This window comes from Miscanthus floridulus, chromosome 1 (genome assembly GCF_019320115.1).
Source record: "Miscanthus floridulus cultivar M001 chromosome 1, ASM1932011v1, whole genome shotgun sequence".
Lineage (NCBI taxonomy): Eukaryota > Viridiplantae > Streptophyta > Magnoliopsida > Poales > Poaceae > Miscanthus > Miscanthus floridulus.
This window is the reverse complement of record NC_089580.1, coordinates 19,224,381-19,296,469: the sequence shown is the minus strand read 5'-3', so window position 1 is coordinate 19,296,469 and position 72,089 is coordinate 19,224,381. Positions and strand designations below refer to the sequence as shown.

Sequence of the window (72,089 nt, the reverse complement as noted above, 5' to 3'; positions counted from 1 at the left end):
TATCAAAGAATCAACCCGTAGAGAGCACTTAATCCTTACACAGATCAAGGGGGAGCTACACCCCTGCATGGGTGCTCTAATAAGGACTATTAGGGAGTGACGACTCTCCGATACCTTGGTAAAAACATCACTGCATTCCTCCTTCTCTCTCTACTTTGAGCATTTACTTTGAGCAATTTAATTCTTGCCTTTATATTCATAGAATTGCCATGCTAGAGGAGGATTGTAACTTAGGTTGTAAGACTTTTTATGCGGTAGAACATTAGAAACACTTTCTAGGCACAAGAAGTGAAGTTGGGCTAACTGTAGGGTTCAATTATTACAAAGAAATTTAGAATCAGCCCAATTCACCCCCCCTCTTAGGCATCTTGATCCTTGCAATTGGTATTGGAGTCTCATGCTCATGTATTTAGGCTTAACCGCCTAGAAAAAGATATCTCACGGGGATAGACCTCCTCCTATCTTTGAGGGGGATGGTTTTTCTTATTAGAAAATCCACATAGAGGTGTATTTAGAAGCTCTAGATGTTGGAATACTTAGAGTCACCTCACAAGGATTCCCAAAACCTCGGGATCCCATGTACCTTTAAGGCGATGAAGTGAACTATGAGAAATAGAATACAAAGGCTTGAAACACTATCTTTAGAGACCTTTGCAAAGATATGTTTAACTGGGTGAGGAACCACAAGGATGCCCATGCACTATGGTCGAACATTTGTGCGCTCCATGAGGGAACTAAGAGCGAGCATGAGGAACGCTATCATCTTGTTATAAAAAAGCTTAATTCTTTTGAGATGCTTCCTAAAGAGAGTACCCACGTGGCAATGGGCTAGAATGATGGAGTACTGTATTCTCGGGTGGCGCGGACCCGTTCTTGTTTAGAGGATCCAAGGGTAGGTTGGTATATGTAGGTCGGGGACCTGCATATGTCATGTGATCTGGAATTCCTAGCTGGGTTTATAATCGGTTCGAATCGTCATTGCTCCTTAGTTATGGAGACTCACTTCTCTGTTCATCATCGTAGTATTAATAACTGGAACTTAAGGATGGTTTGAGAAGATGTTGGATATGAAGTTCATGATCTCATTACGGATTATGGCAGATTCATATGTGGTTCTTATAAAGTTTTATATGTTGAAATAAAGAATTTTGTTAAAGAGATTTTACACAAAAATAACTTTGATCATTGCTAAAGCTATACCTTGAATCTCTGAGCCTACATTCCTGAGTTTATCAGTTCTTATTTTGGTTAAGTCTTGTTGAGTACTTTTGTACTCAGGGTTCGTTGACCCTTGTTGTAGGTGAGCCTCATGAGCAGATCTGTTTTGGATTGTGCTGCATGACTATTGTTCGATCTGACGATGAGAAGTAAATATGTGGCCCTTGGGTAGGGCAGTTTCATTGTGTGGTTTGTATTATATTATAATGTCACTCCACTATTTCATTTTATAATAATCATCGAACTTAGTTGTGAGGTTTGAAACTACTGTTTTGTAAATTATGTATTGTAAGACTTCTGCTATTTTTACTCTAATATAGATATTTGAATAAATGTTGTAATAGTGCAATGACTCTGTAATGTGATCCTACTCAGAAATCATGGATGATTTAGGGTTCCCCGAGGACACCCGACAGTCTTCTTAAGTTACCGAGAACATATGCATAGATGTCAAAGGTCGTTGGACAGTGACAGGTGCATGTGGGCCCTATAATTTAGGAGGTTCTGCCACATAATGGTATCAGAGCTCATTACAAAGTCTTTGTCATATTGGTTTACGAAAACTGCAAAACGATTTGGGATGACTAAACTTAACTTGTTAATTTGGTCCAAATTGCTTCTGACTTATCTTATTTCTTTCTCACCATTCCTTATTTGATTAAAAAGGTTTTGTGTGGTGGAGTAGTAATCTTACTATGCCCTATATAAAAACAAATGTTGTTTATGTGTATTATAAGCTTTGATGATTTTGTTCGTAAGAACGATTCATGCATCATTATTAATTCACTAGTTACTTCCTTTACCTCTGAGTCTAGAGTTGAGTAGTGAGTCTGGTTTGAGTAATGTAATCCATCCTAGCTGCTCTTTAGACTTTGATCAAATGATCTTACTTGGATTAAATTGGCTTCCTACAGTATGGCTCATACCAAGATGACGCCCCGTAAGTCCACTGGACCCAAAGGAGTTCCTCGTCATCAACTTGCCCCTAGGAATGATGGTGCTAGCAGTAGCAGCTCTAGGCTTAATCCATAGGTAGAGATACAGAGGATTTCTGTGGAGTTAGCACAAGCTACTAGAGATAGGGCTTTGGATACTATACCGGTAGGAGAATTACAGGATCAATTGAGGCGTCTCACCACCGTGCACAGGAACTACGAATGTATGTTAGTTCATATGGTGGAAGGAAGGAATGAAGCTTGGCATAGGGAAAATGTAGCTAGAGCTAGAACTAATGAGCTAGAATTCTATGTAGAAGATTTAGAAGAACATAATATTTATCTGCATGAGGAAGTTCATAGGCTTAGCAATCTACTAAATCCAAATCATGAACCCCAAGCTGATGCCATGGACCCCGGTGTCATCCTTGCTAATGATGACGAATTAGAAGAAGAAGAAGATCATAAAGAATTAATAATGATCGATGAAAGTGATAATGAAGGCGGTAATATTTCCGAAATGGATATCGAGCCTGAAGTTTGAAGTGATCAAGGAAAGGAGTAGAGTTGTATAATAGTTAGTTCTAGTTAAGTTATGTAGTCTTGTTTTGGTACTTATAGGCTCTGATGTTTATATTAGTAAACTCTATGTAATGTGTCTGGAGTAAGCTTTGGTGTAATTCAATAAAGACTTGTAATAAAGTTTGGTTTGTTATGAGCAGATGCGTCGTACGTGGGGTTCGTATATTCCAGGAACTTCACAAGATGAGGACAGTATTCCAGATCCGCCACTAGTTCCAACAAATCTAGCTGATGCTATAACCGCACTTGTCAATATGATGGCCAAAAATTCTTGTTTGCTTCATGAGATAGCTCAGAGTAATCAGAATTAGATGCAAGGAAACCATGGTTGCCACCATAATAGACAGGAGGCTACATATGTTGATTTTACCGACACAAGACCACTGGTGTTCACCAAGGCAGATGAACTATTGGAGGCTGATGACTGGCTTTGAACCATGGAGCAGAAATTTGATCTTATTCCATGCACAGAGTATCAGAAACCTGCGTTTGCCACCCAGCAACTTCGAGGAGCAGCAAGTGCTTGGTGGGCAAACTTAGTGGCTATGCAACCAGCTGACATTCCAATAACTTAGGCTGAGTTCCATACTGCCTTCAGAGCCTATTATATCCCTGAAGGAGTTATGGCTATGAAGCTAGATGAATTCCTTGTTTTGAAGCAAGGTGATCAAACCATGATGCAGTATATGGGAAGATTCAATCACCTATCACAATATGCACCTGAACATGTCAATACTGATGCCAAGAAGAAGAGGTGGTTTATGAGAGGCCTAAATACCAAGCTGTAGACAATGATGACAACGTGTACTAATGTTACTTATCATGAGGCTATAAATATTGCAATTGCTTCAGAGGCAATTATCAGCAGCATAAGGAGCTCAAACCCATTGCTTACTGGTGACAAACACCTGGGGTGTTATAGCCACCTAAGGAACTGGCCGAGTTGAAGACTCAGTTACAAGAATTGATTGAGAAGGGGTTTATCCAACCTAGTTCCTCACCTTGGGGATGTCCGGCAATTTTTGTGAAAAAGAAAGATGAGACCCTGAGGTTATGTGTTGACTATCGTTCATTGAATGAAGTGACCATCAAGAATAAGTATCCTTTACCTTGGATAGATTTGCTTTTTGATCAATTAGCCAGAGCAAAAGTTTTCTCTAAGATAGATTTGAGGTCAGGATATCACCAAATCAAGATAAAGCCTGAAGATATCCCCAAAATGACATTTACCACAAGATATGGATTATATGAATACTTGGTGATGTCTTTTGGTTTGACAAATGCTCCAGCTCATTTCATGTATCTGATGAATTCAATATTCATGCCTGAGCTAGATAAGTTTGTAGTAGTGTTTATTGACGACATTCTAGTATATTCCAAGAATAAGAAAGAACATGCGGAACATCTCAGAATTGTTCTGACCCACTTGAGAGAACATCAACTATATGCCAAGTTCAGCAAGTGTGATTTCTGGCTTAAGGAAGTACAATTTATTGGACATATCTTGTCAGCTGAAGGCATTGCAGTTGATCTAAGCAAAGTGAAGGATGTGCTTGATTGGAAACCGCCAACCACTGTTTATCAAGTTCAGAGTTTTCTGGGATTGGCGGGGTATTACCGTCGGTTTATCCTAGATTTCTCTAAAGTATCAAAGTCCATAACTGAATTGTTGAAGAACTAAGTCAAGTTTGTCTGGTCATCTGATTGTGAAGACGCTTTCTAGACCTTGAAGAGACTGTTGACCACTGCACCAGTATTAGCCCAACCTGATATCGAGAAGCCGTTTGATGTTTATTGTGATGCTTCAGGTATTGGTATTGGATGTGTGTTGATGCAAGAAGGCCGAGTCATTGCCTATGCATCTAGGCAACTTAAGCAACATGAAGAACACTATCTGACTCATGATCTGAAATTAGCAACTGTAGTCCATGCTCTAAAGATTTGGCAGCATTACCTGCTTGGTAATACGTGCCATATTTATACAGACCATAAGAGCTTAAAGTATATCTTTACTCAGTCAGAGTTGAACATGCAACAAAGAAGATGGTTAGAACTGATTAAATATTATAACTTGGAAGTACATTATCACCCCGATAAAGCAAATGTGGTTGTAGATGCCCTCAGTCGCAAAAGTTATTACAATTGTCTAGCAGTGAGAACATTGGGTTTGACTTTATGTTAAGAGATGGAGAAGTTGAATGTAGAAATGATTCAACAAGGTTGTTTGACCAACATAATTATTGAAGCCACTATTTGAGATCAAGTTATTGTTGCTCAGAAAGAAAATAAGGGTATAGCCCATATCAAAGAAAGGGTCAGGAATGGAAAAGCAGAATGCTTCAGCATAGATGATGAAGGTGTGTTATGGTTCAAGGATTGCCCGGTGGTACCAAGGGTTCCTAAGTTGCGGTAGTCAATTCTAGAAGAGGCACATGCTACTAGGTTATCTATCTATCCGGGAAGTTACAAGATATACCATGACTTGAAGCAAAGTTTTTGGTGGACTAAAATGAAAATAGAGATTGCTAGATATATAGCAAAGTGTGATACTTGTCAAAAGGTGAAAGCTATACATTTGAGGTCTGCTGGTGAATTACAACCATTACCTATTCCATCTTAGAAGTGGAAGGACATAAGTATGGACTTTATTATTGGTCTACCCAAGACATCAAAGGGATTTGACTCAATATGGGTTATTGTAGATCGACTAACCAAGTCAGCACATTTTCTTCTAGTTCAAAATACATATCCCACTATACGGTATGCCAAGATGTATTTAGAGCGAATTGTGAGTCTCCATGGAGTACCCAAGACTATTGTGTTAGATAGGGGTACATAGTTTGTCTCTAGCTTTTGGAAACACTTGCATTCTTCATTGGGTACCAAGCTCCTATATAGTACAGCTTATCATCCGCAAACTGATGGACAAACTGAAAGAGTCAATCAAGTACTTGAAGATATGTTAAGGTGTTGTGTCCTTAACTATTCCAATAAGTGGGACGAATGCTTACCTTTGGCCAAGTTCTCATACAACAATAGTTATTAGGAAAGTATTAGAATGGCTCCATTTGAAGCACTCTATGGTCATAGATGCAGAACATCGCTGAGTTGGTCTGAGCCTGGAGAAAGAAGGTTCTTTGGGGTTGACCTTGTGAAAGAAACAGAAGACAAGGTTAAGCAAATACAAAGTAATTTGAAGATAGCTCAATCCCGACAAAAGAGTTATGCGGATAGACGACATAGACCATTGGTGTTTAACAAAGGAGATTTTGTATATCTGAAAGTATCACTACTGAAGGGAGTTACCAGTTTTGGTGTTAAAGGAAAGTTGGCACCTCGATATATTGGACCATTTCAAATTTTGGAGAGGTATGAAAAAGTGGCATATCGCTTGAAATTACCAGAACATCTCGTAGCTATGCATGATGTGTTCCATGTTTCTCAATTGAAGATGTGTCTCCGAGTGCCTGAGCAGAATGTTGGGGTTGAAGGAGTGGAACTTGAACCAGATCTGACTTATTTCGAATATCCTATCTGAGTTTTGGATCAGAAAGATCGTGTTACTCGAAGAAGGACAATCAAGTTCTACAAGATACAATGGAATCAACATTCAAAAGAAGAAGCTACTTGGGAATCAGAAGATTACTTATTAGAAAAAATTCTAGAGTTTTTAGCGTCAATATAGAATAGAGTAAAGTTAGTTGAGCTCGGTTGTACAAGTTGTGTTTTGTAAAGGGGCCTCAGTTGTTTTATGGACAAGTTTTGGATGTTTTTGGACTGACACATTTCCTTTTCCATTACTTACCCTATGGCTTTGAATCTTGGGGTGAGATTTCTTTTAGGGGGAAGGATTGTAACACCCCGGGTGTTTAAATATTAAAAACATGACATGTCATCATATGCATTGCAAGGCATTTGGTCATATTGCAAACTTTGATAGGTATTCACTAAAACAAGATTACATTTGTGTTATGAGTGTTGAATTGAATTGTTTGAATCAAGTCAAAATTTGGTTTGGATTTAAATTTTCTAGAAAACCCTGATTTTCAGTATTTAAATCCTACCCTAAAAACTCATTTCAAAATCTAAGCATATTTTGGGGTTGAGCCCAAAAGCAAAAGTGTAGAGCTTATCAAGTTATACAAAGTTTGTTTTTGGAGTTTTCAAAGTTGTTATGAAAATTTTGGAGTAATTCGAAAAGACGTAATTCGTTAAATTTCCCCTATTTGAATTCAAAAGTTCATTTCAAAATGTAGACCGAATTTGGGGTTAGTTATAAAAGCAAAGTTGTAGAACTTTTGATTTTAAACGACTTTTATTTTTGGAGATTTTTTAGTTTTCTATACAAATTGGGAGTAATTTAGATTTTAAAATGAATGGCAATTCTGTAATATTGATGAACAATGTTCACCGCCTTAGCTACATTGCCGGCGATCCTTCGGCTTGCTTCCAGTTGCGCGCGTGGCCATCTGGGCATTGCATTGGCGAGGGAAATGGAGTCGTCGTGGCTTCCTTGAGCTTCCTGGCCATCCTTTATAACCTGAGCTGCCGTCGTCCTTGCCGTTTCCTCCTCCTCTGTTTTCCCGTCGCCTTGCTCATCTCTGGCGAGCACCCACCATCGAACCAGCGCCTATGCTGTCGCAGCGTAGCGCTCAATAGTTCCACCTGCTCCTTGCACACCCAACCGACCCACTTTTGTTGCTTGACTTCACCAGAAAACTGCTCTATGCGCTCTTCTTCCTCGTGGCCGGCAATGTCCACATCGCAAGCACTTCACCGTGGCTAGAGCTCCACGGTGCGCCTCTGCCCCTGCTGAGTCTTGCTTCAGCTTTGCCACGATGCTGTGGTACTCTATGACCCATTAATTTCTCATTTTGACCACCACAGCTATCGAAGCATTGCCACCGATGACGGTCTGCTCCGTCGTGCCTCCTCGGAACATCGACCAGCATCTTCGTTGCTCCTCCGACCCTGCTCATTGCTCAGTCGTGTTCAGGGTGAGGTGCTGAACCCTTCTATGCTAAGTGTTTAACCTCTACCACACTTGTGTCACTGGTGTAGCGCGGCCGTGCCGTCGTGCCCGCCATGGTCATCGCTGTGCTCGGTCCAGTCAGTGTTTGGTCTTGTTTTTGCCACCAGTCGAAGCGTAGTAGTGTAGGGGATGTTGTGGTGCTTTCAGGGTCGTCGTTGGTCTCATCGGTGGCGAGAATTCACCGATCAGCGCGCGTGCCGCCGCGGTCAAGCCGGAGGTTGGGGATGACAGGTGGGGTCAAGTTGTCAGTGACTGTGTAGTTCAAAATGGATTTTTCTATTTTCAGAATTGAATAAATAGTACCTGTTTTTGTTATTTTTGTGTAGATTTATTTAGAGCTCCAAAAATTATGAACATTTTTGTGTGACCTCTTTGTGATGTATACTATTTAAGAAAAATATGAACTATTATTTTTCAGTAATTTTTGAGTATGATAAAAATTGCTCAATTTATTAATAAATGGATTTCCATGATTTTTCTAGGCTTAATTATGTATCAAAAAATTATGAAAATTGTTTTGCCACTTAGTTATCATGTGATGAACATTTACAAAAATTATGAGGTCAATTGGAACAAGTTGATTTATTTCATAATTCTTAATTAATTAATTAATTCATAAAAGCAAATAGTAACATTTAGTGATTTTGGTTTTGTTTGAATTTTTGATTGAGTGATGTCCTTGGGTCATTAGTTGGTAATGATCTTTGGCAGTTGATGTTAGTATTCTGGAAAGGTTTAGTTAGTTTGACTTGTAACTGTACCGTGAAGGAAAGTTGTATTCCAGTTGTTAACTTTTGCATCCATCATCAAGCATCATGTTTTGTATTCCGCATCATGTTAAACATGGCATTGATACTACATGTAGTGAACGAAGGTGAACATGTGATAGTTAATCAAGTTACTGAGGAGGTTAGTCCGTCTGTTGAGGTCGGATCGAATACTTGTGGAACGTCGTAGGAATCGGACTTTTCCGTCACGAAGGCAAGCCCTCGGATGCATACAACCCTACCTTGTGTTTTACAAATTAATTTCGCTTTTACTTTTCTATACTGCATTAAGTGATTAAGAGTTAAGTAAAAGCCTAATTGGTGCATTACTAACATTGTTATTCCATATCTACCTTGATTACCTGTTTTATTCGTAAATGTCTAGATATGCTTAGTCATGCTTAGTTGGGTGATTACCTGTCACCTGAGAATTTTAAATGGATCTTTGGTAACTTATGTGATCATAAAATATGAGCATGTGGAGTAATAAATTTAGACTGGGTGGACTAGGTGTGTGTGAGCCACAAGACATGGAGGTCTTGTGAGCGGGTCTTTTCCGCCTATGTCGGTTAAGGTCCGTCCATTGTTGAACTGTGTGCGATGAGACTTTGTAGTACTAACCACATACTCCGGTAAGCCTTAACTTGGCGATTCTATTACGAGAATGGCTACTCGCGTACTAGGAGTGGAGAGATGGTGGGAATAGCGTGTACCCACGTGGCAATGGGCTAGAATGGTGGAGTACTGTATTCTCAGGTGGCGCGGACCCATTCTTGTTTAGAGGATCCGAGGATAGGTTGGTATATGTAGGTCAGGGACCTACATATGTCGTGTGGTCTGGAATTCCCAGCTGGGTTTATAATCGGTTCGAATCATCGTGGCTCCTCGGTTATGGAGACTCACTTCTCTATTTATCATCGTAGTATTAATAACTGGAACTTAAGGATGGTTTGAGAAGATGTTGGATATGAAGTTCATGATCTCATTACGGATTATGGCAGATTCATATGTGGTTCTTATAAAGTTTTATATGTTGAAATAAAGAATTTTGTTAAAGAGCTTTTACGCAAAAATAACTTTGATCATTGCTAAAGCTATACCTTGAATCCATGAGCCTACATTCTTGAGTTTATCAGTTCTTATTTTGGTTAAGTCTTGTTGAGTACTTTTGTACTCAGGGTTCGTTGACCCTTGTTGTAGGTGAGCCTAATGAGCAGATCTGTTTTGGATCGTGCTGCATGACTATTGTTTGATCTGATGATGAGAAGTAAATGTGTAGCCCTTGGGCAGGGTAGTTTCATTGTGTGTTTTGTATTATATTATAATGCCACTCCACTATTTCATTTTGTAATAATCATCGAACTTAGTTGTGAGGTTTGAAACTACTATTTTGTAAATTATGTATTGTAAGACTTCCGCTGTTTTTACTCTGATATAGATATTTGAATAAATGTTGTAATACTATAATGACTCTGTAATGTGATCCTGCTTAGAAATCGTGGATGATTTGGGGTTCCCTAAGCACACCCGATAGTCTTCTTAAGTTACCGGGAACATATGCATAGATGTCAAAGGTCGTTGGTCAGTGACAGGTGCATGTGGGCCCTATAATTTAGGAGGTTCTACCACATAGAGGGCAATTTTTGTGACCGAATACGTCCGATTAGTGCTGACCGGACGTTGGTCAGTGTCCGATCACAACTTAAACTGCACAAAGGCGGGTGAACTGACCAGAGCATCCGATCACCTTGACCGAAGCGTTCGGTCACCCCGTAGAGACACAAAACAACTCGTTTTGAATGAGGGGTTATAAATACTTCCTCTATTCACTCAAGGGATTACTTTTGCTCATTCCAACATCTGAGAAACACCCTTGAGAGTGCTAAGAAGAGCAAGGTCCTAGTGAGGTGATTAAGATTTGAGAATCCAAGAGTGAGACCTTATTAGTGAAAGCAAGAGTAGCAAATTATGCACCCACCCTTCTCATTAGGCTTGTCATGGTCAAGTGAGAGTTCGTGCTTGTTACTCTTGGTGATCGCCATCACCTAAACGGCTTGGTGGTGATTGGGAGCTTAGTGATAATCCAATGGAGCTTGTGGATGACCCAACTCAAGTTGTGAGCGGTTGTGGGTGATTCACCACGACGGAGTATCAAAGAATCAACCCGTAGAGAGCACTTAATCCTTACATGGATCAAGGGGGAGCTACACCCTTGCACAGGTGCTCCAATAAGGACTAGTGGGGAGTGACGACTCTCCGATACCTCGGCAAAATATCGCCGCATTCCTCCTTCTCTCTCTACTTTGAGCAATTCAATTCTTGCCTTTATATTCATAGAATTACCATGCTAGAGTAGGATTGGAACTTAGGTTGCAAGACTTTTTGTGTGGTAGAACATTAGAAACACTTTCTAGGCGCAAGGAGTGAAGTTGGGCTAACCGTAGGGTTCAATTATCACAAAGAAATTTAGAATCAGCCCAATTCACCCCCCCTCTTGGGCATCTTGATCCTTTCAATTGGTATCAGAGCCTCATGCTCACGTATTTTGGCTTAACCGCCTAGAGAAAGATGTCTCACGGGGATGGACCTCCTCCTATCTTTGAGGGGGATGATTTTTCTTATTAGAAAATCCACATGGAGGCGTATTTAGAAGCTCTAGATGTTGGAATACTTAGAGCCACCTCACAAGGATTCCCAAAACCTCTGGATCCCACGTACCTTCAAGGCGATGAAGTGAACTATGAGAAATAGAATACAAAGGCTTGAAACACCATCTTTAGAGATCTTTGCAAAGATATGTTTAACTGGGTGAGGAACCACAAGGATGCCCATGCACTATGGTCGAACATTTATGCGCTCCATGAGGGAACTAAGAGCGAGCATGAGGAATGCTATCATCTTATTATGAAAAAGCTTAATTCTTTTGAGATGCTTCCTAAAGAGAGTGCTAATGAAATGTACTCATGCTTGAATGTTCTTGTAGAGAAAGTCAATGGGCTTGGACTTACTCAAATGCAACCATCTGATGTTGTGAGAAAAATTTTGAGTGTCCTCCCCATTGATAAATATGGGCATATTGTGACCGTGCTCCATCAAGGTAATCTTTTCACCACTACACCAACTCAAATCTTGGGAAAGATCAATACTTATGAGATGTACATGCACATCACATCACAAGATGGCTCATCCTCTATCAAGAAGAAAGACAAAGACTTAGCATTCAAGGCTAGCCAAGAGAAGGGCAAAGCAAGAATTAAGTATGAGAGCTCAAGTGATGATGAAGTTGATGACGCAAGTCTTGCTCTCATGGTGAGAAAAACTGCCAAGATGCTAAAGAAGCTCAACAAGAGTGGCATCAAGTTCGATGGCAAGAAAAAGAAGTTCTTCACTAGCACAAGAAGGAAGCTAATCTCTGAGATGGATTGCTATAATTGTGGAGAACTTGGTCATCTAGCACATCAATACACCAAGCCCAAGAAAGACAAATATAAGAACAAGTACAAGGGCAAGAAAGATGACTCAAGTAATGAAGATAAAGATGAGAAGAAGAAAAACATGCCATACAAGAAGAAGGATGGCAAGAAGGACTTCCACAAGAAGAAGAAAAATGGGAAGGCATATATCATCGGTGATTGGCTCACGGATATTGATTCATCAAGTTGCTCATCCGATGATGATAGTGATAATAAGAAGGTGGCCACAATTGTGATTGACTCTTCATCATCTTCACCGACACCACTGCCATCATCCTCTACACACCTATGCCTTATGGCCAAGGGTGAACGAATGGTATCAAATGATGATGATAGTAGTGGTGATGAACATGCTAATGATGATGATGAATATGAAACACCTTCATATGATGATCTTGTTAAATTGCTAAATCAATATACTAGGATTATTAGAAAGACTAGAGCTAAGAACTATAAGCTAGAAGCTAAGAATGATTCTCTTTTAGCCAAATGTGATATAGCCAAAAAGGCTAGTGTTGAGCTTAGAGAAGCAAATGAAGCTATGTCATCTAAACTCAAGGAGCTCAAATCTTCTAAGAAAGAGCTTAAAGATAAACATGATAAACTTGAGCGGATGCATAAAGAGCTCATCACTAACCACAATATGCTAAAAGAAGAATATACAACTCTCAAGATAAATCATGATAATCTTGTTATTGCTCAAGAATTTTTATCCAATGAGCCACATGATTCTACTAACGATGTTGTTAAGATTGATATAGCTACATCATGTGATGATTTAATTTTTAAGAGCATTGAGCAAGGATCTAGTGGCAAAGGCAAGCAAGTGGTTGAGTCCGATGACTATGATGAGTATATCAAGATCAAGAATGAGAATGAGAAGCTAAAGAAAGATCTTGAGAAGCTATCAACCACCAACACCATTGTGCTAGAAACTCTTGATCATGATTGTGACTTGATTCTTGAGAATGACAAGCTCACAGAAGAGAACAAGAAACTCAAGGAAGAGAAAAATAATGATGCACTCAAGGAAGAGAACAAGAAGCTCAAGTTGGAGAAAGAGCACCTCAAGCTTTGATTGAGCAAATTCACAAGAGGCAAGCATCTTTAAAGTGAGCTACTAATGAACACCATCATAAAGATGGATAGAAGTGACATTGGGTACTTGGCAAACCAAGAGAAGAAGGCTCAAGCTCAACAACAATAACACAAGTCAAAGCCAAAGCCAAAGAGATGTTTTGAGTGTGGATAAGAAGGCCACTTTGCTCATGAGTGTCAAACTCCACTACCACAACCCTTGCCCAAGTATGCTAGACCCTTTGCTTTCAATGCTCATTACATGCTTAGAAAGGACTCTAGTGGAAAGATAAAAGTTATGTTCTTAGGACCTCCCAACAAAAATAGGCCTAAAAAATATGGGTAGCAAAGTCACTTGTTGAGAAGGTGAAGGGCCCTCAACAAGTTTGGGTTCCTAAAGCTTAATCTCTTATGTGTAGGTGAACTACAAGATCGGTGGAAGTAATTGGGTAATTGATAGTGGTTGCACACAACATATGACCGGTGATCCTCATATGTTTACCTCACTAGATGAAGAAATAGATGGACAAGAAAGAATCACATTTGGAGATAATTCAAAGGGCAAAGTTAAAGGATTAGGCAAAGTGGCAATATCAAATGATCATTCAATCTCAAATGTGCTATATGTTGCTTTATTAAGCTTCAACTTGCTATCCAATGGATAATTATATGATCTTGGCTTCCAATGCTTGTTTATCTAGAAGAAAGTTGTTGTATCTAAGAAGGATGATGATCAAGTGATATTCAAAGGATTTAGATACATCAACCTATATCAAGTGGATTTCACCTTCAAAGATACTAATTTGAAGACTTGCCTATTTATCAAAACAACACTTGGGTACCTATGGCATAGAAGACTTGCTCATGTTGGGATGATCTCACTCAAGAAGCTAATGAAGAATGACTTGGTAAGAGGGTTGAAGGATGTGAAGTTTGAGAAGGATAAGTTTTGTAGTGCATGTCAAGCCGGTAAACAAGTTGCAAATACTCATCCTACAAAAGCTTTCATGTCAACCACAAGAGTGCTAGAGCTCCTTTATATGGATTTATTTGGACCAACAACATACAAGAGTTTGAGAGGAAATCTTTATTGTCTTGTGATTGTTGATGACTATTTAAGATACACATGGGTATTCTTCCTTCATGATAAATCCGAAGTTACATCATGCTTCAAGAAGTTTGCCAAGAGAGCATAAAATGAGTTTGAAGTGAAGCTTAAAAAGATTAGAAGCGACAATGGAAAAGAATTTGACAACACAAACATTGAAGCCTATCGTGATGAAGTTGGGATTAAGCATGAGGTCTCCGTAACATATACTCCTCAACAAAATGGTGCAGTTGAGAGAAAGAACCGAACATTGATCACACTAGCAAGAATAATACTTAATGAGTACAACACTCCCGAAGCTCTATGGGTGGAAGCTATCAACATCGCATGCTATGCATCCAACCGCCTATTCCTTCAAAAGTTTCTTGGTAAGATACCTTATGAGTTGCTCAATGGGAAGAAGCCAAACGTCTTCTTCTTTAGGGTGTTTGGTTACAAACACTACATCTATAAGAAGCAGTAATACCTAGGGAAGTTTTAAAGATGTTGTAATATTGGTTTTCTTGTTGGTTACTCATCAAAGTCTAAAGCATATAGAGTATTTCATCATGCCACCGGCTTGGTTGAAGAAACATATGATGTGGAATTTGATTAATCTAATGGCTCCCAAGGAGCACATGAGAATCTTGATGATGTTGGTGATGAACCATTGAGGGAAGCCATGAAGAATATTCTGGTTGGAGACATCAAGCCACAAGATGATGAAGATGATGTACAAGTGATTAATCCACCTTCTTCATCAAATGTGCCACAAGATGGTGATAAAGATGGGAGAGTAGAAAATAAAGACACGCATGTCTCCCATGAGCAAATGGTGGTACAAGCACAAGATGTTGATGCTCCACAACCTCCCTCTCAAGTGGTTGATAGAAGAAATTCACCTCTACTTTAAGATCTCATCATAAGGAGTCCATCAAAGGGAGTAATGACTCGTTCTTAAAAGCTTGCTTCATTTATTGAATATCACTCTTTTGTCTCTTATTTTGAGCCTCCCGAGGTAGAAGAAGCTCTTCAAGATCCAGATTAGATCAATGCCATGCATGAAGAGTGGAACAACTTCACCCACAATGAAGTTTGGACTCTTGAAGAGCGACCAAAAGGTGCAAGAGTTATTGGAATAAAGTGGGTGGTCCGCAACAAGCAAGATGATCAAGGCATTGTTGTGAGGAACAAGGCAAGACTAGTTGTAAAGGGGTTCTCTCAAGTTAAAGGCTTAGATTTTGGAGAGACCTTTACACCGGTTGCAAGACTAGAAGTCATTCGTATCCTCCTTGCATATGCATCACATCATGAAATAAAACTATATCAAATAGATGTGAAAAGTGCATTTTAAAATGGTTTTATTAATGAACTAGTCTATGTTGATCAACCTCCTGGGTTTGAAGACTCTAGATATCCTAATCATGTTTATATGTTGTCCAAGACGCTATATGGGCTTAAGCAAGCACCAAGAGCTTAGTATGAGCGCCTTCAGGACTTTCTCATTGAGAAGGGCTTCACCATTGGTAAGGTCAACACCACACTATTCACCAAGAAGCTTGATGGACATATCTTCATTTGTCAAGTGTATGTTGATGATATCATCTTTGGATCATCAAATAAAGATTCTTGCAAAGAGTTTAGTGAATTGATGTCGAAGGAGTTTGAGATGTCAATGATTGGAGAGCTTACATTCTTTCTTGATTTTCAAGTCAAGCAAATGAGAAAAGTGATTTTCATCTCTCAAGAGAAATACACTAAGGATCTTCTCAAGAGGTTCAAAATGGATGAATGTAAGCCAATCAAGACACCAATGCCAACTAATGGACATCTCGACCTAGATGAGGGAGGTAACACGGTTGGTCAAACTCTCTACCGCTCTATGATTGGTAGCTTGTTATATTTAACCGCATCTAGGTCCGACATCATGTTTAGTGTGTGTATGTGTGCTAGATTTCAAGCTAATCCTAAGAAAACTCATTTGATTGCCGTTAAAAGAATCCGTAGGTATCTTAAGCACACACTAAGCATTGGACTTTGGTATCCCAAAGGAGCTATATTTGAATTAGTTGGCTATTCCGATTCGGATTATGTCGATTGCAAAGTTGATAGAAAAAGCACATCCAGAGGGTGCCATTTGCTTGGTAGATCACGTGTCTTGGTCCTCCAAGAAATAAAATAGTGTGTCTTTGTCCACCGCCGAAGTAGAATACATTGCCGTGGGTGCTTGTTGTGCACAAATACTTTACATGAAATAAACTTTGCTAGACTATGGTGTAGTTCTAGAAAAGGTACCTCTTTTGTGTGACAATGAGAGTGCGGTAAAACTTGCTAATAATCCAGTTCAACACTCTCGCACCGAGCACATAGATATTCGCCATCACTTTCTTAGAGATCATATTGCTAAGAATGATATTTTACTAGAAGGTATAAGGATCGATGATCAATTGGTGGATATCTTCACTAAACCGCTAGATGAGGCAACATTTTGTAGGTTGAGGAATGAGCTCAATGTGCTTGATTTTAGCAATTTCACTAGAAAATGAGCTTGTGTTGTCCCTTGCATTGCATTGTAATATACAACATGTTTAATCTTTGGTAATGCATATAGGGCTTATCTAACATGGTTAAGATAACCGCCGAAAAGCATGTAAAGAAGCTTAACCTTGGATCAAACTTGATGAGCAACTAGAATTACTTTCAAGTATTGCATTGCATGTGCATGAATGTTGTTTTATCATTTCTCTTCAAATCACCCTTTTATTGCCTATTTTCTTAAAAAGAATTATAGCCTAAGGCAAAATATTTTGAAAATTTTGAGGGTTTGAGAGAGGTCACTCATATCAGTCCCAATTGGTGTTTATTTGGATCTTATCAAAGTTGGGACTTGATTGGGAACAGGCAGCATGAAGAACTTTGAAGAATTGCTGAAAAGGAGTGACCGGACGCTAGACCGGACTCTGCTCCCCTATGTTTGGTTAGTTCATAGGAGGTGAACTTTGCTGCGAAGGAGTGACCAGACACTAGAATAGTGTTCTCCCTGTGTCCGGTCAGAAGGTGATCCTGCGTCCGGTCAAGCGAAGAAGACAAAGTTAGGATGGATCGGACTCTGGCTGCGTCCGGTCGTAGCTCGAGTGGTTTGGGACCTCTCTAGAGTCGACTGAACTATGGGTGGCAGCGTCCGGTCGTTGCCACCGGAGCGTTCGGTCAATAGGAAACATATGGTTTCTAGATTCTTTTCTCTGTTTCCTTTTCTATCACAGGTAGGCCACCATATAACATCACCACACCGTGTTATGACCTAGTCCTATCCCAATGTGCAGCGCCGACTTCACCGTTGCAATCCACCGCTCGCTGCGCTGCCCTGCTTCCCGCGCTAGCGTCACCTTCCTGCGCTAGCGCCGCCTGTGTGCCATCGTGATGCACCACCGTGCCAGCGTTGTCCACACCTGCTCCTCTGCTCCACGTGCCTACATCTTCATGCCACCGCGCAGCTGCCCTAGCTCCATCGCACCACTGCTGTTGAGTGCTTCTGTGCCCTAGCACCGCCCGCAGCACTCACCAGCGCCTCCGCCGAGTGCTCCCATGCCCTAGCACCGCTCGTAGCACTCACCAGCGTCGCTGCCACCGTGCTCCACACCAGAGACCCTACTGCCATCCTTGCGCTCATGCCCTCATTGCATTGCTCGACCGCTAAACTTTACCGTAACCCTAACCCTAGACATCTAGTTGCCAACCCGGTGGTTCCCCGTTTCGTTGCTCTTCTCTTCGGTTCGCTGATTCATCAGGTAGCAAGCCCTCAACTCTAATTTCGTATCTAATTGCTTGCTTCTTAGGGTTTCGTATCTCTAGATATATTTTGAAAGTATTCATATATCTAATCTATTCAAATGTGTAGCGAGTCAGTGTTTCTAAGGTCTCTTTGGCAGTTATCAGTCAACTCGGGGCCAAGCTCGCGAGTACGGATCGAGGCCAAGCCTCAAAAGTGATAGTTGGTAGTTGATTCTTGTCAGTGTAGTTCTTCTTTTCAGCTCCATCAGATGGCTCATGTCAAGAACGTCGAAGGTGGTCCCGTTGATGAGGATCCGAGGCTCATGCCTCGCCTACCTTCTGAGGCAAAAGGCAAGGCAACGAAGAAGCTCACGTCAAAGAAGCAGAAGTATGTAGATGTAGATATAGCGAGAGTAGCCACAGTTGTAGCTGCCATAGAGCTTGCTAAGAGAGGAGGTGCTCAGAGTGGTGTAGTCATTGCAGATCAGCTTTCACCTGCTCAGAGGGCCGCTGTCCAGGAGGTTGAGCGTTGTCATGGTGGTCCAGCTGGGACGGCCATGGTTAGAGGACGATGTGTCGCTATAGATGAGATTCACTCTCAGGGAGAGCCACAGCCATAGGCACATCTAGCAGAGCAGACTAAGGAGGGAAAGCAGGCTGAGCAGGCCACTAAGACAGAGCCAGCACCATAGCTTCGCCGCTCTAGTTGTACCCGTACCCAGGTGACATTGAGGACAGAGACATAGTGGAGGGGTTCTCGTCCACCTCCTAGACCATAGGGTCTGCCTCCAGTGATGCATCTAGATTTGAGGTCTGCCATGGCCAAGTAGGTGCAACAGCTCAGGTTCGTTTATTTCAAGGAGTGGTTTCCGCTGAGGTGGGATGAGCGTGCATCAGAGGGTTTCTACACATCACTGCAGGAGGATTTTTATAATACATATCTTAACAGTGGGGCAGCATTTAGGTCTCAAAGGGTTTGCTCCATTAAGTCCATTGTAGCAGTAGCTGGAGAGCAAATTCACCTTTACCTATCTTACTTGCCAGGGCTGACAAACTTACTTGGACGGACACGTAGATATGTTCCATCTTGGGTTCGAGAGTTCTATGCTACACTTTGGATTGACCCGCAATACAGATTCATTCACTTTGCTTTCAGAGACAGAGATTATAGGCTGATGAGCTTTAGGGCCAAGAAGATTCTTAGGCTTTAGGAGCAACCCATCTAGCTACATGAGGTGTGCTATGGTTAGACAACTCCTCCTAGACGTCCACATGGCGGTTGAAGGGTCGAGATGGCGGACTAGAGGGGGGGTGAATAGTCTTTTCTAAAATTAATCGCGTCGGCAAACCGATATAAGTGCGGAATAAAAACAATCGGTCTAGCCAAGACTAAACCCCTCTATATATGTTCACTAGCACCTTGCAAAGATACTAATTATACAACTAAGGTGCCGGGCTAGCTAGAGCTCTCCTAACCAATTCTAGGAGCAAGGTCACACAAACCTATGCCACTAGTACTTTAAGCAACAAGGAAGCTCCTACACATGCTAGTAAGCAAAAGCACAAAGCCAACTAAGCTCACTAGCAAAACTCAATAACAAGGCAACCAATGCCTAATTAGAGAGCGCAAATACTTAGCTACACAAACTAAGCAATGTGACTAACAAGGTTACTAAAACCAAATTAGCCACGCAAGGGAGCTACTTCTATGCTACACAAGCAAGAAGATAATTAGCAAGCTACACAAGCTATCTAATTACAAGAGCAACCACACAAGCTTAATATGTATAAAAGTAATTGCAAGCTTGTGTAATGGGGATGCAAACCAACGGGAAGAACAAGGTTGACACGATGATTTTTCTCCCGAGGTTCACGTGTTTGCCAACACGCTAGTCCCCGTTGAGACAAGCTTCAAGGTTGCCGCCGGTCCTCTTGCTAGTGGTGACTCACAAGTCACACTCTCCCACATGGAGTGCTTACCACAAACTCTAGCACTTGACCCAACCGGACCACTTGTCGCCCTTCGCGTCTCGCTTTACTAGAGTTGCTCTTCGTGGCTCCCGCGGGGCGAGCACAATGCCCCTCACAAAGCTCTTCTCCGGAGCACCGCACAAACTTCTTGTGGGCTTCGACGGAGACCACCACCAAGCCATCTAGGAGGTGGCAACCTCCAAGAGTAACAAGCACCACCGGCTTGCAACTCGATCACCTAGTGCCACTCGATGCAACCTCACGATGCAATCGCACTAGAATCGCTCACTCACACAATCGGATGATCACTATCAAGTATGTGTGAGATGGAGGGCTCCTAAGCACTCTCAAGCATGGACACAAAGTCCCCCAAGGTGCTCAACACCAGCCATGGCCAAAGGCCACTTCTATTTATAGCCCCAAGGGCTAAACTAGCCGTTACCCCTTCACTGGGCAACGGTCGGGCCGACCGGACGCTCCGGTCGTGTTGACCGGACGTTGGACCTCAGCATCCGGTCGCCCGTAGACGACCACATGTCCCGATTCCAACGGTCACTTGACCTGACCGGACACAGCAGCTTCAACTGACCGGACGCTGAACCCCCAGCGTCCGGTCGTTTCCAGTAAGCTCCCGAGCATGATCGGACGCATCCGGTCGAACGCGATCGGACGCAGCACCAGCGTCCGGTCACTCTCCAGCTACTGCTACACTCCACGTCAGCGCGACCGGACGCAGGCAGTCAGCGTCCGGTGCATTCAGATCCAGTGTCCGGTCAGTTGACCGACGCCAGCATCTTCGCGACTAACTCGTTCTCACTTCTAACTTCTTCATCCTTGCACCAATGTGCTAACCACCAAGAGTTTGCATCCGGCATAATAGAAAATAGGCATTCCATTTTCCCGAAAGCGCCAAATCTCGCCTTGCAAGCTCGGCGGGAGGGAGAGAGGGACCCAAAACCTATCTCACCCCTGCAAACACCACCTCCTTTGTAAATGTGCCAACACCACCAAGTGTACACCATCATGTGTATGTGTGTTAGCATTTTCACAATCATTTCCCAAAGGATGTTAGCCACTCAACTTGCCACGCCACTCGATTCTAGCGACAATGCAAAGTTAGATCACTCGAGTGGCACTAGATGACCGATATGCAAACAAGTTTGCCCCTCTTGATAGTACGGCCATCTATCCTAAACCCGGTCATAAACTTCTCTACACACCTATGACCGGTGGAATGAAATGCCCTAGGTTATACCTTTGCCTTGCGCATTCCATTCCATTTCCTTCAATGTCGATGCAACACATGCACCAACACGATCAACAATGATATGATCCACTTCATATCATCACATGATCATATTGGTTCATCGATCTTGACTCTACTTGCTCTTCACCGTTGCTATCATCCATCGGTGCCAAGTCTTGCTCAAGCTTCACCGCCACGCGGTCCATCACTCCAAAGCCTTTGACTTGCCCTTCACGCTTGCAACCGGTCCATCAAGCCAAGTCTTGTCTTGATCTTCTCCACCTTGATCACATGACTCAATGTCATGTCTCATGTGCAATAAGCTCCTTCATCATCACATGTGTGAGCTTTGCAACATCTCCAAGCCATTTTCACCTCCATGGCATATGTTGCTCATACACATGTACCTGTGGACTAATCAACTGTGTATCTCACATAAACACAATTAGTCCACCTAGGTTGTCACTCAATTACCAAAACCAACAAGGACCTTTCAGCGGTCTTGTGCCTCCTACTGATTTGGTCCTCCATTGCTCCTCAGAGCCATTCGGCGAGGGATCGAGCAGGACACCTAGTGACCTCACTCCTATAGTTAGAGTGCTTGATGCTATCATGAGGAGGACCGTACTTCCAAGGATGGGATATCATGAGGGCTTGACTCGCATTCAGTTGTGGCTTCTAAACTCTCTGATGCAGCAGATTGTATTTGATATTTGAGATCTCTTACTATCCGAGATGGAGGATACTATTGCAGAGAGGTTTGGAGATTATCGACAGTTGCCCTATGCTCACTAGATAACATTCTTGATTCATAGAGCACTTACAGTGAGGCCACCTGAGATGCTAGCAGAGTATAGTGGTGCTACTATAGAGTTTCCTACCTATAACATGACTCAGATACTCTACCATAGTGCAGCGAGGACACCTAGTCAGCCGCGCTGTTGTCTAGAGGTGCTAGAGACTACAGCCTAGCAGGATGAGACTATGAGGGGCATTGCAACTATAGAGGAAGAACAGTTAGATGCTTAGCAAGAGGGTATGATCGAGAGTGACCCCAGTGATAGTACTGATGATGACTACCAGGACATCCCTCAGATGCCTGCACGATGACACAACCATGAGGCCGGTAGTTCTAGTTCAACTCCACCTACACCATAGATAGATCCTGCTGTACTTGCTATCCTTGAGCGGATGAGACAGGATCAGGCTCACTAGGCCCAAGAGACAGCCGCTGCTCTAGCATAGGTTCAGGCTAGATAGGACGAGTTCCAGCATCAGCAGCAGGCTATCTAGCAGCAGTAGCAGCAGCTCCTCATGTAGCAGTAGTTACTTGGATTCATGTAGCATGTAGTTATTGCTATTGGGGTTCCACCGCCACAGCCTTCACCCCAGATCGGCCAGCCGGCCACCACTTTTATGACTCTAGCTTTACATCCCAGTAGACTTCAGAGTCAGGGATAGCCAGTGACATAGTTTCCTTCACCCATAGAGCAGGTGTCCTAGTGGTTTGCTTTGCCAGTGCCAGCCCTGCAGTTTACACCTCTTTAGACGGGCTTCACACCGGCTCAGACTTTCTCGCTGCTAGCGCTAGATACCACAGTTTCTAGGAGCCTTGGTGCTACCTTCAGTGAGTTGACGAGGTAGCCTACTCTGCCATATCTACATGTCCCTGGTCCTTCCACAATTGCACCTATTACCGGGAGACTACAGAGACGCTCCCTTCCTTAGTTGCATCATCAGAGGTGCCTGCCATAGTTATACCTATAGAGTCACAGGCCGCACTAGTCCCTGATCTGACCTAGACCGCTTCAGCATCGCTTCCAGCTATAGAGGGTCAAACTACTCAGAGCTCAGGATCAGATGATGATGGCATGCAGTTCCAGCTCGCTCCTCGCACCTCAGCGCCCGACTCGTCCGTTGCAGCCCCGCCGATCGACCCTTAGGTTTTGGTGTTTGACGCCAAAGAAGGAGAGGGATCGAGTATGTTAGACTTAGGGGGATCGATATATTTAGGGGCAGTCTATCTATTATGTTTGGCTTTTTATGTGTGAAACACTATTATGCATTCATGTGTTTACTTTCATGCATCAAACTATATTTATGTGATAGTGATATCTACGTGATTGTGATATTTATGTGATATGTGATATGTGTGCTCTCTATTTTGAATTATCTATATGTCATATCACTTGTGTTATGCTCATTTGCTTTGCTTTCGTGTTTTACTTCGATGCAAATGAGCTATATTACTTGTACTCATGTTTATTTCATATCTATTGAGCACATCATGTTGCCTTGGGTCATATAAGCTTGATTAACTCCTTTGTTCTTATAGTCATAAGCTTATATGAACCAAGCATGTTGAAAACCTCATCTCTTTCACATACTCGAGGTGGTATTGTCATCAATCACCAAAAAGGGAGAGATTGAAAGCATCTAGGCCCCAAGTTGGGTTTCAGTGATTAATGACAATACGAGATTACTGTGGCTAACGTGTGTTTTGCAGATGTAATTAAGTTAGGTCATGGTAATGACAATTGATTGAGCAATCATGGTTGTCATGACCCTACGATGGAAATCGTTTCGGCTTTCAAAGGATGGACGACAAGGTTAAGGATGGACTAGTTCTAAGTGTCGTTTGGTGTTGAAGAGACACTTAGAGCGGTTTAGGACTTTGTTTTCCCTTTGGCTGTACTATTAAGGGGGTATGGACGGGTAGCTTGACCTAGGTGTCTAGTGGGTTAGGTGTGGTGCACACTTGTCTAATCTAGCACTAGATGGCTCCTAAAAAGCCCTTAGATCAATTAGAGCGAACTTCATTCACATATGATTAAGAGTTGGAAGTAAATGGAGGGTCAAATACTGACCGGACGCTGGTTCCGGTGTGATCATATGTTGGCGCAGAGTTCGGTCAGTTCATTTGATCAAAGTGAAGTTGTCTGGATGTGACCGGATGCTGAGAGGTGAGTGATCGGACGCTGGGTGCCAGCGTCCGGTCGACTGCAGTAAGGGTCCAGAGAAGGAAAATCCTGACCGGACGCGTCCGGTCAGTGCTGACCGGACGCTGAGCAACAAATGACCGGATGCTGGGTGCCAGAGTCCAGTCAACATCAGTAAGGTTCTAGAGGAGAGTTTTTATGACCGGACGTGTCCGGTTAGTGCTGACCAGACGCTAGCCAGTGTCCGGTCACAACTTAAACTGCACAGAGGCGGGTGAACTGACCGGAGCGTCTGGTCATCTTGACCAGAGCGTCTAGTCACCCCGTAGAGGCACATAACGGTTCATTTTGAATGAGAGGTTATAAATACTTCCTCTATTCACTCAAGTGATTACTTTTGCTCATTCCAATAGCTGAGAAATACCCTTAAGAGTGCCAAGAAGAGCAAGGTCTTAATGAGGTGATTGAGATTTGAGAATTCAAGAGTGAGACCTCATTAGTGAAAGCAAGAGTAGCAAAGTGTGCATCCACCCTTCTCATTAGACTTGTCATGGTCAAGTGAGAGTTTATGCTTATTACTCTTAGTGATCGCCATCACCTAGACGGCTTGGTGGTGAATGGGAGCTTGGTGATCATTCGGCGGAGCTTGTGGATGACCCAACTCAAGTTGCGAGCGGTTATGGGTGATTCACCGCGACGGAGTGTCAAAGAATCAACCCGTAGAGAGCACTTGATCCTTGGGCGGATCAAGGAGGAGCTACACGCTTGTGTAGGTGCTCCAATGAGAACTAGTGGGAAGTGGCGACTCTCCGATACCTCGGCAAAATATCGCCGCATTCCTCCTTCTCTATTTACTTTGAGCATTTATTTTGAGTAATTCAATTCTTGTCTTTACATTTATAGAATTGCCATGCTAGAGTAGAATTGGAACTTAGTTTGTAAGAATTTTTATGCGATAGAACATTAGAAATACTTTCTAAGCATAATGGGTGAAGTTAGGCTAATCGTAGGGTTCAATTATTGCAAAGAAATTTAGAATTAGCCAAATTCATCCCCCTCTTGGGTATCTTGATCCTTTCACCTAGAAATGGGTCAGTAGGCACACTTTGACCTTCCCGTCCTAGAACCTGATATGGATGTGGAGGTTGCATCTACGGTTCCCGATGCTCAATCTACCCTCAATGAAGTTGTTGGAGATGCTTGTCGGACTCATGATGTTGTGGTAGATCCTCCTCTTGAGATCCTTTTGATACAGAATCATCCGAGTAAATGTCTTATCTATATCGTTATTAGAATCTTACCCCCTTCCTTACATCCATTTTTCTCATTCTTTTCTCATATTTACTTGTTATTGGGAGCTTATCCCCTCCACGTTGAAGACATTGAGCGCTTTCGTCCGAGAGTCAAGGACAACGACATGTGTAGCTTCCTAAACATAAGATTCTAAAAATTCTTTCAAGTATAATATTATTACGTTAAACTCTTTCAGTTAATATGATTTTGTACAATAGAGACTGTCACTTTGACTACGCCGTGCGGCTGCTCATTCCTTCCACAAGCAGAGGAGGCTTAGGTTCATCTAGCCAAGCACCTATAGGGTTCATAGGCATTGCGTACGAGGACGAGGACGAGGACGATGAGGAGGTGGACCAGAGGCACGAGGAGCTTGGACCGTCTCAGCTACAGGACGCTCCCTCGACTCAGCCTACATAGCCTGTAGGCACTAGGCGACGCCGTCCACCTGACCCTTTCACAGATTAAATTGAATATTATGACCACAGATAATGAAAATAGCAATGAAAAGTCCAATACTATGACACATTAAACAACACAATAATAATAGAAGTACATGCCAACAAACTAAATAACGTAGTACATGACCTAAGTACGTCCATACTTAAAGTGCATTATATAATAACACAATGAAAAGTCCATGAATAGACAATATTGTTCATGAATAAACCATACAACTAGCAAGTCATGAAGACTACTGAGTGCAACGAGACCACTTTTCCTTCCTCAGGGCATCGAAATTCTCCTCCATCGCTGCTTTCCCTCGACGCGCACGCTCAAGCTTCTTTTCCATCTCCTCCCTGTACGCGGCAACACGTCTCCTTTTCTCCTCTTCCTTGTGCTTCTTTTCTACAGCCTCCTCTCTGTGTCTCTTCTCTATTATCTTCTTGTCCTCTGTCTCCCACCACAACAGTTTCTGCATCCATTCTTTGTCTTCAAGCTTGATCTCAGTGTCGATCCACTGTACAAAATCACAGAGCGGTAGAGGGGTCTACAACAAATACAATTGTTACAAAATAAAAAAATCATGCAAGATTTTATATGACACACAATAATTATTACACAACATCAATTCCTCATCATTTTGTTAATACGGTGCTAACGAAGTATATGCTCAAACGTAAAATTGGAACACATCCAATACCTCTGCCTATATGTGTCATCTTCATTGGATTTGGCGACCTTGCAAGGATCACCGCAAAAGCACATGGACACTGAAACACCAATAGACAGAGGCAATGGGTCGAAGACATTTTCGATCATCCGTCCATAACTATAATTAAACCAATTTCGTTCTAAAAATCAAAAGCAATTAACATTAAACCCTAAACCTAGGGTTTTCCATTTGATGCACAACAATGAACCCATAATATAACAACATGTGCTGAGGTTACCTTGGTTTGCTAACTTTTTTATGTCTTGGCATTCTACAGTTGTATAATACAAATATTAAAAATTGTATGGAACCCTAAGCAATGATGATTTTTAGGTTGAAAAATCCGACTAATATATACTGAATCGGTGCGAAAAAAAACTAGGAGGAGAGCGAGGATACCTTGCTCTCGAAGATTTACAGATCAAATCAAAATTTCCAAGGTCCAATATGTCGATTCATGATGTAGGCACGAAGTGGAGAGAGCAAAAATCCGAGAGGAAGGAGAAAAAAAAGGAAGAAGCCTCGGCCAGAAAGATTGGATACTGGTTTAAAACACCACTTCGGCGCCATAGATCTTGACGTCAAGCTCGACGTCAATAATCATGGCGCCAAGCTCGGCGCCAATGACCCCGGCACCGAAGTGGCTGTCATGTCACCGCCACGTCTGCGTCGACGTCTACATCGACCCAAGACCTTGGCGTCAAATGCTCTGGTGTCGAGATGTGTAAGCTCGCGCCAATAACATTGGCGTGAAGGTGAGGGTTTAGATTTTGAAAGCATATCTATGTATATATTTGTGAAAAACTAAAAAAAAAGAACAAAAAATTCGGGTCTCCGATCGCGAGTCGGTGACCTCGTCTGCCGTCTGTCGCGGACCGCGGCGGCGCGTCCGAGCACAACTCGCACGCGGTGCGAAGTACGGTTTGTGCAAGTTATAAAACGGCAAATACCGAAAGTTCATTGACTTTGCCGTAAATTTATGGGGAAAGATCTACCGAACTTTTCCAATTGCTCGCCTGGCCCTTTTTTCTTTTGGAGTGTGTGCTCATCTGGTCCCATCCTCTGATTCTTTCTAATGCATCTCAACCTTTAGTTCGCGAAAAGTTTTTTTTAAAAAGTGCTACAGTACCCATTACATCGAATCTTGCGATACGTGCAGACGAAAAAAAACTAATTGCACAGTTTGGTTGGAAATTGCGAGACGAACATTTTGAGCCTAATTAATCTATGATTGAACACTAATTGTCAAATAAAAACAAAAGTGCTACCGTAACTAAATTTCCAACTTTCCACCTATTAAACACGGGCTTAGGCTCTCAGCTTCTCATTCATGTGCCACTGTCTTGCTCCCTCTCCCACGTGTGCTTTTATGCCTCCATGTGTAGGTTCTCCACTGTGCGTCAGTGCATGTGTATTTGAGCTTTGGCGTGTCTACTCCAGGCTAGAGCTGTTCACTGAAAACGCCTCCTCAAATTTGGCAAGGCTCCTCCAGACAAGCCGGCCAAGCAGTCCTTAATATTTCAGACTGCTTTTGGCTAGCTTAAACACCTGTTTTTTTTTTTTTAAAAAAAAAGCTAACCTAAGCAGCGCCATGATCTCTTGATCTGTGCAAGAAAAAAAAAAGTAGTGATGACTTCAACACAACGCCGTTCCGCTTTTCAACCACTGTCTAGGTTTAAACGTTGGAGGTTGAAAACTATACTTTATTACCTTAAAAAAAACCTGCACGCACCAACGTAGAATTTCACGTTGCAAGATCTCAATTAACCCCTGTACAATTGTACAAAATTTATTCCATTATTTGCTATAATTTATCACCTATATCATATGATATGGCTATATCGTTCTGTACATGAAGAATGCAGGGTACTGACTTTAACTTAACTGGTGACTCGACAAAAGTTATCCAGATTCTGTTAAGCCGCTGTAAGTAGACTATGCTCTGTCTTCCAGGCAGCGTGCGCGACCCGTATCCATCATCTTGTTAAACCTTCAACCATCCCCCGGGGTACACATCAGGGACATTTTCTTTGTCCATGTTCTTGGCCCTTGAGTTGTTCCGAACTGATTTTTCTGAAAGAGATGGTATAACTGTCGCAAAGCTTCTCTCCTTGCTTCTTCTGCAGCAGTGTGGCACTGATGGATTATCTTAGAAGATATATTAGTGTTACTTTGCAGCGTATTTGGTAAAAGTAGTGCTAACATGAAGGCGCACCTGAGATGGGTCATGAAGAACATTGCGCCAACAAGGGTAATTCCTCCAGCAACTGACTTCAGAACCCCTTTCCCTGATTTGGGGACATCATCTTCAGGCCTTCGAGTGATGCTATCCTGAGCTATATCTTCTGATTCCACTGGTTTATCAGTGGATTCGGAACCGTCCTGCATGACAGAGGAGTGTTAGGAGCACTTCTGTGTGCAGGAAGCATAATTACAAGAGTGACAAGCTGGACTTGGAGCATTTCAGGAGTCACCATTTCATTCCTAGTGCTGACTTCAGGATTCAGCTCCCGGTACGTGCTATCACTTGTCACCCTAGTCATATTTGGCTCTATATTATTCACTGGATGTTCGGAAACCATCGGCAATTTGCCGCCTGTATTATGTGTTGGGGTCAGTCCTGAGTATGCTTCTGAGCTCAAGTCTGATGGCTCGCCATTTAATCCATATCTCGGTTCTTCACAACTTGAACACACAGACTCCCTATCACAAGCAAGGGCATCACAATGTTGAACTATGGTGCCAGTCTCCTTTTGGAGGTCAGCTTCCTCTTTTTTTGGATGATCAGCTAATGTATCCCCATTTCCCTGAATATAATGATCTAGAGACTTGGCATGTCCATCGTAAATCCTTTCCGAATCTGTGTCAGAATGATTGTTCAACTCCAAATAATTCTTGCCACTGTCAAACGCCAAATGACTGCTTGTGGAATCTGACTCTTCTGAACTTAATGAACATTTAGCCACTCTAGTCCTTGAACATTGATCAGTTGCAGAATGAGTAGAACATGATTGTTTATTATGAATTAGAGGACTTGAATCCATGAACTCAGAATCAATAATGCCAATGTCAAGTGATCCCACTGATTCAGCTAGAGATTTTTCTTCATGCTTGTCATGTCCACTTTCTCCATAGCCTTCACTTTCTTCGTTGGGGGCATCGCTAAATTGTGAAAGCACGGCTGCAAAATTATCTTCATCAACTGAGTCCTCAGGTTCTAGAAGAGAGAGTTTGCTTTCTGCTTCATCAGAGTCATAATGTGTGTCCTCGTGCTGGTCGTTCTGCCCTCCAAATATTATCTGAGAAAAATATATATTAAGTGAATAACATTAAGCACAAGTGTGGAAATACAATTAACCCTTTCCAAGACCCTGCCTGCTGCTGTAGTGCTTTAGAACCGGCACGTGGACTGTATCCACTTGAACTGGATGAGCTGTATTGTGGCTGCTCCAGACTTCTACAAATACCTCCAACAACATAGTTTGGCATGGATATTGTGTAGGTGACTATATCAAAATCAGGCACCTACGATCACAGAGAAGAAACACATAAATTAAAGTTATTATAGTAGGTAAGTCACTGGAAAATGCATTTCTGAGATATGCTTAGGAAGAACCTAGGACTTACATTTAGGTGCATGATGTGAGACTTTTTAGACACCGATCGTATGCACATACAGACTTTCCGAACATTTCTTTTTTCGACCACATCAGAAGGGGTAAACAGATCAATTCCAGCTAGCCCAAGGATTTGACATATCTGAAAAGAACAGAGATTACTAATTATCAAGCAACCATTTCAGAAGAAATGTAAACTAAGCCAGTAAAGTATATATGTGACCACATCATGCTTGAAGCCTTTTAGTATTAACCAAAGCTGTCGATGTAGTGTAGGAAGAAAACACAAATGCACCCACACATCTATGCCTGCCATGCTTCTAAGTCTAGGTCGTGGGTAGAAGAGGGGCCATTATCTTGCTGTAGTTAAAATTCCACCAGGTCCAAACTTAGCACCATTGGAATTTTTTGTTGGGTGTTTTCTTCACCTAAAAGTTGGCCCTATGCAGGATTAGGACACTAAGCAGATCCAGCAGACCACCACCTATTCTTATCACAGAAACAATTTAATCTGATTTACATAAGTTACCACCTTCCGGTCATAAAAGCGTGTCATTTAGGACAATATTTAGTCAAAGCTTAAAAACCGCATTTATTTTGAAAACCTATAGATTATATGTGTAAGAATACTTACAAAATCTCACAAATTTGAGAGACTTTAAGAATATATTTTAGAAGGAATTAGTGGCCAAAGATATGCATCAAAGATCGTGCAAAGTCAAATGAGACAAGTGTTTTACCAGAGGGAGTACAACTTTTTACTGGGAATTTGTACAAATTACAGCTGATCTAAAATAGGCAGATAGCCTTGGAAACAAATAAAATGATTGAAGTTCACAGCAAAAAAGCAAAGATACACAAATTTGTTTCATTTCTTTGAGCGAAATGTACAGCAGGGTAGACCCCCACTGATAGACAGATTTGTAGCTATACCTAATGCTTATTCAATTCCATTGCAGCAATGCTAGTCAGTAGAGCGTACATAACTCACAAGGAAGTAGCACAAAACACCATCTATAGACTATAGCAGATTCAATACTGGTTTTCAGAACTCTTCATGCACAAATATTGGCAGAACATTTCATGCGTCACAGACAATTTACACTGATCAAACTCATCAGACTGACTACTTAAAATGGAACCCATGCTAGAAAAATGCTTCACATGTGTTCGAGAAAAGAAAGAAAAAAAGCTTCATTCAAGCTCCTCTGATGGAAAAAATGTTTTGAAGGATTTATATACAGTTCACTTTTACCAAATTAATGCACTTCAAGTTAACAAAAATCTTGAACACATTAAGTTAACTTTCGCTCAAAAAGATATTAATAGAACTAAAGCGTCTAGAGGGAAAATGTGCAATGATCCATACCTTTAGAAAGGAGTCAACTTTTGAATAGGGCATGTATTTTCCACTGCTCCTACCGAAGGATAGTCTCTCAAAAATATAAACTTTTGATTGTTTCAATTGTTCTCTGTTCTTTTTCAGTAACCTTTTCCATATTATCTTGGAAACTTGAAACCTAACAGCACAAATATAACAGGTGAGATGAACATAATAAATATCAGAGAGAGAAGTACACAATTAATCATAAAACAGTTCAATTCTTTCAGAAACCATTTATCCCAGGCAAGTAGACACTTGCAAAGAGACAAAACTATCTGAGCAAAAATATATGGATCAGTGGGATCCTAGATTTCTGTAGCTACACAATATCCATATGCATGGCACACACGTGCTAATTACTTTTGTTCATGCAGGGAGACCTCATGAAGAAACTGATCTTACAGTAATTCTCCGTCAGCAAGAAGATCAGCAACTAAAGTGTCTTCATCAAACCTAACATGAAGAACTTCTCCAAGCCAGATTTTTGTTTTTGTCTGAAACAAAAGTGAAAATAAATAGAGATGTCAAAGTAAGTAAATGATTAAATAAACTAAGATAGCATGTGTAATCTCTGGTTTACAGAAGCAGGATAACTAACAAGTTTTCTTTTGAAACAATAACTAACAAAATGTTTGTTTTGCATGAGGACAGTGCCAACAAAAAGGAGAAAGCAAACACTAAGAATAGTTGTATATCCAGTGCATTTTATTTATAAACCGTAGCAATTGAATTGGCTATACCTCACTAGATTGTATTGTGTTTTTAACAAAACTTCAGAGATTTAATGGAATGAAGCTACATACGGGTAGACCCAGTGCCGGAGGCTCCCACATGAGTGTGGTATGGGAAAGGGATAAACCGAGACAGGCCTTTCCCCCGCAAAATCGTGGGTTCAAAGCAGCCTCTCCACAGATTTTGCAGGGGAAAGGCTTGTCTCAGTTTATCCCTTCCCCAGACCCCACTCATGTGGGAGCCTCCGGCACTAGGTCTGCCCGTGTGTTGCTTTAAATATATCATCTTTACTCATATGATTTTGCACGAATGCAAATACAATTTTTGAGAAACTAAGACATGTTGGAGAATGAAATTACACTGCACAATGTCTCCTGTAGTATTGAATTAGCTTTACATGGCGAGGACCATTTGTCATGCCCTTAACTTTGTCAGGAAGAGATTGGATCAAACAGATGTGATATTTTACTAACTCTGTTGACATATAGAGAAATGGTCCGGCAAGCATTGGCCATTTTGACATTAGCCATGACTAAACATGGCCAAAAAAAAAACCTATGAAAGAAATTCTACTGCCCACTGATTGATCTGAAAAGCATCTGTTTTAACAGCATCATATATTCATATATCTAAGATACATGGTCCCAAACTCCCCTGCACGTCTAATTTTTCTACAATTTCAACGTCGGGAGACATGCAACTGCAAGTGCGAAGTAGTATTCTACTCAAGTCTCAACATTCTAATGAAGTCCAAGTGCCAGAAACCAGCCAAAAATAACCTCATATGCAACCGCAGCGACAAAGAATTCAATCGGCAACCATTTAGTCCATGTTGCCCTCTTAACTACTAGTAATACAAAAAAATCGAATTCATCAACAAGGGATTCTGTATAGTATCTGGCGTGCGAACCCTTTGAATCAAGAGCTAGCGCCGCCACGAACGGAATCACTGGATAATCTGGCACCAATACAGGAGGCGTCCGTCAGCAAGCACGGCGGAAGGCACTCCACTAAACCGCGGTGGCCCGGAGGTCCAAGCAAGCACACTCACTGTTCCATTAGCTCCCTGTTCCCCCTAGAACCCCAACCAACCAAACAGAAAAGCTTCGGGACCTCACCTGCAGGAAGGCCTCGTCGAGCTCACGGAAGGTGGACGCGGACGACGCCTCATCCACCCGCACCGCCCCCTGCTGCGCCCTCCTCATCCCTCCTCCTCCTTCTCGATCACCGAATGTCACGTCACGGGGTGGCCGCCGCCCCATGACGCTCCAGCTCAGATCCTCGTGCGGCCCGCCGCGGGCGGCGTGCAAGCTCATGGCTCCCGAGGTCTCGGTCTGCCTGTTTGCCAAATGCCAGTAGTTTGCTACTACTACACTTCGGCGGAGGGAGGAGGATGCGTGAGCATGCTTTGCGTTTGCGTGCGTGTGCGTCGCGGGGGGTGGACCGATGGAGCCGTGGAGGCGAGGCGGCAGCCGCGTGTCGTGTCCTCCGCCGGAATAAGCGCGGCGCTGCTGCACCTGCGCGCATTTACTCGCGCGTTTTTCTCGCGGCGAATGACGAGGACATGATTGGATTTTTCCCCTGCGGGTGCCGAGACCGAGAGGGGCAGAGCCGCAGAGGGCGCGCTCCGGACGCGGGACGCGAGCGCCCGGTTTAATTTCTCCGGGTCGAGCCAAGCGGAGTTTGCCGTGTGAAGCGACGCCGGTGACGGTCAGTCAGCTGGCGGCACACGAGCGCTCGGGAGTGGGATTCAGGAGCCGAACCGGACAAAGGCACAAAGCCGCGAGACGACAGGGACCGGGCACGAGCTGTGGACGTCCGATGCGCCATCTGGTTCGTGTGGCCAGGGAACTGGCGCACGGGATTGCGTTACACAACTCACAACTCTAACAACAACGCCTTTAAAAAAAAGAAGACGAAAATTTCCTTACAAAAGCGGAGAAAAACAAATGGCCTACATTTGTATCCAAAACCTTTAACAATAGACCACATCAACGAGCGCGTAACTTAGCTGGATTTCTTACGGTAAAACCTACACACCTAGTTAAGTCCAGCATTAACACGGGTTCACATTTTTCTGAGTTTTTAATATTTAATATCGTTGTTTTTGAATGGTATGATATATGTCCATCAATAGGGAATTGTTTGGGGTGGCTTCATGAATGTTGAAATCTCATGGCTAAGTCTTTGTCTTTTAAAGATCGGCAAGGCGTGTTCGGATATCCGGACGCAACTCCCGTTTGACGCACCTAACGCGCCCTGTCCTGTCTCCCACGCGTACGTCGCGCCCACGTGATACGAGAGCTCACTGTGCCGGCGTCACCATGCCGTGATGGCTCCCTGAGCATGCCATTGATCTGAAGTGGCGTGATGAGGACCCACTCTAGGGCCGTGTACACCAGTGCGGACGCCTGTATGTCCTCCGGTGGAGCGCTGCCTCCATCTTACAGCAGCCGATGTCGCCATGGTTCCTCGGATCCTACATCTATATCAACTTTTGCAACGCTCAGATTAAACAATTGTAACATACGATTAAAAACAGATGAAACATTTAAAATATACACTTACAACATAGCCATTGTAACATATGCAACGTCCAGATAAAACACCTGCAACATACGTCTGAAATAAATGAAATATTTTGAACAAACAAACTCTTGCAACATACCTCTAAAACACTTGCAACATGTGCACCATCCCAATCCGCTTTTACAACATCCATATGAAACAATTGCAACATATATCTCAAACACCTGAAACACTTGAAACATATATTTACAACATAAGAAGAAAAAGGTCGGGGATGGTCGATTCCGATCATTGGGGTGGGATCCGGTGACGCGCGAGCACAACCACCACCAGCACTGCCCCCTTGGCTCGACTGGGCAGGCCGCGCACTATGAGAGGGAGCTAGCGGCTCGCGGCCAGAGCAAGGAGCGAGCGGTAGGTGGGACGCGGAGAATTTTTATTTTTTAATCTTTTTTTATTCAATATTTCAATAATAATCAACCTATTTTTTTGCGGATCTGGCTTTTTTTTGTCGCGCCAGTGCCGTCAGCGCGACCAAATAAGGTTATCGTGACACATTCATTGGCGCGACAACATCTACCATGTTAGACGACGTTTCCGACGTGAAAAACACGGTCACGCCACTCCCGCTGGCGTGACAAGACTGAACCTTTGAAAAATTATAACTCCTTGATCTGATGTCGGATGAAGATGAAAGTTATATGAAAATTGTAGCTCTCGATGAGATCTACAACTTTCTTGTTTTGAGTTTTCCATTTGAGAACGTTAAGATGCTCAAAAAATAATATAAAATTTCAGGAGCATAATAACCGTGTAATAGTGCTCGTCGCATTAGAAAAATAATATCTTTTATGTATGGTGTTAAATGAAAATACTTTTTATATCAAAGTTATAGCTCCCAATGATATCTACAACTTTATAGTTATGAGTTTTCACATCCAGAGTCGTTAAGATGCTCAAAAAAATAATATAAAATTTTAGCAATATAATTGTCGCGTACTGGCGCTTATCGTAGTAAAAAACAATATCGTTTTTGTATCGTGTCAAATGAAGGTACTTTTTATATCAAAGTTGAAGCTCTCAATGAGATCTACAACTTTATAGTTTTGAGTTTTTACATCTGTGGTTGTTAAGATGCTCGAGAAAATAATATAAAGCTTCAGCAGCATGTTAGTGGTGCACCAGGGCTTCTCGCCTAACGAAAATTATATTTTTCTTAAACGGTGTAAATGAAGAGATCTTTTATATCAAAGTTGTAGCTTTCGATGAGATCAACAGGTTTTTTGTTTTGAAGTTTTTCATCTGAGATCTTTAAGATACTCAAGAAAATAATACAAAATCTAAGCGGCATATTAATCACCACCAAAGCTTATCTTTTTAGAAAACATCATATCTTTAATATTGAATAAATATACTTTTGAAATGAAAGGTGTAGCCCTCCATAAGATCTACATCTTTCATTTAAGAAATATCTTTGTGCGACATGAAATCAGAAATATATGATTTTTTCTAAAGAAGGTAACCTTAATGCCCCTTAAATTTTGTATTGTTTTTTATTCAGCATTCTAACGATCCCAAATGAAGAACTTCAAAACTAAAAATTGTAAATTTTATCTATAGCTACAACTTTGATATAAAAAGTATCTTAATTTGACACCTTCCAAGAAAATATAATTTTCGGAAGGCGACAAGCCATGGTACACGGCTAATATGCTGCTGAAACTTTATATTATTTTTTGAGTTACTTAACAACCTTAAATGTAAAAACTCAAAACTATAAACTTGTATATCTCATTGGAAGCTACAACTTGGATATAAAAAGTATCTTCATTTGATACCATACAAAAAAGATATTATTTTGCTAATGCGGCGGGCGCTGCTACGTGATTATTATGCTGCTGAAATTTTATATTATATTTTTGAGTATCTTAACATCCTCAAATGAAAAAACTCAAAACTAAAAAAATTATAGATCTTATCGAGCTCGACAATTTTCATATAAAAATTATCTTCATCTAACATTGTATTGACGAGTTATGAATTTTTGAAAGTTGAGTCTTGTCACGCCACCCTCGGTGGTGCGACAAGACAACACTGTCATGCCAACGGGAGTGGCATGACAATGTTTTCCATATCGGAAACGACGTCCAATGTGGCATATTTTATTGCGCCAACGCATGTGGCGCGACAACGTTATTTGGTCACGCCAGCGGGACTGACGCGATCAAAAGGGTTAGATCTGCAAAAAAAATTTAGACACGGTTATTATTAAAATATTGAATAAAAAGGATTAAAAATATAAAAAGATTTGTGGGACGCGCGACGGTTGGGTGCGAGGAGCGAGCGGCGCAGTTCGGGCGTGCGATGGGCGGGAGCAAGGAGCGAGCGAGCGAGCGGCACGGGGTGAGACGCGCGGTGGGAGAAAGCAGCAAGCAGGGGCAGAGTCAGGAAGTTGATTTTTTGAATGTCAGGGAGGCCAATAGTGTTGAATTTTCAAAATTTATTTGAATATAAAAAATTTAGTGAAAAAATCACGTTCATAAGGGGGTCTGGGCCCTGCCTGCCCCCTTGTCTCCGCCCCTAGCAATGAGGCGGACTGAGGCGTGTGGTGTCTAGATGGGACAGACGTCGGCGGCCAAGCATTATCATTTGAAGATACGAATATACGTGCATATATGAGTATCTCTACAGTGTGTATAGGCCTCTGTCGCAAAGCTTTGTTCATCGCTACCATGCTCGAATCGCAAAAGAGGAGCAGCAGTTACCCTCTAGCCACCCCGATCAACCATAGCCAAACACGGTGGTTAGGACCGGCAAGGGGTGGCTTGTGCTTGATTAGGAAAGACTAGGGTTGGCTAAGAGCGACCTACGAACAGAATGAGACGATCATAAATTTAGGCTGGTGGTTCGTGGTACTATTGGACACCTGTTTTCTTAGTACTCCGTAATAAGACCAAAATAAGTTTTTGAAACTTTTTTTTTTCTATAAACATTCTTGGAGATGCATCTCAAGTTATTCTAACCATTTTTCTCCTCTATTTGATTTTCTCTTCATCCACTGGACCACACCAAACTGCGGCTTAGCTCACCACCATCGGGCTTCTTCCCATACGTGGAGCTAGCTACATGGACATGTGGTCCATGGACCACACTAAAATTTAGTTCAAGCTTAAATTATAATAGATGAGCTCTCTAACATCATGAAAAATTACACATGGACCACTATAATTTAATTTTACATCTAAAATGAACCACACTTGATATAGATCCTAGCTACACCTATGCTTCTTCCTCTTGCTGCCAAACGAGAGCACCAGGACTTCCTCGTCCCATGTCATTTCGCTTCAGTCTATTCTTGCACACACTAGCACTACAACTTGTCCCGTCTCAACGCCTATGGCACACCACTCCCTACCCCCAACTACTCGGTTGTCCGCTCGACACACACACAAGAGTGCACAAAATTTGCAATAGCGCACTGCCCTACCACCGATGTTGCAAGTACTCTCCGCTGTTCTGCGCCACAATGCTCATGCTCGGAAGCATAGTCGTGACACTTTGAAGATGGGAGAAGTCCATTTGTAGCCAGACGATGGGAGAAGTCCGTTTTTAGTCATTTAATTAAAGCTGGAGTTCGATTTTGACCGTCCAACTTTAAAACCATTTATATTTGGCCATTGAACTGGTTTCAACTTTGGTTTACTGGCTTTTGCTGACAAGATAACAAGTGGCAATGAGGCCACTACTCGTCAACCGCACTGCATTGGTCCTCTGCTGCCTCTGCTCCTGTCCAGGCCGATTGCCTCCTTTGCGGTAAAGCCGAACCCCGGCCGGCCCCCAAACCGCGCACCGCAGGTACCCCATCCTTGGCTTCCCACGCCGCCCTTGTTGCCCTGCACGCTGCTCGCCGCCCTGCCTATACATGCCGCACCTCTGCTGTCGCACAGCATGGCCAAGCACTGAGCCACCGGCCAGTCGCGTCCCAGTCTTGTCCGAGCCTCAGTGCGGCTAGGCTGCCGGCAGGCCGCAGTGCCTATTGCCGGCCAGGAGACCGAGTCGGCCACGGCCTCCTCGTCATCTCCATTATCGCACTCGCCTCTACTTCTGCACCCACACCCGATGCATGTGACCACCACCGACATCAGGGAGCTCTGTGTAGAAGCGGTAGGCCTGCACGATGAGCCCCGCGTCGACATAGAGACACGACCCCCGAGTACAGTTCAAAGCCGAGGATGCAAGGAGCCATCCATTCACAAAGATGGTGCATCCATATTCCTGAACCACTGCGAGTTGTTATGGTGCTGACGAGTTCATGTAGCATGACATAAGCAGCAGATGATAGAACTGGATAACACAATAATCCCGTAGATGATAACACCAGAAAAACCAGTTTCCTATGCGATGAAAAACAGGTACACCAGGCGATTCAATGCCCCGGATGCTTTTAGAGCAACAAACCATTAAGTAAAGAATGGTGATGTCAAACATTCACAAACATCAGCTAACCCGGCCTACACCAGAGGCAATTGCAACCCTTTTACCTACAAGCGTACACAAATCTACGTAAATAACCAGGAAGAAAACCCTTTGCCTAATGAACACCCAAAGAATACAAAAACACAGAGCCAATGCTGCCCACCAACCCTACGGACTACCGACTACAGATGCTAAACTATACCCTAAACAAGCCCACATAATTCCATTCTGGAACCAGTAGTGTAAATCATAAAGATCTGCAAAGCATAGATGCCCATCAGTGTCAGCCTTAAAAGCTGAGTGTTTGGAAGCTTGATCATTCCCCTTGTACAAGGGAGAAACTTACCAACACGTGACCTGAGCGTTGGCCTCACAACGAGAAACACCCCACTATATCAATACTATAGTCTGATGGCCGGGGGAGACGAAGATTCAAATGAAGCTCGCAGTGGTCTGTTAACAAATGGGTGCTCCAAAAGTTGTGATGCAGAAGGTCGGCTCTCAGGATCAACTCTTACACACTGGCCAATGAAATCTTGTGCCTCCTTCGACAGATAGTTGGGAATAGTAGGCTGTTCCCCTCTTCCAATCATGAAGAAAGCATTTGTCTACAAGTAACAAAGCATATTATAGAGACACGGTGACCAACACTGGGCAAACTAGGTTACAGCTTCAGGGGAGAAGCATATTATATATATAATGATCTCATGCACTAGTAAAGGCGCTATATTCTCGCACAAAGTGATCAAATCAAGGAAAAGACTTGACAGAAGCAAGTCCATCTTCGTAGGATTACAAGATATACGAGCTTGCAAGGAAAACAAACAATGACTTTCCCAATAGACTTGACAAAAAAAAAAGGACCTTAAAAGACAGAAAAGAGAGGAAACTTTTGACATTCTAGTGTTAATTTATTGCAGAGTCTAATAGAGGATTTTTTTCTCTTCACCATAACTTCTATACTCTTCTCAACCAAATGTTCAACATTCTAGACATTAGATAAGGCCAGTACAGTAAACAACATCTTAACATGGTGATATTTGAAAGGTATGAGTAAATTAATGTTACTTGATTGTAATATGGAAAATCAAAACATGACATACCCACTCGACATTAGGAAATGGTATTTGCCGGGTTAGCATTTCCAACACGGTGCAGCCAAGGCTCCATATATCAGCTGAAGGCCCATACATCTTTTTAGGATTAATAACCTGAAAATGAGAAGGTAAGAATGTTCCAGACAAGAGATGCACAAGTATTATCTTGTGAAAAATAACATCAAAATAGATAGCTTTCAATACAAAGAATGGTAGTCACACAAAAGTAATAAGAATGTTAAGGGGCTATTGCGGATTTTTCCATTGGTTTCTTGTCCTTTTCAAGAATGCCACTCAGAATGTTAAATTGTAACTTTTACCTCAGGTGCCATCCAGTAAACACTTCCTTTGCATGACCTTAGCATATTAATTTTTGACATCTGAAACTTGAACAAGAAAACTACAACCATAAGACAATTTGACACTGAGAACATGGAAATAATGAGCAGAAAGACAAAGGCTAACCTCCTTTGCCAATCCAAAATCTGCAAGCTTTACAGATCCATTTGCATGCACCAATATATTGGCGCATTTGATATCTCTGCATATGAAGCAATTGTTTCAGCTGAAGAAATTACTGAGTCGAATGGAAGGATCATGCAGACATATCCATGCCCCACAAAAGTAATGGACACCATTAAGATAATTCACTACCTTTACTATTTCACAATTATCAGTATAAAGTTTTAGAATCATCCAGGATGAACAGCTTTATTTATTTATGTAACCTCCATGACTATACGGTGTATGACTGCATGGCACACTCATAAAAAGGTGGACCAGGGCAATCGGTAGTTCTTGAAGTAGAGATGGGAAAATAGATTTGTTTCCCTGAATATGCAATTAACAGCAGAATAACACATGGGCTAAAAAAAACCATCTTTTCCTCCCTCACGTTACTCTTTGTTGGACATAAATTTAGAAAACAAGCTGTTACCACTACAGCATTGAAAACATTAAATTATCCCCATAAAATACTAGATGATGGGCAGCTTTGTACCTGTGGACCACATTTCTCTCATGGAGGTAAACCAATCCATTAAGAATCTGCCTTGTGTATGCAGAGACTTGCGATTCTCGTAGTTTATACTTTTGATAGAGGGATGAAAGAGATCCTTGTGTGACAAGCTCAATAAAAATATAGAGTTTGGATTCTTCCTGCATTGAAACATAAACAGATCACATGAGTTCATCAATATCACTAAGACATGCATATAAAAGAGGGTGCAAATGGAATAATAATCAGTTAAATTCAATAATCTCTTAACTAAATGAATAAACAGGGAGTATTAAAAGAAGAGCACAGTACCTTGTCAGTTCCATAATACTGGACTATATTTTCATGTTCAAACTGACTGAGGAGTGCAATTTCCTGAAAAATACAAAACACAAAATTAGAGCTGGTAACTAGTGACAAATGTAGCCTAACCAACAACTGATGATATTATGATTAATCAGCAGCTATAACCTGCTCAAGTGCAACAATAGATTGTTGTGCGTTGCTTCCTTGGTCAAGCAAAGATACTTCCTTCACAGCAAAGAACGCACCCTCACTGCAGATTCATTGGCATAAGTTCAAGATATTTTCTAATGGAGCAACAAAATGAAGAGCACACTTTACACTATTCCAAGTGGTGCTTGACTTAAATTCTATAATCAGGTATTCAGGTGAAAGACATTCTCAATATCACTCCTAAGAATCTTTTTTAGCTCAATCAAGCATTCAATTTGTAAAGTATTTTAATCATCCATTTATCGATAATTTTTTTCTCGAACATGCAGGAGAACTGCGTATCATTTCATTAAGAAGAGAGAAGAAACTATACAAGGGAGAGGGAAAGGAGTAGAAACTCCTAGCACCTACACACACACCCCTAGAGATGACTAGAGACAACCTAGAGCAAAGGATCACCTGACCCCATCAATTGCATTTATTGATAATCAGTTACTACATCTTCAAAAGGTTGAGATTTCCAACTACAAAGATCCTTTTCAGGACAAGGTACCATGAAGTTTACTGGAGCATTAGCAGGTTACTCATGGCAAAGAGTTGGAAATCGATAGATAAAGGTCTGTTATGAGAATACTTGTTACCATACAAATCCAATGGTGCCATAAGTTCACAAGTATGAAAAACCATGCAAATTATAAATAGCAATATCAGCATTTGTTCAGAAAAATAATAAACCAACATATAACAAATGTGGTGAGTATTGACTAATGAGACAGAACAGACCAAAGGGCAACACTCTGCGTATTATGATATGTTGGTCAGTGCATTCTTAGTGCTTTGCAAATAAAAGGGGTTACTAAAGAACCTTTTGTTGGTCACACCTTCATCTTTGTTCAAAAGGTGTCAGTTTGAAGTGTGCTCTCTATAAGTAAAACATATCCGTTCAACAATGTGGAAACTTTGTGACCCGAATTCCAATTTCCTTGATGAGCTATGGAACTTTAGTTTAATTCAATATATATATTAAATAAATTGCGAAAATATAACATCTTGTTCACTACCTAAATCATTACTGGAGGAAAACTCAGGCACCAAATGAAAAAGCTGTTCAAGCTTATTACAAGGGGCTGTTTGACTAAGTCTAAATAACAGGACAACTTATAAAATATGCCTATATTAGACCAAAGGCTGCCGTATATTTTGCAGTGACTGATGAGTAACAAAGTAAATACGCAAACAAAATGAGCTCACAGTAATATTATTCAAAAGCACTGGCACTTACTCACTGATCCCCTCGTACACCATCCCAAATGAGCCGCTTCCCAGAAGAGCACCACGCATCCATGACTTGATCTTCCGCTTGAACTTGCCATTCGGTGATATGATGAACATGGCCTCCGTGGTTGTACTGGACGCGTCATCATCATTCGTCGTCGACAATGAAGAAGTTCCAGTGAACCCCTCGAAGGTCTCCCCTATCCTCAACTCTTTCAGCTCGCCCTCCACTGCTGCCACCCCATCCTCAACCTCATTCTCTTCCTCTGTGTCCGAATTGCAACGAGTGTCCACACGTTCTCCCAGTTCACTTCCCTGTTCCCTGGGAGCAAACGACTGCACAATGTCCCAAGCGGACCCAGTCATGTAATCGTCAACGAAGGACCTCCTCACCGGCGGAGGAGCGAGTGCACCAATTGGCGGAGGCGGGGAGAGTAAAGGCGGCCGTGCACCCCGTATCCCTACCTCCCCGCCTCCCCTCCTTGGCGAAGGCAGGGGCAAATCCCCGGCGGGAGCCACAATAGCAACGGCAGGGGCAGCCTTAGGTGACTCCTCGGGCGCCGCAGCGGAAGGCTCCTCCGCCGAGTCGGTGGCGGTGGAAGCGGACGAAGAGTGGAGTGACTCCTCAGGAATGGGGGCAGGGACGGAGCGAGTCGGCGGAACATCGGGCGCCGAGACCGCGCGCGCAATTGGCGAGGGTTCATCGGCGGGTGTGGACGGGTCGAGGCGGGAGCGCGGGAGGAGGTCGGAGTTAGACCGCGACTTGCGCGCCTCCCAGGCGGCGACGGGGACGGCGAAATCCTCGGGCCCCGAGAGCCCCAGGCTGCGGCAGAGCTCGTCGACCTCCCCCTCCACGCTCCCGCTGATGCGGAGGTCCGCGCCGGGGGCAAGGTCTAGGGAGCGCGAGGGCCGGAACCCCGGCGAACGCTGCTGCTGCTCCGCGGAGGACGAGGATGACCACGACGCGCCCACCGACGCGGACGCCCCCGCGCCCGCCTCGTACTCGATGCGCTTCACCGCGTTGCGGCGATCCAACCGCGGGCTCCGTCCGCGGCTCCCGCTCCCGCTCCCGCCGCCGCCGCGGCTGCTGGAGTCCATGGAGGCGTCCGCCCCGCCGCGGCGGCGGCTGGAGGAGGAGGGCGACGACGAGGGCGAGCCGGAGGAGGAGGACTGCTTACGGCCCCACGAGAACATCTGGATCCATACGAGGAGCGCAGCTCACACCTAAAACCTGAGCTCCATGGGAGCGCGTCGGAATTCGGACTGGATTTCGCACCCGCTGTTGCGCCGCAGCATCGGGGAAGGATTGGGGGAGGAGCTCGGCTGCTTGCGGGAAGGGTGCCGTGGCGTCGTGGTGGGAAGTGAAATTTCCCTTTACAATACACAAGAGGCTGAACACGCTTTTGGGTCTATGCCAGGTTGGTCTACAGTTACGCAGGGCCCAGTGTAAGAGACGTGGAAGCTAGGGGATGGCAGTTCCGTGGGTGGGTTTAAGGAAGTGGCGGAGGACTGGCCGGACGCGGGTTGACTGCGACGACGAAGGAGTGGTGCGGTAAAGAAGGGGTCGGGTCGGACCCGCGCGGGGCCCGGGCGTCAGTGGAAGAACACAGAGTAAATGGCTGCCGTTGGCGTGGATGTGAGGTCAGTGTGGGCGGGAGCGTGTGAACGGGGCTGCCGCCTGAATCCTGATCCTCCGCGCTGTCAACGGCTGTGGCGCACGGCGGCGGTTGCCGGTGAGGCAGGCAAGAAAATTTGGAAGGAGCTGGCCCGGGACTGCGAGTCTGCGATAGCACAGCAGCCGCTACTCCGAGTCCTAGCCTTTGGATCGGAAAACAGCACGTGAGGATTGTGCTAAAACTCCCAGTCAGTGTGTTCGTTTACTGGTTATTAGTTGATCAGGTGGACTTAGCGCCTGCAGGCTGCTAAATTGTTACTAGTTGCTATTAAGGAGGAAGTCAGCTAATATCAATTTATTAGCGGTGCTATTATTAGTTGAACCACATTTGGATCCTCTCGCTAATTTGTAGTACTTGCCCCGTTCAAAAATGTTCGCATTTGACCAAAGAAAAAGTCATACAAATTAGATTTTGGCCCTCGATTTCTCTAAGATAATAAATAGTCAATCGCTAAAAAACGAATGTCATCTTAGAGTACTTTGAATGTAAATCTATTGATGCAAGTTTTATGCTCTAAACATGCATATTTTGACTAATTATTGATCAAAATTTATAACTTTTGACTTTTTCTTTGGTCAAATACGACTACTATTTTTGAACAAAGGGAGTATTTAGCTTGGAAACCAACTGATAGGTATTTATTAGCCTTGTAGTTCATTTTGAGCTATTAGATGGTGTGTTCTGTATCATTAAGTGCTAATATTAATCGACGTGTTCGGTTGATCTGGTCTTGGATTATTTCACCTTGTTTCAGCTTATTTTCTCTCACAAAATCAGCCGAACTGCAGTAGAAATCTGTACCAGCCGAACACCCCCAATTTAACTACTAACAACTAGCAATTAGGATCCAAGGCACCCCACTAATTATTGATTTATATACTCTCTGTATCCTAAAATATAAAAGGATACATGTTTATTTTAAGTCAAACTATGCTTGACCAAGTATATAGTAAAAATATAATATTTGTGATATCAAATTAGTTTCAATAGATAAATTATAAATAGCATAGTTTAACTTATGACAAACTTAGATATCTCATGATAAAAAAAAACTTAGATATCTCAGATGTAGAGAGTACATGTCTCGAACTTGGAGGTTCACATAATCGTGTGAAAAATATTTTAATTAGGGAGAAAGGCTTAATTCTGGTAGGAAATGGAAAAGATCGCAATTTTCCAAACAAGTTACAGCTATTGGTAATACTACTTTATATTAGTCCAGCAACTTACTAACATGCATCACCAAAGTCCGAGATGTGTTGTCGACGCTCGTTCGAAACAGAGAAATTAACATAGCCAAATGAACTATCGCAATAATCTGGAAACTTCACTCATTTTAATCGCTGGGCCTGGGCGCTGGCTGTGTTTTGTGCGAGAGAGACCGCCTGATGAACCGAATTGAACGTTCTCCCTTCTCCGGCGTGGCCCCTACCCATGCGTTGGTTTACGTGCTAGTCGACGGCGACGCGCATGTGTTCCCACCTGCGGAGGCGCCCCGTCGGAACGGCGATGCTGGCGCGATGCGCGAGCGTCACGTTCGCGCCAACGCACGCCTCCCTCCCACCCGGGCTCACCGTCTGATGATGCGGGTGGCGGCTGGTGGCCCCACGTGGCGAGTCGATCGGCTCCCGGGAGTTGTTTATTCCTGTGACGTTCCTGTCAGAGCCAGCTCTTTCCGCTCCTGTGAATGATGGTCCGTACGTCGTTTACCTCAATTAGCATATGTTTATTTTCGATCTTAGCTGGCCTTTGTATGTTTGCGAGGAGAGATTACATGTTGTTGTTCACAGCAGTGACTCCGGTGATGGTCAAGCTCCAGACCCACTCGAGATACCTCCTCACTGTCAGATATTTGGGGCCGCGTTCCGCATTTGCACAGTGTTTGATGCGACGGCAAACACTGTAGTAATTTCGTTTGTATTTATGAATTGTTGTCCAAACATTGACTAATTAGGCTCAAAAGATTTGTCTCGCAAAGTTCAACCAAACTGTGCAATTAGTTTTTGATTTCATCTACATTTAGTACTCTATACATATACCACAAGTTTGATATGATGAGGAATCTTTTTTTTTGCATAGTGTCAAAGTTGGGAGTTTCGGGGAACTAAACAAAGGCTGGGTTGCAATGGCACGTTCTCGAAAGAAATTCATGTTACAAATTCTGTGCAATTGTGCATTGTGCTGCCAATACTACTAGCTGAACGTTTCCTAGTGCACGACCTCTGCAATCTTCTGGTTTCTGAATCATTACTTTTGGTAACGGCAATGCTCCGCGTCCGTCCGTCCGGACGGCTTCTCCATTAAAAAAAAACTGGACGCTCTTTCGCCCATCGCAGCCTTATCCACCGCGTCCGACTCCACTGCACTTGTCTTCCTCGCCTCCGCTCGCGCTTCCTGGCCATCGTCCTCCATCCTCAGCAGATCCGGTGCCCAGGCCGGCGCTGGCGACCCTCCTCTGTCCCGACCGGCGCGACCTCCCATCTCCCCAACAGCCGTCGTCGACCTCCTGCCCGCGCGCTCGTCTTTCCTTGCCTCCGCGCACACTTCATGGCCGTCGTCCTCCATCCTCTGTAGCTCCAACGCCCGGTCCGCCACCAGCTTGGCCGACACGACCTCCCATCAGCTGTCGTCCACCATCCTCAGGCACTGGCTGGCCGAAACCAACCGTTCCCCCGCTCTGCGCTGCATCGTACGGAAGAAGGGTTATAAACGCACGTTGCAAGTCTATGTTTCAAGTGTTTTAGATGTTTCGTAAGTATGTTGCAAATGTTTTATATGGATGTCGCAAAAGTAGATCGGGATGTGTTGCATATGTTGCAATGGTTGTACATGTACGTTGTAAGCTTGCTTTCCCAATGTTTCATCTATGCTAATTTGAATGTTGCAAGTGTGCTAATTTAAATGTTGCATATGTTTCACACATATGTTGCAAGTATTTTATCTGGAGGTTGCGTATGTTTTTGCAACGGTTTAAAGTGTTTTCCAGGTGTTTTTGCAAGTGTTTTAGATGCATGTTTCAAGTGTTGCATATGAATATTTCAAAAATAGATCGGATGTTACATCTCCCTCCTCATCTTCTGCTATCTCGCTCCGATGTCTCCTCCTCCTCCTGACGCGACTAGGCATATGTCGTCCTCTCCCCCTCTCCTCGATGCCGGTGGCGTTTGGCGCAACGCGGAGCCCGCGCGGGCACGCGAAACACAAGCGGAAAAAGACTACGGGCGCGGGCGTCCGGACGTCCTATCCGTCTGAACGTTCGTGCGCTGGCAAGCCTCTTTCGGTAACGTGACAAACTGACAAGGCACTAAATAAATACCGAGTCCAGCTGATGGTAGTGATGTCAACCAATAGCCTCCTTTCCGACACCACTAAACTATGGGTAAAGCTGTGGTGGGTCTGATCCGGTGATTTCCGTACTATTCGCTTAATTTATAAGTCGTACTTTTTCAGTCAACGAATTGTATTTTTCTTACATAATAAATCAGTCAATAATACTTTTAATCATGACTTATCAGCCAAGCGAAGACATTCAGTACGACTGTCCTTGAATGACCATTCAAGAGATCCTATGTTTTCATCCACGCTAGTCAAAGCATCCCATAACACTATGATCATCTCTGCCATCCGGATTGGAGCCCTCCGTTACTACTTGACTTGCACGTCCCTTTCGTATTAACTTGCATGCGGCGGCTTCCTTTGCGAGCAGAGATTGAGCAAGTTTAACAGCTCGGACCTCTTCCGGCCGATCCGGTGTCTCTGGTACGGTGACACCGTGACAGGGACCGAGCTGAACTGTGCTCTCGCAAGTCGCAATCGTACGCTGTTGCATGGCCGACACGGCAGCCAAATAATCGATCCCATGCATGCACCACAGCACCAGGAACCGGCCGGCCCGCGCCCGCGGCCCCGAGTCCCCGACTTCGTAGCGCCTGGCCATTTCCGGCCACAAGCCCACAAATGCGCGTAGACCCAGCGCGCGCGGTCGTTAAACGATTTCCCCTATATTTGCAACCTCGCGCATCCGCATCAAAACGATCAGAAAAAGACGACGTGGATGGCATCAGTGGCAGCGCCGTTCATGGATGACGCGAAGGTGATCGTGTCCACCTACGAGGAGCTGCCGCGCCGGCGGCGCCGTCCCATCAGCCGTGTCGCGTCGTCGTCCGCGGCGGCCACGCGGGCCAAGGCGTCGGCGCCGAGGCAGGCCGGCAGCTACAGCCGCCGGGCGCTGCTGCTCGCGTACGCACAGCAGCTGCGACGGCGTCGACGCGGGGGGCAACAGAGCAGCGCGCCGTTGTTTCTGGAGTGGGGCAAATGGAAGGCGGGTCATCCCGTCGCCGGCGGCGGTGACGGCGTCGCTGTAAGATGGCGAATTTGATATAACTGTTTGGTTTCCACGTACGTACGCGTACGCATGCCGGTGCAGGGATTGATGATTCACTTGTGTGTTGTTGGTGGGCAGATGAGGCGGATCGGGAGAAATTGGTGCTCCAGGTTGCGGTGCTGCGTCCGGCTTTGCGTAAGGACGTTTCTTCGGCGAGTCAAGCGGATTAGAGAGAATGCCTCGTGCAAGAAAGGCGATACTAGCAGTATGTTAGATTAGATGCGGTCAGCGTTGGTTGCTGATTGATATTCTTCAGCGTAATCCAAATGTCACTTAATCCATGTGAGTTTTGACTGATCCTCTTCAGACAAGCAAATTTATCTAGGGGTAAAAAGACTCTCTTAAGTTGTCTTACAAATTTTAGAACGCATAGTGTTATAGGACGGAGTATATATGACCTATCCTATCACTTGAATGTTTATAAAAAAATAAATGTAACGTCTGCCTAACCATACATGATGATGGCAGGTCTAGTTTGATGCGTAAGGTCGATACAGCCATTTACACGTAATTCTATTGAAATCATGCCATCTATTTTTTTCAAAAAAAAAGATTCACACCTACTCCTCATACACGGTTGAGCATTTTTTTTAGAAAGACACTAAAAAAAAGTGTCTTGTATCTTATATATATACACGAGGATAACAGTAGCTCGTACAAAAAAATAACTTGATGTAAATATTGAGATCAAACGAGACATCTTTCTTTGATCTTTTTTTATTACTACGTGTTACTATGATCGGCTGATGTAGGCTACTCCCTCAGTTTTAAATTATAAGTTGTTTTGATTTTTTTTTGAAATATTTATTTTGCTATGTATCTAAATATAATATATATCTAGATATATAGAAAAATTGATGTAGCAAAAAAGTCATAGTAACATATAATTTTGAAAACCGAGGGAGTACTATTTTTCTTCGACGATAAACCTCATATGTACCTGCCTCTACCTGAGCAACCCATGGCCGTGATTTTCTTGTAGCAAATCCGCGACACTTGTTTTTTTTTTGTCTTTCCTTGCCTACATCTCCACGTGGACGGTGAAGCCGGCGTACCACAAGGTCTCAACACCGACGCTGAAGCCGCAGCGTTGAAAGGTACTAAAATAAATAGAGAAGGATGAATAACTTATAAAAATCTCTATAAAAATACTAGAGCAATTGATTAGTACACTAAATAGCGTAAGTAATTTTGCTCTAGCACTAAAGGGTTGCAAGTCATCTATCCCAATAATTATAGTTTCTATGATCACTAAGCACACAAGAGCTAAGTCACTACTCACTAAGAGCTCTCAACAAAGCTACACTAAAGAGCTCCACTAGGTAAAACTACACAAGCAAGCAAGCTTTCAAAACTAGTTACACTTAAGAGCTTGCTACACAACAAGTTTGCAAAGAAAGTAACGGAGTGAGCATGACGATTATACCGCCGTGTCGAGGAATGAACAAATCACAATATGTATGCCAATCAATCACGGGGAGAATTCCAATCATAATGAACACCAAGATTTTTCTCCCGAGGTTCACGTGCTTGCCGGCACACTAGTTCCCGTTGCGTCGACCAACACTTGGTGGTTTCGACGGCTAATAGGTATCACACACCTAGCCCACTACAAGGGCGTCGCAAGAACCTACCACAAGTGAGGTAACTCAATGATACGAGTAATTTACTAGAGTTACCTTTTGTCTCTCCGTCGCGGAAGGTACAAGACCCCTCATAATCACCGGGAGACGGCCACGAACAATCACCAACTCATGCCGATACTCCTCCGCTGCTCCAGGCCGTCTAGGTGGCGACAACCATCAAGAGTAACACGAAATCCACATCCACAACAATCCCCAAGTGCCACTAGATGCAATCACTCAAGGAAATGCATTAGGAATGACTCTCAATCTCATAAAAGATGATGAATCAATGATGGTGATGAGTGAAAGGTGTTTGCTTCGGCTCACAAGGATGTATCACAGGTAAAAATGTCTAAGAGAGTGAGCCCAAAGCGAAGCAGTTCTATTTATAGAGGCCCCAATGACTCAGAGAGCCGTTGGAGCCTCGGGGCTTGACGGGACGCACTGACCGAACGCATCACATCGTTCGGTCGGCCAGAGTCTAGTCACCCACGGCCATCCATGTGTCGCTCTTTGAAACTCACGCATCGATCTCCAACGATCACTAGCCGATCACTCGCGTTGTTAAAGTGTGACCGGACTCGACGAAGAAGTGATCGGGCTTGACAAAGAAGTGACCGGACTCACCAGCGAGGCGTGTCCGATCGAGTCCAGTAAGCAACTAGAGAGGATTTTTATTGACCGGACGCATCCAGTCAGAGGTGACCTGACGCGCCTGGCATCCGGCCTTCACTTCGCTGGCATACAATGCCCGCGTCAGCGTACATCAGTGCTAACCTAACGTAGCCCCTGCGTGTCCGGTCACGTGGCGTCTCCCACGTCCGATCACGCCATCGAGCGATGCCCTCTCTGCGCGCCACGACCTGATGCTGCACCGAGTCTGGTCCAGCGTCCGGTCAGGACTTGGTCCTCTCGGCCAGCGCTTGCGCCACCTAGAGTACACTGACCGAACGCGTCCGGTCAAGCCGAGACCAGCGTCCGATCACGTGCAATGATCCCCTTTTCTTTTTCTAACTCCTCAAACTCTTCACCCTTACTTCCAATTTGCTAATCATAAAGTGTACAACTTGTGTACACGTGTGTTAGCATTTTTCAAAGCATTTTACAAGGGTTAAATGTTAGCACACTAGGTCCCTAGTGCATATGCAAGAATCATGTCACCTAGTGGCACTTGATAACCTCTTAGCCAAAGATTTCCCCTCTTTATAGTACAACTATTGATCCTAAACCATTCACACCCTCTATGGTGTTTTGAGTGCAAACACAAAATGGTTCCTATCATTATACCTTTGCCTTTAGCCCATTTTTATTTTTCTCTTTCTTCTTTTCCAAACGTGAAGCACTTGATCATCTCTTTTGTGGCCATCACCTTCACCATGACCATCATCTAGCTCCATCACTTGAATTGGACTACCTTATCTAATTCACACACTTAGATCAAATGTTAGTCCTAGGTTTCATCAATTATCCAAAGCCAAGCTAGGGCTTTCAATCTCCCCTTTTTAGTAATTGATGACAACATTTTCTCAAAGATATTCAATAAATTTTTCTTGGATTCATGTTGCTTGCCCAAGCATTTTACCATGTTTAAAGGATATGGACAAGTTTCATAAACCCAAATTGGTAGCATTAGCTCCCCCTATATATGTGCTAAGAGTTTGGATTTGAAGGCTTGCACATATGCATAGATTAGGAATTGTGGGGAAGTAATGTCTACCAAATGATGCTAAGGTGTAAAGAATGGACCTTTGAAGCGTGATGCCAATGAAGTAGCCAATAATACCATCCTTAGCACCATTATTTGCTAGATACCACTTATAAAGAAAAAAACACTAGATACCTCATGAGATCAACATTATAAGCAATGCTCTAGTATCACTTGAAAAAGGAAGTGAATATCTATCTATCATCCTATGCATGCTAGTTTTCATTTCATCAAACATTTTCTACTATCTAGCATACACCACACAAGTATAGGTATGGAATTTAAAACTTGCGCCATGCAAGCAAACATATGTAATGCACATACAAATGCAACATACAAGTTTATGAGCTTGCTCCCCCTACTTGTGTGCTCCAAATTTTAATTGATCTCCTTTCAATGTCATTTCATTTGTTTGCTCTCCCTATCTTACTATCTTTGTGAATTACTTCTCTCCCTTTGGCATCAAATACCACAAAAGAGCTCAAAATTTTAGATAGGTTGGGGTGAACCATGTTAAGTGAGGATCATTTTCCTAAATTTGGTTCAATCTAGATCTCTTGCAAAAGATGTTTAGCTCGGTTTGATCCAAGAGCAAGCTTCTTCACACCTCATTTCAAGGGTTATCTTGACCATGTTGAGTTAAACACTTATAGCTCATTTTCTAGATTAAACACTAGGTTGATAAGCCCACAAACATGTCATATGCTACCACTTGATCATTTCAATCATAGAAGCAATAGTGGTACCATACAAGCATTAAAGCCATTTGATTTTCATGAATGAGCCTAAGACATGTGAGGAAAGACTAGATGCACTAAATAAGTCCTTAGCAATGTATGAATGACATGTCAATCAATTTTACCTTGCTTAGCTCAAAGGAGAGTCATGTCATATAATGGGGGTGCATCAACACATATTTGAGAAGTCAAGTATGTTCAATTCATTCCTTAGCTTGCAAAACCTCTTCTCATCAAATGGCTTGGTGAAAATATCAATAAGTTGATCATCGGTGCCCACACTCTCAATGCAAATGTCCCCTTTTTGTTGGTGATCTCTAATGAAATAATGGCGGACATCTATGTGCTTTGTTCTTAAATGTTGAACCAGGTTGTTTGTGAGCTTCACGACACTCTCATTGTCACATAGCAATGGAACTTGTTTGAATTTGATTCCAAAGTCACTCAAAGTAGCCTTCATCCAAAGTAATTGAGCACAACAACTACCGGCCGAAATGTACTCTGCTTCGGCGGTTGAAAGTGCTACACTATTTTGCTTCTTTAATGACCAAGACACAAGTGATCTTCCCAATAGTTGACATGTGTCCGATGTGCTCTTTCTCTCAACTTTGCATCCCACATAATCAGAGTCCGAATATCCAATCAACTCAAATCTTGCTCCTTTGGGATACCACAATCCAATATTTTGTGTATGCTTCAAATACCTCAATATTCTCTTTATTGTCTTCAAATGACCTTCTCTTGGCGAGGCTTAAAATCTAGCACACATGTATACACTAAACATAACATCCGGCCTTGATGCGGTCACATAGAGTAGGCTTCCAATCATAGATCGATACATCTTTTGATCCACCATATTGCCACTAGCATCAATTTCTAAGTTTCCATTTGTCCCCATTGGTGTACTAAGTGTACTAATAGCTTTAGCATCATCCATTCCAAACTTCTTAAGCATGTCTTTGATGTACTTGCCTTGACTCACAAATGTGCTATTCTTAATTTGCTTGATTTGAAGACCAAGGAAGTAACTAAGCTCTCCAATCATAGACATCTCAAACTCATTTGCCATCATCTTCCTAAACTCCTCATAAAAATCTTGATTGGTTGATCCAAAGATAATGTCATCAACATAGATTTGTAACACAAATAAGTCATTGCCTATCTTCTTGGTGAAGAGAGTGGTGTCAACCTTGCCCATTTTAAATCCCTTAGAGAGTAGAAAATCCCTCAACCTCTCATACTATGCTCTTGGTGCTTGCTTCAAGCCATATAATGCATTCTTCAACTTATAGACATTCTTAAATTGGGTAGTTGTTCAACATAGACTAGCTCATTGATGTACCCATTGAGAAATGCACTCTTTACATCCATTTGGTATAACTTGATGTTGTGGGCACAAGCTTAGGCTAACAAGATCCTAATAGCTTCCAATCTTACAACCAGGGCATAAGTTTCTCCAAAGTCAAGACCTTCAACTTATGTGTAACCTTGAGCCACTAATCTTGCTTTGTTTCTTACAACTATCCCATCTTGATCTTGCTTGTTGCGAAAGACCCATTTAGTTCCAATCACATTATGATCCTTAGGCCCCTCAACTAATTACCATGCTTGATTTCTTGTGAAATTGTTTAGCTCTTTATGCATAGCATTCACCCAATCAACATCCTTCAAAGCTTTATCTATCTTCTTTGGTTCAATGATGACACAAATGAGAAATGCTCACAAAATGATGCTAATCTTGATCTTGTTTGCACACCTCTTGATATATCACCAATTATAGAGTCCAAAGGATGATCTCTTGTAATATTTGTTGGTTTGAGCACTTGAACTTGATTGCTTGCACTTTGTTGATCATTCGGTTGAGATGATGTACTAGCCATTTGTTGTTGATCTTGCTCTTTGTCATCACTTGTACTAGCTTGATTTTGATCATGAGAACCACTAGATTGCACATTTGAGTTAGAGAGCACTTGATTCTTGTCATCTTCAACATCAATCACCTCTCTAGGCCTTATGTCACCAATGTCCATATTCTTCATTGCATTGACCAATTGAGTGTCTCTCACATCATCCATATTATCATCTTTCTCTTGGAAACCATTGGTTTCATCAAATTCTACATCATGAACCTCCTCAAGAGTACAACTAGCCAAATTCCAAACTCTATAAGCCTTGCTAGTAGTGGAATAACCAAGAAAGAAGCCTTCATCACATTTCTTCTCAAACTTGATCAATCTAGTGCCTTTCTTTAATATATAGCATTTGCAACCAAAGATCCAAAAGTATGCAATATTAGGCTTTCTTCCATTCAAGAGCTCATATGGTGTCTTCTCCATTATTAGGTGACAATAGAGGCGGTTGCTATAGCAGCAAGCTGTGTTGATTACTTCAGCCCAAAATGAATGACTCACATTGTACTCACTCAACATTGATCTTGCCATATCAATCAAGGTTCTATTCTTCCTCTCAACTAGGCCGTTTGATTGTGGAGTGTACTTGGCCGAGAATTGATGCCTAATTCCAAACTCATCACATAGCTCATCAACTCTAGTATTCTTGAATTCACTTCCATTGTCACTTCTCACTTTCTTGATGGTCGTTTCAAACTCTTTGTGAATTCTCTTGATGAATGTCTTAAAGGTTGAAAATACATCAGTCTTATCAGCAAGAAAGACCATCCAAGTATATCTAGTGAAATCACCCACTATCAAAAATCCATATTTGTTTCCTCCAATGCTAGTGTATGTGGTTGGTCCAAACAAGTCCATATGCAACAACTCAAATGCCTTAGATGTACTCATCATGCTCTTCTTAGGATGTGTGTTACCAACTTGCTTTCTGGCTTGATATGCACTACATAGCTTATCTTTCTCAAATGTGACATCTTTCAAGCCTCTTACTAGATAATGCTTAATCAACTTGTTCAATTGTTTTATTCCAACATAACCAAGCCTTCTATGCCATAACCAACCCATGCTAGACTTAGTGAGCAAACATATTGACAATTGAGCTTCTCTAGCATTGAAATCACAAGTATAGATTCTCATATCTAAATCCTTTGAATATCAAGTTAGAGCCATCTACACTTATGATCTCTACATCATCCACATCAAATATGCACTTGAAACCAAGATCGCACAATTGAGCTATCGACAATAGGTTGAAGTTCAAGCTCTCTACTAGTAGCACATTGGAAATACTCAAGTCATTGGATATTACAATCTTACCAAGCCCTTTGACCTTGCCTTTGCCACTATCACCAAATGTTATACTATCAACCCTATTGCTATTATTTGTGTTGATTGAATTGAACATTCTTGAATCACCAGTCATGTGTTGTGTGCACCCACTATTAAGCACCCAATGTCTTCCTCTGGCTTTGTAATTGACCTACAAAAGAAGATCAATTCCTTTTAGGTATCCAAACTTGCTTGGGTCCTTGAAGGTTAGTCACTAAGCTCTTTGGTACCCAAATGGCTTTCTTCTTTGAGCCCACAATTGGTGCACCGATGAACTTAGCCTTCACACCATTGGCGCCCTTGGTAAGCAAATAACAAGAATCAAACTTAATTAAGGATACATTAGCATGTGATTTCTTGTTCTTGCATTCATACTCTTTGTGACCAACTTGCTTACAACTATAGCAATACCGACCATTGTTCTTTACAAAACTAGTCTTGTGAGGAGCAAAGGTAGGCTTTACCTTTCTTGGGGGTATAGCCTAATCTCTCTTTGTAGAGAGATGCTCTTTGGCTACCCAAGCACATAAGCAAGCGATCCTCACCACCATAGGCCTTGCCTAGGGCACGAGTGAGCTCATTGACCTCCTTATTGAAGGTCTCATTCTCAACCTATTAGTGAGGCATCACAAGTGAAACCATCACTAGTAGATGAGGTAGAAGTGAAAGTGCTACAAGAAGGGTTAGTAGAAGCAACAATGATAGGCTCAAAGAAATATTCATTAATTAAATCACATGTAGAGCCCTTGTCACATGTCATAATGACTTCCTCCTTCTTTGTTTGCTCGAGGAGAGAGAGGAGTGAGCCTTTTCAAGCTTAGTGTGAGTATTGCCAAGCTCCTCATGGTCTTCCTTTAGACTCTCATGAGAGGCTTGGAGCTCATCAAAGGATTGCTTGAGAGCTTTGAGCTCTTTCCATAATTCTTTGCACTCCTTTCTCTTCATCTCAAGACATGTGTGGGCATTCTCCAACATGTCCATGAGAGCCTTGTTGGAGTCCTCCTCCTCATCATCACTCCTACAATCATCACTTTCACAATCATCATCACTTTCATCATATTGTACCTTAGTGGGCTTTGCCATGAGGCAAGTCGAAGGAGTGTCGAAGAGGGAAGGCTTGTTGTTGATGGCGATGCTTGCTAGTGCCTTCTTCTTGGACTTCTTGTCATTATCACTAGAGTCACCATCATCATCATCGGAGGTGCCATCACTATCCCAAGTGACCACATAGCCACTTCCCTTCTCCTTTTTTCTTGAAGGTCATCTTCTTCTCCTTCTTCTCTTTCTTCTTCTCATCCTCATCATTGTCACTATTGTAGGGACAATCTGCTATAATGTGATCTGGGCTCTTACAATTGTAGCATCTTCTCACATAATCTTTGCTCTTGTTGTTGTCTCTTCTCTTCCTTGCACCATGCTGACGGTCACTAACACCCATTTTGACCATCAACATTCCACCCAAAAGCATGACAAGTTGAGGTAAATCATCATCACATATGTAGAATTTTGTTTATAATTCACCTAGTTCCACTTGTACTTGCAGAGTTATTTGTATGCAGGAAATTTAAACAAAAATGAGCAAAAAGGTGACAAATATGGACACATGGAAGCAAGTGAACATGGCAGAGAGCCTTGGGCCCACTTGGCAGCGCCACCCGACCCCACTAGGGCGCTGCCCGGTCCCCCAAGTGGCGATGCCATGTCACCAATCCGTGGGAGCTACCCTAGAGCCAATGACAAGTGTCCATTCAAGTCGGTTTGATCAATGGACAAGATTTGATGATGGTGGATCCATGGGCCCATTGTCATAGACTTGGGAGGCTTCCACCGCCTTACCAACCAACTTACCTATTGAATTTCGACATGTGCTGGCTTCACAACCGACTTGGAGGAGCAACCATGGCGCTATGATGTAGAGGCGATGCATCCAAGGGCCGATCGACGCCCCCATTGGGCCGCCTAGCGCCCTAGGTGCTCCACTGACCTCCTGGCTACCTTCAAATACCCCCATGCCTCTCTACACTATAAATAGAGGATGTGGAGCTCGGTGGAGAAGTGCTCCATTCATTTCCAAGCTCTCTAAGCTTCTCTTAGCTTTCTAGCTTAGCATTAGCTATAGAGTAGTAGTCTAGTAGTGGAGTAGAGCAAGAGCGGAGCTTCTCTCATAGTCCAGAAGAGTCTTCTAGGTCTAGTATAGCTCTTTTGTAATTCTTTTATTTAGCATTTACTTTATTCAGTATTTATTTTAGTACTTTATTCTAGTATTATTGCATTGCTTTACTTAAGTACTTAGTCATTATTGTTGATCATTAGTGAGCTTAGGTGCATATTGTTTGGCATTAGTAGCATAGGTTATCTCTTAATTAGTAGCTATTCGTTAGTATTGGTTCCACCATCTGGTTAGGGTGCTTTGATCTCATTTCATCAGAGCTCAGATTGAAGGAGTAATTTATAGATTAAGCGTGGTGTTTAGGCTATAGATTACCTGTGGATATGGCTAGGCCTCTAGATAGATTGTGGTAGGTGGCAAGTGGTGATAGCCTTGTCCATCATCTGTATTCCACCATGATGGGTCTAGTTATTAAATCGTAGGGCTCATGGCAGATTCTTGACGGTAGTTATCATCCATCATAAACCATCAACATAACTTGAATAAATGCATAAAAAGGATCACCAACATAGACTTAGAAATTTAAGCTGACAATTTCTATGAGTTTTGGTGAATCTATGTTTTTAGCAGGGTTATTCTAGAAAACCGGCAAGGGGGATCAAAACGTCAAATAAAATTTCGCTTTTCCATGGCAAAAACTACTCTAGAAGGTTCTAAAGGCCACCATAAGTCATCCCCCCGAGGTAGACCCCGAGGGGATGACAGGTGGGGTTGTCTGGCCCCACCTATAGGCCGCCTGGCCCCTAGGGCCCACATGTCAGCCCCGTCGCTATGTTGGTTCTCCACCGCCTCATAGATTGCATCTATGCCATTTATTCAAGTCGGTTTGATCCGAAGGCTCAGAATTGATGCTCCACCCTATATAACCAGCCCTAACCCCCCCTTTAGAGGACGCTGCCATAAGTCAAGAGTAGACTAGAAATTAGGGTTTCTAGAGGGAAGATAATAGAGCTCCAATTCTTCAAAGTTCTAGTATAGGCTAGCTAGCAAGGTTCAAGTAGAGTGTGGGCTATTGCTCAGGATTTTGGATCCACCGTCTGGAGACTGGTATAGCCATTATATCTCTTTATTTATGACTTTGTGCTACTTCAATATTATGTTCCTAGTTTGCTCTAGTTATATGCTTAATATAGTTGTGATTGATGATGAGTCTATGCATATGTTCGCAAAGCGCTTAGCCCAAGATGCGCGTGGGTTAAGTGGTTGACATTATGTAAGCATGGTGCTTAGATATTATTTACCTACAGATGCATTCTGCACTCTAGGTCATGTGGTAGATCACGGATGTGACACTCCCATTGAGTCCTTTGTAGTCCACTCCCCGTTTGTTGAGCAAGTAGAACACGGTTACGAAGGGAGACAAGCTCTGTTCTTGATCTTCCTTAGTAATGTTCCTTATGCATAGATCTAGAGTTAATTATGCTGTAGATGAGAGTGTATATACTTGGGTGTACAAAAGACTTAGTAAATATGGAATGACTTAGGAATCTTTTGCTCTTACCGAATCTCCTGCCGAGCCATACTACATTTTATGAGTCTCTATTTCTATCTCTAGAATTACTATCAATGCTTCACACTTATCATTTATTTATCAATTGACTTACCCCTACCATAGCATGAGAGTGGTTTTATCAAAAGTATACATATTTGTTAATATCTCTATGACAACAATCCCATAGCTCCTCCCTGTGGATAAAATATAAATAATGATACTCGATATACTCCCGGGTGAAATGCTATAATGGAATATTATCTGTGCGCTTACAGATACTTTAACATATATAATTTTCTCTGAGTTTACAAGTGTCATTAATAATTACCAACAACGCATTTCTGGCATCAAGCTAGGGATGACAACTTAGTAAAGTGTGATGCTAAGAAATATTAATAAGCATTTCTAGCGCCGTTGCCAGAGAGAGGCATATGGCTATAGAGAATTGATCAAATAAATACTTATTGATGAAATTATAACACCTCTACTTTAGTAGGCTTACCCTTGTTTGTCTTTGTTCATATCTTATACAGGGTATTGTAGGATTGGTTCTGATTCCATTAATCACAATCAAGCCAATCAAGAGGAAGCTCAACACCAGTTTCTAAAGCCATGACTAAAAAGACTTTGCGTGAATTCTCTATCCAAGCACCGAGAACATCCGCACTGGACCAACACTCAAAACCAACAACCTTGAGTTCTAGCTCAAGCCAAGCCTCATCAACATGGTGCAAGCTACCCCATTCAGCGGAAAGGCATATGAAGATGCTAGTGCTCATCTTTAGAATTTTCTAGAGATTAGTAGCACAGTCGTCATCAAGGACGTTGCTCAAGACATCATACTACTTCGCTTGTTTGCATTCTCACTAGTAGGAAAGGAGAAGCAATGGTTCTACACCAACAAAGATAACATCAATACATGGGCAAAATGTTCAAAAGCCTTCCTAGAAAAATTCTTCCCTATAGGCAAGACCAATGCCTTAAGAGGAAAGATTTCCAATTTCCAATAGCAGAAGGGAGAGACCATTCCAGAAGCATGGGAATGTTTCCAATAATATATTTCAGATTGTCCTCATCATGGAATGGAAGATTGGTTGCTCATGCAAAGTTTCTACTATGGATTAACTCAGAAAGCTCATGAACAACTTGATGCCACTGCTGGAGGATCATTTGTGTCACTCACCCTTAGAAAAGCTGAAACTCTTATGGAGAAGATAGCCTCTAATCAAGGTTGGTCTCAATGCAACATTCAGTCATGCAATAAGAGTGAAGAAGTACCAGAAGAGGTGTGTGCACTATCAACCAAGATGGACGTACTGCTAAATTGGCTTGAACAACGAGACAATTACAAGAGAGATCATCAGGCCATTCAAGATGCTTTCAATGCTCAAAACACTTGTGGAGAATATTTAGGGGTTGAATTCCCTGAATATCAAGAGGATGTAAACATCATTGGCAACAATTTAGGTTCATAACAACAGAGACAAGGATGAAATCAACAACAATGGTCAACTTACCAAGGTAAGTACCAGGTAACAATTATAATTATTTTAATCCCAAGCAACCATCCTTAAGAGACTTAATCTTAGAACAATCTAGGATTAATGAGAATATTTCTAAAAAGCTTGCTTTTAATGATAAGGTCCTAGAAAACATAAATACTAAAATGGATAGTTTTTCTTCTGCCATAAAAGACCAACTTAGCTATAATAAAAAGATAGAATCTCAATTAGCCTAGTTGGCCGCTGCTCTGTCTTTTGCTACTAACCTTGAAAAGGTCAACACTATAACCACAAGAGATGGCAAGTCCACTCGTGATCCGCCGTATCCGACAAGGACATGTAAGACACAAGTGGTAATGGAGGAAGAGGAGAAGAGAAACGATAAAGTTGAAGAAGTTGAGCCACAAGAGCGAGAATTACAACAAGATTTTCATGACACTATGTTCCTACCATTTCCACGTAGAAATCAAAAAGCCAAAATAGATGAACAGTTTGGTAAGTTTGTAGAGGTAATTCAAAAGTTATATATCAATATTCCTCAACTAGATGCCATACAAGTACCCACCTATGCGAAGTACCTCAGAGACATCCTCAACAACAAAAGACCACTGTCCACCACTGAAGTAATCAAGTTAACGGAGGAGTGTAGTGCAGCCATTCTAAATACATCACCTGCCAAGAAGAAGGTCTGGGGTGTCCCACTATCGATAGTTCCATCGAAAGCCAGAACTTTGAGAACATGTTATGCGATATTGGAGCAAGCATCAGCGTTATGCCCAAGAAGGTCTTCGACAAGCTCAACTATTCAACGCTCACACCAACATCGATGTGTTTGCAACTAGCCGACCAATCGGTCCGCTACCCTGCAGGAACCACCAAGAATATTCCGGTAAAAGTACGAAACTTCTTTGTTCTAGTAGATTTTGTAGTACTTGACATGTAGGAGGACATGAAGACACCTCTCATTCTTGGGAGACCCTTCCTGAGCACTACAAATGTGCACATTGATGTCGGATCCAGAAAAATCAAATTCCATATCAACGGCAAGGTAGAGTGATTCTCCTTCAAGTCAAGACCAGAACAATGCTCTAATTTGGAATGGTGTAAGAAACAAGTTCATCCATCAAGGTCTCCATCTCTAGGACCAAAGAACACACCCGAAGAGTAAACGTGGATGGAGAAGTCCAGTTCGGTGGACTTAAAATGCCAAACCCTCACCGAGAGGTAACTTGGTAGTTATCCATAATCATTTTTCACATTATATTTTACTTCGACATATTTACTTTTCAACACATGCATTATAAAATAAAAATTCTCATCACGACATTATAAAAATTCAAGCCCCATATAAATAATTTTTACGAGCGTAAAAATCCTATAAAGAAATATTTATTGTGGAGGCATAAAAAATTAAAAACATCATCATTCATCTTCTTATATTTCATAGTTTCATAAAATATTTTTATTGCATACATATATACCTTAATATATGGTAGAAATATGGGCACCGGGACCCATAGACACCTGGGACCCACCACCATCACCTCCATCTCCACTCGACCTCCATTATCACCTCCATATCTCCACCATTCCCACTCACCTCCACTCTGCACCGTCTAGACCACATTTCCACTGAAAGGAGCAGATATTTTGCTTAACCACGAAGCAAGAGGTCATCAGAAGGAAGGGTTGGCCAAATGGCCACAAAGTGGGGCCGACCGGCCCGCTGCTCGCCCATTTATAAATACCACTCCTTCCTAGTTGCTTTCGACCTCAAACACAGCTCAAAACCAACTACCAAGTTCAAAATTCTAGTTCTCAATTTCGTAGTTGAAAATTCTCTTGGTAGAAGTAGTTTTGGTGTGAGAAAACGGTGAGAAAGTTGGGAGTGAAAGTGTTGCTAGAATCTTGAGTAAGAGAGAGAGGTGCTGCTAAAATTTGAGCAAGAAAGAGAGGGTTTAAGAGTGGTAGTGATGTCCAAATCAAGAGAGAAAATTAAAAAGAATTAGGGTGGAAGTCATGCCAAATTATTGATTAGAAAAGTTCTTTAGGCAATCTCGGACGACTAACCCTCTGGACAACTAACTTTTGGATGGCTAACTGCTAACATTTTCCTAACCCTGTTCCATGAGTTGTGTTGTCTTTTGTCTATTTTGGAGGAAAATGAGCAAGATCGCCAGAAAGCACAAGCGTGCGGTGTCGTTCTGCTCAATGAGAAGTTCATCATCCTAGGCAAGCTCTGACATGGAGGTTGATCTTCCATCTCCCACTTTTGGAGTGCCGTCCTGATTAGCCTCAGCGGAGAGAAACATTCTTCTGCAAGAGAAGTAGCTCAAGCTCCGAGGCGAGACAGATAAGAACATTTACATGCTGTTGAAGACCCGGAGGTTCATCCTCACTCCCATCTATGATCCAGCTCTAATGGAAGCAATTGGTATAAACACTGAATTTGACATGATTTTTAAGGCAGTGGGATGGGAGAATGTTTGGGAAATTGATGAACCAGGGTCTAAGCTTTTGACTGCTGAATTTTTATGCATGTTGAATCCCACCAATTTGGAAGTTTCATTTAGACTTTTTGGAAAAGATTTTTCTATTCCATGGAAACAGTTTAGTGAACTTCTAGGATTTCATGCACAGTATGTGATTGATGTAGACACTGCTATACAAGACTTTGATAGGATGAAATTTTTGAGGGAGATATCTAAAGAACTTACTTGCTATCGTCCCCGCACAAATGAAATTCATCACCCTAACCCTACGTTTTATGCATAAATGGCTAGGATTTACTTTATTTCCTAGACAAGATTTTCGCACTATGAGGAATGATGAACTTAAACTGCTTTACACCATGGTTAAAACAAGAAAGGTTTTACCTGTCCAATTTATGATGAAATAATGGAAAGAAATCCCTAAACTTAAGGGAGATGTTGGGTGTACTTCTTTGGTCACCCACGTAGCTAAAAATTTGGGTCTGTTGCTTACATTGATGACATTCCCCATTGGTTTATTGATTATGAATATTTTGTCCAAGCTCACATGCTAAAGAAGAAAAAGGATGGGAAACTTGTCATGATGTATATGGATTATACAAACAAAATCCTGTTACCAGACTGAAAACCTTGGTCTATATGCGGTGTAGTCTTTTGTCATTGATTTATATGTGAAGGAGGCAGCGCCTCAGTCAGAGCGCTTCTGATGAGACTCATGCACAACCCGTAGCCCTAGATATCATGGTGATGATCAAATTCCCTAAGGACCTGCCTTCACCAGCTATGTAGGCTAGGACCAGCTAGGTTCTTCTCGCATGCACTAGCCCGAGCATGCTTGGTGGGAATCTTCCCACATGCACTAGCCCGAGCATGCTGGTTGGGAGCAGCCCGCTCCTTAACACGCTGCAAGCTCCTAGCATCAGGGCTCAAGTGTGCAATGGCAGGATGGCAACTTTGACTACTATCAACAGCAGCCATATGAAGAAGTCTCGAGTGGCCATCAAGGAAGACGTATGTCCTTCTCTGCCTATAGCTACAATGACCAGCCCATGGGCTATCATGAGCAGTAGATGGAGCACCCCCGCCTTGACAATAAGCTGACGACTATCGAGGAGACACAACATAACATCTAGAACCAACTTCACCAGCACTCTTAGTGGCAAGCAGAGATGGGAGAACGCATCACCACCATTCAGCAGCACCAGGAGCAGGGGAACGAGAATTGGTGATACTTGCTCTAGGGTTTCCACATCGCCTCACCTTTCTGAGAGACCATAGCAGCACCCAGCTTGGGGGAGGAGCCCCCATTTACTGAAGGTAAGTTTTGCCTTCCTAACATTTTATTATTTTCTTTAGTTTATTTTTTTGAGTTTGCTATTTAGTAAAAAAATGCATAACCAAAAACAGGATAAAAATTTATCTTTTTATATATATTATTATAGCGTGATCTAAAAAAATTAAAAACAAATAAAAAGAGTGTGTATATAGTTTAAGTTTAATTAAGTTTGCTTAAGATGTGTTTTAGTTTCCTTTCTTATTTTTAAGAGCTAGATAAATAAAAAGAACTTGAAGATGATCTCACATGATGGAATTGATGAATAGTTGCTCTGTTATAATTTCTTTCAAGCACCTAGTTTTCAGCCTTGAATTCTCCCTGAGTTTTAGATGGAATTGATTGGACATGAGAATTTGCTCTGAACTTGAACTCATGGGTAACATATGCTTGATCTTAAGTCTAGGTAATTGACGGATATGATATGAGAAGGTATGAGCTGCTATTTATCTTGTTCCAAGTGACACTTGAATTCCAGAGATTTATCTTTTCAAAAACATAAAAATGCAACATGATGAAATCCTGTATGACAAAGCTCGAATTCCTACTAGAGCCAAATATGATATTTAGACTAGGAAAACTTTCACTCATATATGCTGCTTGCATTGCATTGAGTTTGGTCAAGATTTGTTGATGCCTTATGAGAGTTTTGTCATGCTCTTAAAATCAAGATCACGTACACACCACCCACATATGCACTACTCCTACATTGGGGGTAGGGGCAAAAACATGCATTCCATCTAGATCCACCCAAAAATATTTTACTCCTACATTGGGAGAAGACGCCAAAAACATGCTTGATAGGTTTTCCACCAAATAAATGCTCTAAGTTCTTGTTGCTATCTCTCAAAAGTTTTGTTGCAAAAAGAGGCATGGGCTATGCAAAAGTTATTCATAAAAAAAGAAGAAGAGAGAAAGAAAAAGAATTGAAAAAATGGACAAGTGTCCGAATTATTAAAACAATGGGTACTTAGATACCCGCCTGAAGAAAAAAAAGTGAGATGAATAAGATAGCCCATGTTTTCTTGCAATTGTTTCCAAAGTTCCAAATGAGAGATATATTTTCAAGGAGCATAGTAGAATTAGGCTAGCCACCATATATATCCACCATATTCCACACACATACACATCTTGATTTGATTATATGACTCAACTCTCTTTGGATCCATTACTTAAATTTACAATATATGTATTGCAAGTATGCACTCTTATACAATTACCACTTCTATGAGCTCCATATAAGCCTTAGTTGTAGGGAAAGAAAAGGCATGACATCACTATTGCCTTGGTAAGGATCCACAAATACCACATATATGAGACTTGAGAGTGTCATACAATGGAATCTCTGAGTTTTATTTTAAAAACTTATAAAAACTCTGGAATGATGGTTGAACAAAGAACTTGAGACATAGTGCTTGACGTGATCGTTCTGTCTTTCAATTGCTCAAGACCTAAGTGAAAACTCAAAAGCCCCATGGTTGAAGGTAATATGGGTAAGTTTGAAAGATAGATCGATAGATTTTCATCCGGAGGAGAATTCTTTGTTGAACGCATGTGTACTTTTGAGGAGTAAAAACATCGCATCGACTCCTAATCCATTGCTAAGTTTGGCTTTACTCAGGGACGAGCAAATGATAAGCTTGGGGGAGCATGTTGACGGTACTTATCATCCATCATAAACCATCAACATAACTTGAATAAATGCATAAAAAGGATCACCAACATAGTCTTAGGTGTTTGAACTGACAATTTCCACGAGTTTTGGTGAATCTGTGTTTTTAGCAGGGTTATTCTAGAAAACCGGCAAGGGGGATCAAAACGTCAAATAAAATTTTGCTTTTCTGTGGTGAACATTACTCCAAAAGGTTCCAGAGGACACCAGAAGGCATCCCCCTGAGGTAGACCATGAGGGGATGACAGGTGGGGCTAGCTAGCCCCATCTATAGGCCACCTGGCCCCCTAGGGCCCACATGTTAGCCCCCATCGATACGTTGGTTTTCCACCGCTTCCTAAATTGTATCTACGCCATTTATTCAAGTCGGTTTGATCTAAGGGCTCAGGATTGATGCTCTGGTCTATATAACCAGCCCTAGCCCCCTCTAGAGGACGTTGCCATAAGTCAAGAGTAGACCAGAAATTAGGGTTTCTAGAGAGAAGAGAATAGAGCTCCAATTCTTCAAAGTTCTAGTATAGGCTAGCTAGCAAGGTTCAAGTAGAGTGTGGGCTATTGCTTAGGATTCCGGATCCATCATCTGGAGACTGGTATAGCCATTGTATCTCTTTATTTATGACTTTATGCTACTTCAATATTATGTTGCTATTTATTATGTTCGTAGTTTGCTCTAGTTATATGCTTGACATAGTTGTGATTGATGATGAGTCTATGCATATGTTCGCAAAGCGCTTAGCCCAAGACACGTGTGGGTTAAGTGGTTGGCATTATGTAAGCATGGTGCTTAGATATTGTTTACCTACGGATGCATTTTGTACTCTAGGTCATATGGTAGATCGCAGATGTGACAATCCCATTGAGTCCTTTGTAGTCCACTCCCCATTTGTAGAGCAAATAGAACATGGCTGCGAAGGGAGACAATCTCTGTTCTTGATCTTCCTTAGTAATGTTCCTTATGCATAGATCCAGAGTTAATTATGCTATAGATGAGAGTGTATATACTTGGGTGTAAAAAAGGCTTAGTAAATAAGGAATAACTTAGGAATCTTTTGCTCTTATCGAATCTCCTGCCTAGCCATACTACATTTTATGAGTCTCTATTTTAATCTCTGGAATTACTATCAATGCTTCACACTTATCATTTATTTATCAATTGACTTACACCTACCATAACATGAGAGTGGTTTTATCATAAGTATACATATTTGTCAATATCTCTATGCCAACAATCCCATAGCTCCTCCATGTGGATAAAATATAAATAATGATACTCGTTATACTCCCGGGTGAAATGCTACAATAGAATATTATCTATGCGCTTGTAGATACTTTAACATATATAATTTTTTCTGAGTTTACAAGTGTCATTAATAATTACCAACAACACATTTCTAGTATCAAGCTAGGGATGACAACTTAGTAAAGAGTGATGCTAAGAAATGTCAACACAGAGCTTGCCTATTTAACTCTCCTAGTTGGTAGGCGGGCTGTGCCCCGAAGTACTAGTGCATTCCTCCTAGTCATTAGCTTACCCTTAGTTACTAAAGATAAATCGCTCGCTCTCCCACCTAGCTATCTCTTGTGTAGCTTGTTTAGTAGTTTAGTTTAGGTAGTTCACATTCAACCTCCACTATCATTCACCTACCTAGGATACACTTAGGCTTCCCTTAGCAATCTACTAGTAAATATAAATTCTAGCCTTCTGCCTTCCTATGGGAAAAATATAAATTCGACACTCGGTACTCACCGAGCGAAGTGCTACGTGATAGTTCTATGCACTTGCAGAATTCCTCTAATAGTTGTTAAGAAGTATCAACAAGCATTTCTAGCGCCGTTGCTAGGGAAGGCAACTGGCCTCAAATTTATATGGCTAGCTTTGCTAACTAGTCTTTTAGTTATACTAAGTAGTTTATCCTTTTTCCTCTTACCCTATCACTACCCTACACGATCATGGGCGACAAGTCCATTCGTGATGTTTCTACACCCTTGGCTGCTAATGTAGCCACCGGACCCAATGTTATTAATGGGGATGCTAACTTTGAGCTTAAGCCAGCGTTAATTATGATGGTTCAGGCTAGTCCATTTTGTGGGAAAGCTCACGAGGATGCAAATGGTCACATCCAACACTTTTTGGAGATTTGTAGCACATTCACCATTAAGGGAGTGAACCAAGAGGTTATATGTCTTTGCCTTTTCCTCCTCTCTTTGTTAGGAAAGGCTAAGTAATGGTTTTACTCTAATCGCAGTGCTATAGACACATGGGACAAGTGTCCCAACGCTTTCCTAGTCAAGTTTTTCTCTATGGGGAAGACTAACACTCTTCGCAATAAGATCTTTAGTTTTCAACAACTAGTAGAGGAATCAATTCCCCAAGCTTGGGAACAAATGCAAGAGTATGTCTCTACATGCCCACACCATGGCATGGAAGACTGGCTTTTGATCTAGAACTTCTACCATGGATTAGTGCCATTAGATAGGAGCCATTTAGATGTTGCTGTTGGTGGAGCATTCTTTTCGCTAAGTGTTACAAATGCAAATACACTGATTGAGAAGATGGTTTCCAACCAAGGATGGAGCGATGATCGACTCCAACCCCTGTAAATGAGGTACGCATTCAGTTAAAGAAATTGACATGCTTGCAGCTAAGATGGATCTACTCTTAAAGCAAGTAGAACATTACGAGAAGGTGAGTTCCCAAGAGACACTCAAAGCCATAGAATCCCACATGACTTGTGAAGTCTGTGGAGATGTTGGACATCGGGCAATTCCTATCCTGAGACCCAGGAAGACCTCAACTTCGTCAACACTGACAATGGGTTTTCGTCCACCACAACATCAAGGATGGAATCAACGCTCTAACAACCAAGGAGGTAACAATTATTACTCTTTTCAACGTATGAATAATCAAGGTAATAATAGTTATGCTTTCCTTAAAGATCTTATTTATAGTCAGAGTAAAATGACTGATAGCATTAATAAAACGTTACATGCTCATGAAAAGATGTTGGAAAATATAAATGCTAAATTGGATGAGTTTTCTTCTGCTTTAAAGAATCAACTTAGTTTTAATAAAATGATAGAAACCCAATTAGCTCAAATTGCTGCTGCTATCCCATCCTATGAAAAAGATAGAATTCTTAACAAACCTAAAGGAACCATGGAGACAACCAACCTTGTTACGGTAAGGTATGGCTATGCTTGAAGTTCTTGGGGTTCCTTCTTAGTAGACTCCCCATTTACCATTAAGAAAGGTGATCCTAGAACCCCCGCTGATTACTTGCTCGATAGGACCCCATACTTTTCATAATGCCATTTATGATCTAGGGTCTAGTATTAACATCATGTCAAAGGAAACTTATGATAGATTATTTTACACTACCTTAGCTTCGACTTCAGTTTACTTATAGCTAGCCGATCAATCCACCCATTATCTCAAGAGAGTCGCCACTACTTTATTAGTTAAAGTTAGGAGTGCTTATGTTCCAATAGATTTTATGATCTTAGACATGGGCAACGCCAAGAATACACCTTTAATCCTTGGTCATTCCTTTCCTTAATACTGCAAATGCTTGACTATATGCGGCTTCTGGGCAAATCCAATTCTACTTTGTTGGAAGAAAATAAATATTTGCTTTTGCCTCTAGACAACCCCTCTTTGATGAGAAACAGGAAAAGAAGAAGCATCCGAAGAGAATCAAGATGAAGAAACCAAAGCCAATTGAAGATCCGGAGAAGTCCTGTCAAGAAGAAGAAGAAGAATAGAAGGAGGTGGCGTAAAAAGAAAGATCCGTCCTCAAATTCGTCATCCCCTGATCCTGACAAGTCTTCCAAGGTGGAACAAGAGGAAACACCTCCGCCCAAGGACGAATGACCTTAAGCCCATCAAAAAGGTCAGTTCTCTATCTATTGCATTTATTTACCATATTTCATTAGTTGCATCTCATATTTAAATTTCCAATAAATTTGCTTTGCATTGCATGATTAGTTAGATGCATTAAGCTACTCTATGTTAATAAATAAAGTCATGTAGTAGCTATGCATGTTAGTATAGGATTTGCATTTAAAAAAAATAAAAAAATAAAAAATAAAGTAATATAATAATAATAATAATAATAATAATAATAATAATAATAATAATAATAATCAGTAGTAGTTATTCTGAATAAGCTATCTAGTAGTAATAGGTTTAGTCAATTAGTCATTTATGTATTCTAATAGTATTAGTTAGTCAATGAAAAGAGAATCAAAATAGCCACTAGACGACATTTCAACTTATGCAAAAGGCAAGCTTGGGGGAGACATCTCTCCCCGCTCAGGTATGAAAGATCTTAAACCCTCTCTTTACATTCATGTTTGTTTTACATGCCAATATTCATGATCATAGAATGTAGAGAGGAGTGCCTTGAAATTTATCTTAAAAGAAACTCTGCTCTAATAAAATGATGATAATTTAATTGGAGATAATGAAAAGTTACTCTGTGATACTTTGCAAAAGCTTGTCATACAACCTTATACTTCTTAAGTTTTGAGTATGATAACTTAGAGTTCATCTTAAGTTGAATGCTTTTGTGAGTTGCAAATGCTAGAACCAAGAATATGCTCTTGTGAGATATGTTGTAGCCATGATTAGAGTAAATCTTTGAACCTATCTGAGGGATGGTAAAACAACCTAGAGTTTTGTTTTATAAAATGCTAAAACTCTCTTGCTAGAAGTTCCTCAATGGTGATAAATTCCTACCAAAGCCAGATATATATTCATTCATACATGATAAAGCCACTATAAAAGCTGCTTGATTGTTTTGAGCTTTTTTAAGCCTTGTTGATCTGAGTAGAGAAATTTATCATGCTTTTTGATTAAGATCACGTACACCCACATACTTATGCTATTCCTACACTAGGAATACGCAACCACATATGCTTTCCATAAATTATTGCTCTATGAGAATTAAAGT

General features: G+C 42.1%; 2 protein-coding genes and 1 non-coding gene across 7 annotated transcripts; all 3 read right to left on the bottom strand.

The window, feature by feature from the left end:
- Positions 1 to 28,270: 28,270 nt before the first annotated feature.
- Positions 28,271 to 33,899, bottom strand: LOC136451092 (protein OPAQUE10-like). Of its 3 annotated transcripts, none has more exons than XM_066451917.1 (8): positions 33,399 to 33,898; positions 31,951 to 32,042; positions 31,534 to 31,684; positions 30,175 to 30,306; positions 29,923 to 30,072; positions 29,022 to 29,846; positions 28,763 to 28,929; positions 28,271 to 28,683 (listed from the first exon to the last, which is right to left on the bottom strand). In XM_066451917.1, exons 1-8 carry the CDS (start codon positions 33,594 to 33,596, stop codon positions 28,563 to 28,565), a joined length of 1,836 nt encoding a protein of 611 aa, XP_066308014.1. In that variant the 5' UTR covers positions 33,597 to 33,898; the 3' UTR covers positions 28,271 to 28,562. The 3 variants fall into 3 exon arrangements, with proteins under 3 accessions (XP_066308014.1, XP_066307958.1, XP_066308042.1); XM_066451861.1 differs by having other exon boundaries at positions 28,271 to 28,667; positions 33,399 to 33,897; XM_066451945.1 differs by lacking the exon at positions 30,175 to 30,306 and having other exon boundaries at positions 28,271 to 28,667; positions 33,399 to 33,899.
- A 5,275-nt stretch (positions 33,900 to 39,174) lies between these two features.
- On the bottom strand, positions 39,175 to 44,501 carry LOC136450912 (mitogen-activated protein kinase kinase kinase 1-like). 3 transcript variants are annotated; one of them, XM_066451631.1, is made up of 9 exons: positions 43,118 to 44,501; positions 41,851 to 41,935; positions 41,692 to 41,754; positions 41,383 to 41,540; positions 40,848 to 40,923; positions 40,703 to 40,768; positions 40,389 to 40,496; positions 39,632 to 39,893; positions 39,175 to 39,542 (listed from the first exon to the last, which is right to left on the bottom strand). In XM_066451631.1, the coding sequence occupies exons 1-8, from the start codon at positions 44,302 to 44,304 to the stop codon at positions 39,687 to 39,689; spliced, it is 1,950 nt and encodes a 649-aa protein (XP_066307728.1). In that variant the 5' UTR covers positions 44,305 to 44,501; the 3' UTR covers positions 39,175 to 39,542; positions 39,632 to 39,686. The 3 variants fall into 3 exon arrangements, with proteins under 3 accessions (XP_066307728.1, XP_066307864.1, XP_066307796.1); XM_066451767.1 differs by having other exon boundaries at positions 40,703 to 40,762; positions 43,118 to 44,500; XM_066451699.1 differs by having other exon boundaries at positions 39,175 to 39,893.
- Positions 44,502 to 61,114: 16,613 nt separating this feature from the next.
- LOC136511251 (small nucleolar RNA R71) lies at positions 61,115 to 61,221 on the bottom strand. The gene has a single exon (XR_010772669.1). It is a non-coding gene; the product is annotated as a small nucleolar RNA R71 (small nucleolar RNA).
- Between the last annotated feature and the right edge of the window lie 10,868 nt (positions 61,222 to 72,089).

What these genes read in the sequence shown, in the direction of transcription:
- LOC136451092 (XM_066451861.1), bottom strand. Translation starts at nt 33,596, where the DNA reads ATGAGCTTGCACGCCGCCCGCGGCGGGCCGCACGAGGATCTGAGCTGG. An exon ending in CTTGCTGACGGAGAATTACT is followed by an intron (nt 31,685 to 31,950) that starts GTAAGATCAGTT and finishes TTGTGCTGTTAG; the next exon opens with GTTTCAAGTTTCCAAGATAA. An exon ending in CTAAAGCACTACAGCAGCAG is followed by an intron (nt 29,847 to 29,922) that starts GCAGGGTCTTGG and finishes TATTTTTCTCAG; the next exon opens with ATAATATTTGGAGGGCAGAA.
- LOC136450912 (XM_066451699.1), bottom strand. Translation starts at nt 44,304, where the DNA reads ATGTTCTCGTGGGGCCGTAAGCAGTCCTCCTCCTCCGGCTCGCCCTCG. An exon ending in CTATTGTTGCACTTGAGCAG is followed by an intron (nt 41,755 to 41,850) that starts GTTATAGCTGCT and finishes TGTATTTTTCAG; the next exon opens with GAAATTGCACTCCTCAGTCA. An exon ending in GAGAGAAATGTGGTCCACAG is followed by an intron (nt 40,924 to 41,382) that starts GTACAAAGCTGC and finishes CTTCATATGCAG; the next exon opens with AGATATCAAATGCGCCAATA.